The 69,798-nt window shown below is 47.4% G+C and overlaps 4 protein-coding genes, 1 non-coding gene and 2 pseudogenes across 5 annotated transcripts in view; 3 read left to right on the forward strand and 4 right to left on the reverse strand.

Annotated features, from left to right (window-relative positions):
- The first annotated feature begins 7,115 nt into the window (after window positions 1-7,115).
- LOC129472236 (PRAME family member 5-like) lies at window positions 7,116-11,351 on the forward strand. The gene is made up of 3 exons (XM_055261650.2): window positions 7,116-7,445; window positions 8,115-8,693; window positions 10,790-11,351. The coding sequence occupies exons 1-3, from the start codon at window positions 7,153-7,155 to the stop codon at window positions 11,349-11,351; spliced, it is 1,434 nt and encodes a 477-aa protein (XP_055117625.1). The 5' UTR covers window positions 7,116-7,152.
- Window positions 11,352-20,773: 9,422 nt separating this feature from the next.
- Window positions 20,774-23,562, reverse strand: LOC129472231 (PRAME family member 1-like; annotated as a pseudogene).
- Window positions 23,563-26,935: 3,373 nt separating this feature from the next.
- On the forward strand, window positions 26,936-36,054 carry LOC129472126 (PRAME family member 15-like). The gene is made up of 5 exons (XM_055261553.1): window positions 26,936-26,983; window positions 28,925-29,007; window positions 32,097-32,405; window positions 33,074-33,655; window positions 35,421-36,054. The coding sequence occupies exons 1-5, from the start codon at window positions 26,936-26,938 to the stop codon at window positions 36,052-36,054; spliced, it is 1,656 nt and encodes a 551-aa protein (XP_055117528.1).
- An 8,872-nt stretch (window positions 36,055-44,926) lies between these two features.
- On the reverse strand, window positions 44,927-46,102 carry LOC129472239 (PRAME family member 2-like; annotated as a pseudogene).
- Window positions 46,103-50,503: 4,401 nt separating this feature from the next.
- Window positions 50,504-50,610, reverse strand: LOC129472808 (U6 spliceosomal RNA). The gene has a single exon (XR_008654079.1). It is a non-coding gene; the product is annotated as a U6 spliceosomal RNA (small nuclear RNA).
- A 1,773-nt stretch (window positions 50,611-52,383) lies between these two features.
- Window positions 52,384-56,566, reverse strand: LOC129472230 (PRAME family member 8-like). Its single transcript, XM_055261645.2, has 4 exons — window positions 56,499-56,566; window positions 55,153-55,464; window positions 54,194-54,769; window positions 52,384-53,277 (listed from the first exon to the last, which is right to left on the reverse strand). The coding sequence occupies exons 2-4, from the start codon at window positions 55,437-55,439 to the stop codon at window positions 52,716-52,718; spliced, it is 1,425 nt and encodes a 474-aa protein (XP_055117620.1). The 5' UTR covers window positions 55,440-55,464; window positions 56,499-56,566; the 3' UTR covers window positions 52,384-52,715.
- Window positions 56,567-68,103: 11,537 nt separating this feature from the next.
- PRAMEF10 (PRAME family member 10) overlaps window positions 68,104-69,798 on the forward strand; it is a 3,009-nt gene continuing 1,314 nt past the window's right edge. Inside the window, exons 1-2 of the mRNA XM_055261646.1 lie at window positions 68,104-68,390; window positions 68,787-69,365. Of these exons, the coding sequence (XP_055117621.1) occupies window positions 68,104-68,390; window positions 68,787-69,365 (866 nt within the window). The remainder of the gene's footprint in view (window positions 68,391-68,786; window positions 69,366-69,798) is intronic.

The raw sequence follows: 69,798 nt of genomic DNA on the forward strand, positions 1-69,798 counted from the left end.
TGGGCCCACTGTTCTTTCTCCATACTTTGTCTCTGTGTCTTATTTCTTTTCTCAGTCTCTCGTCCCACCTGATGCGATACACCCACAGGTGTGGAGGGGCTGCTCCCCTTCAACCATGCCCATCTAATTTTTAAAAAAGAAGCAGGACATTGGTGGCTCACTGGTGTAATCCCAGCCCTTTGGGAGGCCAAGGCAGGTGGACCACTTGAGGTTAGGAGTTCGAGACCAGTCTGGCCAACATGGTGAACCGCCGTCTCTACCAAAAATATAAAAATTAGCTGTGCATGGTAGTGGGTGGCTATAATCCCAGCTACTCAGGAGGCTGAGGTATGAGATTCGCTTGAGCCTGGGAGGCGGATGTTGGAGTGAGTTGAGATTGTGCCACTGCATTCCAGCCTGGGTAACAGAGCGAGACTCCATCCTGCCCCTCAAACAAATGTTTTGTAGAGATAGGGTTTTGCCATGTCACTCAGGTTGGTCTCGAAACCCTGGGCTTAAATGATCCTCCCGCCTTGGCCTCTCAAAGTGTTGTAGTTACAGGCATGAGTCACTGCTCCCACCAAGAAATTTTTTTTCTTTAAATTCCTGGTTTAATAACGACTTGTTTATTTTGAGGAAAAAGGTTCCAAACATCAAGCTGTTCACAAAAATAACCCACAGTATCAACTTTAGAAAAAAAATTTTAAGACTATAACACTAATTATTTTTCTGAGGATGCATTTGACATGCCAACTCTCATTCACAAAAATATATTATTACATTTTTGTTGAACTGCCCCACACAGCACACTAATATGGGGTGTAACACACATACTTCTAACTCCAAGCTGCTTTCAGGAGCTACTTAACTCAGTGAGATGGCCTTTGCAGTTAGGGAAGCAACTACGGAACTTATGTATGAAAGAAAAGAACTGTATTCCCTGCATAACAAGAGATTATTTTGGAGACAGTTGATAAAAACCATACATCCTTTTTACTGTTAAGTCATAAAGAGGTATCAAAATTAAAAGCAAACATTACAGGGTAAGACTTAGGAAAACTACTAGGAGCAGGTGGATCTTTAACAAAAAGATCTTTAACTAAAAATTTAGGATACAAAGACAACATACAAAATGAGTGGCATTTGTGTATGCCAAAAGCAAACAATCTTAAAGGCTGTTAAAGAAATGAAGAAATTATTCCCATTTTCAATAGCTACAAAGAATATAAAATACCTTTCCTGGTATGTTCAACATCCTATCCTTTACCACAAGCTTGTTCATCCTAAGCTTTATCACAAGCTTGTTCTACCTGCAGCCCTTGGGCCACATGCAGCCCAGGAGCTCTTTGAGTGTGTAAATAGTTCCAGGGCAGAGTCCTACCTGATCCAGTGGCTACATTTGTAAGGCACTAGTCTAACTGCCCCACGGAAAGGTAGTTTAGCAAAGGGAGTGGCAATCTCAGGGTAAGAGGACGGTTAACCACATCAGTTAATAGATTCAGATTAATTAGGTGATGAGGATAATAGGAGAAAATGGTTGATGACAACTCAGTCACCACACAATTCTTTTTACTTTCCTCCCTCATTATTTCTTCAGTATTTTATTTTTCTTCTTCGTCTTTAGTACTTGGTATTTTCCAGGAGCTCTTTTGGAATCAGTCAGTCTTTTAGAATCCTCCAAAAGTCAATTCTTAAAAATGCGTTTGTGTGTTTCTGAGGTGTCCAGGATTTCTCCTTTTCCAATGAGTCCTGTTATTCTCTTGGTGGACATTTTTTTTCTTTTGTAGTTTGTGGCTGTTACAGAAACAAAAGCTTTATATGTCTGACCTTTGCCTTTCTACCAAAATGGTTGGACAGTACCAGAGATAATTGAAGTTCGTAGTGACCAAAAAGAGGAAGGTTTAATCCGGACAAATTGCTCATTTACAGGACAATGATTGTGGATGGACTAAAGCGTGGTCTGTCCATACGGTAGAACGCTGCACAGTAATAAAAAGGAAGAAACTACCTATGCACACAACAATGTAGATAATTCTCAAAATTACCGATCAGAACAAAAGAAACCAGACACAAAGACAGCATCCTGTATGCTTCCATTTATATGCCATTCCAGAAAATAGTCTAAAAAGACCAATTGGGCTGGGCACGGTGGCTCATGCCTATAATCCCAGCACTTTTGGAGGCCAAGGCAGGAAGATGACTTGAGGTCAGGAGTTCGAGACCAGCTGGACAAGACAGTAAAACCCCATCTCTACCAAAAATACAAAATTAGCCGGGTGTGGTGGTACACCCCTGTAACCACAGCTACTTGGGAGGCTGAGGCAGGAGAATCATCTGAACACAAGATAATCACTTGAACTCAGGAAGCAGAGTTTACAGTGAGCTGAGATCATGCACTGCACTCCAGCCTAAGTGACAGAGCTAGACTACATCTCATAAATAAATAAAAAATAAATAAATAAATAAATAAAATAAAGGCCGCACGCAGTGACTCACACCTGTAGTCCCAGCACTTTGGAAGGCCAAAGTGGGTGGATCACAAGGTCAGCAGTTTGAGACCAGCCTGGCCAACATGGTGAAACCTCATCTCTACTAAAAATACAAAACTAGACTGGCATGGTGGGAGGCACTTGTAGTCCCAGCTACCCGGGAGGCTAAGGCAGGAGAATCGCTTGATCCTGGGAGCTAGAGGTTGCTGTGAGCCAAGATCACACCACTGCACTCAAGCTTGGGTGGCAGAGCAACACTCCGTCTCAAAAAAGAAAAAAAAAGACCAGTTGTTTCCACAAACTAGAGATAGGGTGATAAACCACAAAGGACACAGGAAACCATCTAGGAGTCATGAAAATGTGTTGTGTCTCTCATGAGTGAAAACGTGTTAAAACTCATCAAACGGGCAGGGCATGTTGGCTCATGCCTATAATCTCAGCAATTTGGGAGGCAGAGGCAGGCACATCACCTGAGGTCAGGAGTTGGAGACCAGCCTGGCCAATATGGCGAAACCCGGTCTTTTTTTGTTTGTTTGTTTGTTTGTTTGTCTTTTTTTGAGATGAAGTCTCCCTCTGTTGCCCAGGCCGGAGTGCAGTGGCATGATCTTGGCTCACCACAACCTCTGCTCCCTAGGTTCAAGTGATTCTTCTGCCTCAGGCTCCCAAGTAGCTGGGAATACAGGCACCCACCACCACACCCAGCTAGTGTTTGTATTTTTAGTAGAAACAGGGTTTCACTATGTTGGTCAGGTTGGTCTACAACTTCTGACCTCGTGATCCACCCATCTCAGCCTCCCAAAGTGCTGGGATCACAGGCATGAGCCACCGCGCCCAGCCAACAAGATAATTTTTAAGAAGATGATGGGAAGTAGGGAAGTGAAGTGGGCACTGAAGAGGGGAATGCTCAGCAAACCTGCACATTTCAGAAAATCAGCTTTGTGCCCCACAGTTTGGTGAACGTGAATGATCCCATCTCTAATTCCCTGTTGTAAAACGTTGTTTTGAGCTCCAGGTAAATTAGTTAGCTGACCTCATGATGAATGCTGAATGCATTGCAAGCTTGGTTTATTTTTGTTTCTCCCCCTCCCTTCTTCACTGATTAAATTTATAAAGTTTCTAGATGTGGTTTCAATTTCTTCCAGGGAAGCCTTAACCTAAGCCCTGAGACCACTCAGGCCCTCGGTGGCAGCTCTCCTCCACCAGAACGAGCATATAATCTGCTACCTTAGGTGATATAAAATCCCCAAGACCATTCGATACATTGAGATTTTTATTCTGATTTTGTAGGGACGACTCCCCTGTTTTCATAAAGCTTTCTTAAGTATAAAGCATTTTTATCTTTTGATGTGGCCAAAGATCTCCTAACAACGATACTTTCAGATTTTATTTTTCTGTCTAATGTTGGGAACAGATCAAATCCTTCCCTGCCTCACACTCAAGACTATGAAGTTCACATATTAGTAAAATTCCATCAGTGTCTGTGGAGTTCATGAATCAATGAATCTTTTTATTTTTTGACAAAATCTCCCTCTGTCACCCAGACTGGAGTGCAGTGGCATAATTTTGGCTCACTGCAACCATTGCCTCCTGGGTTCAAGCAATTCTCCTGCCTCAGCCGCCTCCCGAGTAGCTGGGTTTCAGGCACCTGCCATCATGCCCGGCTATTTTTTGTATTTTTGTAGAGATGGGGTTTCACCTTTTAGACCTGGCTGGTCTTGAACTCCTGACATCAGGTGATCTACCCACCTTGTCCTTCCAAAGTGCTGGGATTACAGATGTGAGCCACCTCACCCGGCCTTGAATGAATGTATTCTTCACTTCTACCCTATGCCTAACGCTGTCAAGTTTTTTGCTTCATGAACTGAATAGAGATACGTGATATGAATGGATATCTGAGTCAATCCATTAATCTGGGGAGAGCCAAAAACCCAATCAGGATTAACTGGGTGGAGCTTCAGAAATGCAATCAGATATCACTTTTGGATTGGAAGCTAGCAGCAGATATGTGGAAGGGCGTGGGTGGGAGTTGTGATTAGAAAGGTCAATAAAAGCTTCTAAAGACCCACAGGAGAGACCCAAAGTCTTCAAGCCTGGAGTTCCTGCTTGTTTCTTCCTGAGGTCTGAGCACCTTCTAAACTACATCCAGATCTGGTAAGTCACTAATTTCTGGAAAAACATTCCCATCTGACCTACAGTCAGCTGGTCTGGGATGTTGACAGTGCAGCCTACGATGGCACAGAGCTATATCCTGTCCTTTTTCTTTTTTCATATGAACAATTTAAAGCTTTGAATTTTTTCCTTTAAATGCAGTTCTGTCTGTATTTCAAAAAAGTTGATTGTGCTTTGGTTGATGTCATTTCAAAATTCTTGAAGGGAGCAGTGAGTCATGCCTTTAACCAAAACACTTTGGGAGGACAAAGTGGGAGGATCATTTCAGCCCAGGGGTTTGAGACCAACCTGGGCGACATGACAAAAACCCTCCTCTACACAACGTTTTTATTTTTTTTTTTGAGGACAGGGATGGAGTCTCGCTGTGTTGCCCAGACTGGAGTGCAGTGGCACGATCTCAACTCACTGCAACCTTTACCTCCCGGGTTCAAGCAATTCTCATGCCTCAGTCTCTGTCCTGAGAAGATGGTATCACAGCCATCTGAAACCATGCCTGGCTAATTTTTGTATTTTTAGTAGAGGGGGAGTTTCACCATGCTGTCCAGGTTGGTCTCGAACACCTGACCTCAAGCGATCCACCTGCCTTGGCCTCCCAAAGTGCTGGGATTACAGCTGTGAGCCACTGGTACTCCGCCTCTACCCTTTTTTTTTTTTTTTTTTTAATTAGCAGAGCATGGTGGCATAGATCTGTAGACCCAGCTATTTGGGTGGCTGGTGTGGGAGAATTACTGGAGCCCAGAAGATTGAGGCTGCAGTGAGCCATGCTCGCACCACTGCTGTACTACAGCCTGGGCAAAAGAGAGAGACACTGTCCAAAAAACAAAAACAAAATCTTAACCAAAAAGGATCTTTGACCTTAATTTTAAACCAATCACATCCTCTTCCACCCAAATGGAGACATGGGTGTGGAGGTGCATGCCTGTAATCCCAGCTACATGGAAGGCTGAAGCATGAGAATTGCTTGAATCTCCGAGGCAGAGGTAACAGTGAGCCAAGATGGCGCCACTGCACTCCAGCCTGGGCGACGAAGTGAGACTCAGCTCCCTCAACACCAAAACAAATTATGCCACCCAGGTGATCATTGGATACATGAAGATTTCTATTGTGTTTTCTTAGGGACTGTCATCTCTGTCTTTGTAAAACTCTTTTAACTCTGAAATATTTGGATAAATTTGATGTGGCCAAGGATCCCTCAACAAAGATACTTGCAAGTTTTTTCCTTTCTGTCTAATATCAGGAAGAGATTCAACCCTTCCCTATCTCACACTCAGGACTATGAAGGACACGTATTAGTCAAACTCCATGTTCGTAGAGGGAATCAGTGAATGAGTCCCGATTTTCACCCTATCTCTAAATCTTTCATTTTGATGGGTGAATATCTAATTCGATTAGTTAATCTGGAAGAAAGCCAAAAATCCAATCAGGTTTAACTGGGTAGAGATTAAGAAGTCTAAGGAAATGTAGTTCTCTCTCTGTCTCTCTTTTCAATCTAGCCTATTTCCCAGGCTGGAGTGCAGTGGTATAATCTCAGCTCACTGCAACTTCTACCTCCTGGGTTCAAGTGATCCTCCTGCCTCAGCCTCCCTAGTAGCTTGGACTACAGGCACAGACCACTGCACCTGGCTAATTTTTGCTGTCTTAGTAGATGTCGGGTTTTACCATGTTGGCCAGGCTTGTCTTGAACTCCTGATCTCAGATGATCCACCAGCTTGGACAACATAGCGAAATACACTGTCTTTACGAAAAGTCAAAAAATAAAAGATTAGTTGGGTGTGGTGATGCATAACTGTGGTCCCAGTTACTTGGGAGGCTGAGGAGGAAGAATCCTTTGAGCCTGGGAAGTCAAGGCTGCACTGAGCCGAGATCCCACCACTGCACTCCAGGCTGGGTGACAGAGCAAGACCCTGTCAGAAAGAGAGAGAGAAAGAGAGAGAGAGAATAAGGGAGGGAGGGAAAGAAGACAAGAAAGAAAGAAGGGAGAGAGAGGGAGAAAGAAAGAAACAAGGGAGGGAGGAATGGAAAGAAGGAAAGAAGAAAGAGAAAGAAAGCTTAAATAATGAAAAGAAAACACATAGAACCTATTCTAGGGATGCCCCACGAATATTCCCAACAGCTTATTTGTAGGAACTGAGAATGTAGGCATGTAGGCTGTGACACTCCCATCCCCATTGTTTTAGAACCTTGAGTAATTAGTAATTTCCCCCAACGGTGGGAGGGGTTAGCTTTCAGGTTCCTCCATACTCACTAGTCACTGGATGAGCACTGGATACAAAGGAAGGGCTAGTGGTGGCCCTGCCTCCTCACTGCTTGGGAGACGCTCATACTGATGCAACAGAGGCAGAATGCTGGCTTAATGGCCACTGAGTACAGCGTAGAATTGGAGTAAACTGAGGACTCTTTCACCATTGCCAGAGCCGTGACTTTGGCCCTGGGTGAAGATGAGATTGCATGGGCTTGGCCTGAGAGTGATGCCTTTTCTCTGGGTTTGTCCTCTGGAAATTTTCCCTGCAGATTCATGAAGATGAGCACCCGGACTCCACCCAGACTCCTGGAGCTGGCGGGGCAGAGCCTGCTGAGGGACCAGGCCTTGGCCATCTCCACCCTGGAGGAGCTGCCCACGGAACTTTTCCCCCCACTTTTCCTGGAGGCCTTCAACAGGAGACGCTATGAGGCCCTGAAGCTGATGGTGCAGGCCTGGCCTTTCCGCCGCCTCCCTCTGAGCCCTCTGATGAAGATGCCTTGTCTGGACACCTTCCACGCTGTGCTGGATGGGCTTGATGCACTGCTTACCCACGGGGTTCGTCCCAGGTGAGGTGGCCCAGGTGTGCTGCTGGGAAGGGCCCAGGTGTCCAAGAGAAGGAACAGCTGGCTCATGAGAAGAGAGGAGGCCCAAGGGGGGATGGTGGTGGTGAGGAAGCTGAGAGGCCTTGGCCATTCCCCAGCTCCTCAGGGAAAGCACTGCTCACCACGCAAGGTCCATGGAGGTAACAGGAAGCTCTCCTCTAATGGCACTGAAAGCCACCATGAAAAGTAAGAACTGGTCCGGGCACAGTGGCTCACAACGTAATCCCAGCACATTGGGAGGCTGAGGTCAAGAGATTGAGACCAGCCTGTCCAACATGGTAAACCCCAACTCTACTAAAAATACAAAAATGAGCTGGGCATGGTGGTGGGCTCCTGTAATCCCAGCTGCTTGCGAGGTTGAGGCAGGAGAATCGTTTGAACCCGGGAAGTGGAGGTTGCAGTGAGCTGACATCGCACCACTGCACTCCAGCCTGGGCAACAGAGGGAGACTTGGTCTCAAAAAAAAAAAAAAAAAAACTGTGAAAGTGGGCAGGATGCAAGGGGAAAGCAGGGTGGAGAAAAGTCAGACAGAGGGACAAGAAGCAGGGAGGGGAGGAGCTGCTATCCAGGATGTGGAGTTTAAGTTCAGAAATGAGTCCTTAAATTCTCAGTCTCACTTCTATTTTCCCACAGGAGGTGGAAACTTCAAGTGCTGGATTTACAGGATGTCTGTGACAACTTCTGGATGGTTTGTTCTGAAGCTATGGCCCATGGGTGCTTCCCCGTTGCCATGAGGAACAGAAAACCAGTGCCGGACTGTCCAAGGATGAGAGGAGAGCAGCCCTTGACTGTGTTCATAGACCTTTGGCTCAAGAACAGGACTCTGGATGCATACCTCACCTGCCTCCTTTTGTGGGTCAAGCAGAGGAAAGATTTACTACACCTGTGCTGTAAGAAGTTGAGAATTTTGGGAACGCCCTTCCGCAATCTCAGAAACATCCTGAAAATGGTGAACCTAGACTGTATCCAGGAGGTGGAAGTGAATTGCAATTGGATACTGCCCATGCTGACACAGTTTATCCCATACCTGGGCCAGATGAGGAATCTTCAGAAGCTCGTTCTCTCCCACATGGATGTCTCTCGCTACACTTCCTCAAAACAGAAGGAGTTTGTTACCCAATTCACCACTCAGTTCCTCAAGCTGCACTACCTCCAGAAGCTTTATATGAACTCTGTTTCTTTCCTCGAAGGCCACCTGGACCAGCTGCTGAGGTGAGGGAGAGTGGTGAGCTTTCTCTGCAGACCACAGCAGAGCCTGTTACAGTAAACGCTAGTGGGCATCTACTGTGAGCCAGACTATGAGGATGTAACAGTGAAGAGGACACTAGAATGTCCACGCATTGTCCTTTTGGCAGCCCTGTCCTGAAATGTGTATCACGCAATTATCCCAATAGAGGCAGATGGATCGGCTGGGGTAGATGCTATAGAGAGGCTGCCATGCTAGGAAGCTAGCTACTGGGGGGTTCAGATCTAGTGAGGGTGCCTTTGTGAATTCTTCCTGAGGATGTATGTCTAAGTTAAGATGATGAAACTAGGCCAGGGATGGTGGCTCATGCCTGTAATCGTACCCCTTTGGGAGTCTGAGGCAAGAGGATAACTTGAGCCTAGGAGTATAAGACCAGTCTGGGTAACATAGCAAGACCCCTTTCAGAAGTGAATACATAATTAAAAGAAACAAGATAATTTTTTTTCTCGGAGAAGGAGTTTCACTTTTATGGTCCAGGCTAGAGTGCAGTTCCACCATCTCAGCTCACTGCAACCTCCGCCTCCCGGGTTCAAGTGATTCTCCTGCATCAGCCTCCCGAGTACCTGGGATTATAAGCATGGGCCACCACACCTGGCTAATTTTTATTGTATTGTATTGTATTGTATTGTATTGTATTGTATTGTATTGTATTGTATTGTATTATTTATTTATTTATTTATTTGAGACGGAGTCTCGCTCTGTCGCCCAGGCTGGAGTGCAGTGGCACGATCTCGGCTCACTGCAAGCTCCGCCTCCCGGGTTCAAGCCATTCTCCTGCCTCAGCCTCCCTAGTAGCTGGGACTACAGGCGCCCACCACCAAGCCTGGCTAATTTTTTTCGTATTTTTAGTAGAGACGGGGTTTCACTGTGTTAGCCAGGATGGTCTCGATCGCCTGACCTCGTGATCCACCCGCCTCGGCCTCCCAAAGTGCTGGGATTACAGGCGTGAGCCGCCGCGCCCGGTCAATTTTTATGTTTTAAGTAGAGACAGGATTTCACCATGTCGGCCAGGCTATTCTCCAATTCCTGACCTCAGGTGATCCACCTGCCTTGACCTCCCAAAGTGCTGGGATTATCGGCATGAGCCACCGTGCCCAGCCAACAAGCTAACTTTTCAGAAGATGATAGGAAGTAGGGAAGCTAAGTGGGCACTGAACAGCAGAATGCTCAGCAAACCTGCACATTGCAGAATACAAGCTTTGTGCCCCACAGCTTGGTGAACACAAATGATCCCATCTCTAATTCCCTGTCGTAATAGGTTGTTTTGAGCTCCAGGTAAATTAATTACGTAGGAAATGCATGATTCTGAAACAGAGGGTCGGGGAGCAGGCACAAAGAATGGTGAAAGTGACAGATGCTTTGCTGATGATACAGGCGTGTCAGGGACGCCTGCAGCCCACCCACCTCAGCTGATGCAGCAGGATCCTGCTTGGATTTGTCCCTTGTGCCTGCATCTCCACTGGGCTCCTGTGGCCCAGAGATGTGGTTTTCTGCCTGACAGATGAGGAAAGGGAGCTTTAGGGGCTCTGTGAACTTGATCCATTCCTATAGATGATGGTGAAAAGACAGGCTCAAATATATATATATGTTTTTTTGATACAGAGTCTCGCTCTGTGACCCAGGCTGGAGTGCAGTGGCATGATCTCTGCTCACTGCAACCTCCACCTCCTGGGTTCAAGCGATTCTCCTGCCTCAGCCTCCCAAGTAGCTGGAATTGCAGGTACGTGCCACGACACCTGGCTAATCTTTGCATTTTTAGTAGAGACGGGGTTTTGGCATGATTGCCAGGCTGGTCTCAAACTCCTGACATCAAGTAATCTGCCAGTCTAAGCCTCCCAAAGTTCTGGGATTGCAGGTGTGAGCTACTGCACCAGGCCTAAAATGGAATTGACCTCAGTGGCAAAGCTCTTCGTCACGCAGCATCTTAAGTGTTGACTATCAGACAATCAGAATGACCCTGGGCTTGGGCAAAATGGTCTTTGTCCTTCACTTTGACAGTCCCCACCACCCTCAACTGACCCCTACAATTCCCCACAACTAACTTCTTGCTCTCTCTCCCCAGCTGTCTGAAGACCCCGTTAAAGATCCTCACAATAACTAACTGTGTGCTTTTGGAATCAGACTTGAGGCATCTATCCCAGTGCCCGAGCGTCAGTCAACTAAAGATCCTGGACCTGAGTGGCATCAGACTGGCCAATTTCAGTCTTGTGCCTCTCCAAGTTCTCCTAGAAAAAGTTGCAGCCACCCTTGAGGACCTGGACTTAGATGACTGTGGCATCGCAGACTCCCAAGTCAACGCCATCCTGCCTGCCCTAAGCCGCTGCTTTGAGCTCACCACCTTCAGCTTCTGTGGAAATCCCATCTCCATGGCCACCCTGGACAACATGCTGTGCCACACAGTCAGACTCAACAATTTATGCCTGGAGCTGTATCCTGCCCCGCGGGAGAGTTATGACGCTGATGGTACCCTCTGTTGGAGCAGATTTGCCCAACTTAGGGCTGACCTGATGGGGAGAGTGAGGGACTTAAGGCACCCCAGGAGGATCTTGCTGTGTACTGACTGCTGCCCTGACTGTGGCAGCAGGTCATTTTATGGCCTGGAGGTAGATCAGTGCTGCTGTTGAATATCTGCCTATTTAGGCGGATATATCAAATGCTTCCTTCTGGACACATGGAAACTAAAACCTAGGTCTTAGGTATATCCTAAAGAGAGCACAGAAGCCACTGTTTCAGACACCATCTCTGAAAGTGGGAAAGGAAAGGTAATCAAGCAGGGGGGAAAAAGAGCTCACCACCTTCAGCTTCTGTGGAAATCCCATCTCCATGGCCACCCTGGAGAACCTGCTGTGCCACACAATCAGACTCAACAACTTACGCCTGGAGCTGTATCCTGCCCCGCGGGAGAGTTATGACGCTGATGGTACTTGGGGGAAAAGTTTACACGGATTCAATAGGACTTTGGGGACCTGTGTCCTGTAGAGTGGAACATGGGAATGTGAATGTCTAGAGTAGAATTCAGGCTTGAGAATACATGAGGGAGCTCCCCTTGCATGGATGGCTGTAAAGAAGCAGTAAGAAATAAAGGGAAACTGAGTGGAAACTGTCTGGTGTCCTCTATTAACAAGTAACCTGTTTTCCAGTTTAAGCCTCAGGAATCTTGTTATTGAACAACAACAACAAAAAGGCACTGAGTTGTCCAATCAGTAAGATGCAGCCCCAGAAAAATAAGGCATTTAAATGAAATTTGGTTATTTTAATCAATTTCCTCCCATTCGTTTTTTTGAGACTGAGTTTCACTCTTGTTGCCCAGGCTGTAATGTGGAGTGCATTGGTGACATCTCTGCTCACTGCAACCTCCATCTCCAAGGTTTAAGAGATTCTCCTGCCTCAGCCTCCCAAGTAGCTGGGATTACAGGCATGTGCCACCATGCCCAGCTGATTTTAGTATTTTTAGTTCAGACAGGGTTTCATCACTATGTTGGTCAGGCTGGTCTGAAACTCCTGACCTCAGGTAATCCACCCAACTCATCTTCCCAAAGTGCTGCGATTAAAGCTGTGAGCCACTGTGTCTGGCTCTTTGTTTGTTTGTTTTTTAAAGGTGTTGCTCTTTTTTTTTTTTTTTTTTTTTTTTAAAGTTCTCACTCTGTCACCCAGGCTAGAGTGCAGTGGCGCAATCATGGCTCACAGCAGCCTCAATTTCCTGGGTTCAAGGGATCATCCCACCTCAGCCTCCTGAGTAGCTAGGACTACAGGCATGTGAATCACCAGGCCTGGGTACAGTTTTTAGTACACACAAGGTCTCGCTTTGTTGCCCAGGATGATCTGGAACTCCTGAGCCCAAGTGATTCTCCTGGCTTGGCCTCACAAAGTGCACGGAGTATAGCTTTGAGCCACCACGCTCGGCCTCCTCCAGTTCTTCACTTCTCTTTAGACATCTGTTACCTCCTTGTTAGTTTCTGTGGCTGTTCAGTGGGTTAATACACACTAGGTGGACACCCAGGGCATGGAACATTAGTGGGCAAGACCAGTGAGCCAATCCACATGGAAAGCACCTTCTTCTCAGGGTCTTTCACTGCTAGCCAGAAGCTGAGACCCGGCCACTCCTTGTGAGTCTCCACATGGTTCCGGAAGCCTTAGTTGGTGGAGGTCAGCTTCGCTCCACAAGGAGCCACTCTATTCCCACTGCCCTGGAAGGGGATGTCCGTATTGTGCATTAACTGGAGCCTCTGGGTGGCATCAACCCTTCTGTGTTCCACTGATGACCAGCAGCCCTTCTTGAATTAAACTGATTGCACCCAGTAAAGACAGCCACATTCCCTTTAAGTAAAATACTAAAACTATACCGGCATGTAACACTGTGTAAATATTTCAATCTCACATATAAAATATTACATCTTTTTGGGGAGCTGTAAGATGATGAGAGATTTTCTCATAATGCCCCCTCCCCATCAAGAAGAGACTAGTGCAGCGTGTTCTGGAATCTCACATCATCAAAGGGTGAAGAACGATCAAGTGCCTGTGGGTGATGAGTGACCTTCCCTGTGCTGAGGAAGCCTACATAACCGGCATCCAAGTGAAGGATCCTGCTGAGGATTCAGGGGCTGGTGCTGCTGTCAGGGATCTCAGCCAAGAGTCTCAGGTTCCCTGTAAAATGAGGATGATGATGTCCACCAGCTTATGGGACCCTGGTAGAATCCAATAAGATGGTTCATGTTTTGGGCTTGGCGTGGGACCTGGCGTAGAGTAAGATCAATACATCTCGTTCTTTTTTCTCTTCTCAGCAGAAGTCCCAGCATTTTTCGTCTTTCAATCTCACCTCTTATTCCCAATAACAGGGAGGCAACAAGAACCCAGGGCAGGCAACGGGGCTCAGATTCTTCAAGTCGCCACAGATTTCATCGTGATTCCCCCAAACAGCAGAGCCCCAGGAGCCAGCAGGGGGCAGGGTGGGCAGTTCAGGGCTGGATTGATACCTAATGATTTTAAGATCAAAATCTCCAATCCATAGGTATCGGGTGCCATCTGCTGGTAGATCAGATCAGATGGTGTAATTTAGTGTTGCAAGGATTATATTTTATTGTATTTTTAGAAATTTACTATTATGAGCCAGGTGCGGTGGCTCATGCCTGTAATCCCAGAACTTTGGGAGGCCGAGGCAGGTGGATCACCTGAGGTTGAGAGTTTGAGACCAGCCTGACGAACATGGAGAAATTCCTTCTCTACTTAAAATACAAAAAATTAGCCAGGTGTGGTGGCGCATGTCTGTAATTCCAGCTACTCAGGAGGCTGAGGCCAGAGACCTGCTTGAACCTGGGAGGTGGAGGTTGGGATGAGCTCAGATTGCGCCATTGCACTCCAGCCTGGGCAACAGTAGCAAAACTCCGTCTCAAAAAATAATAATAAAATAAAAAGAAATAAAAATAAAATTTATTATGGCCAGGTGTGGTGTCTCACGACTATGGTCACAGCACTTTGGGAGGCCAAGGCGGGCAGATCGCTTCAGGTCAGGAGTTTGAGACTAGCCTGGCCAATATGGTGAAACCCTGTCTCTACTAAAAATACAAAAATTTGGCTGGGCAAGGTGGCATTCACCTGTAATCCCAGCTATTCAGGAGGCTGAGGCAGGACAATCGCTTGAACCCAGGAGGCGAAGGTTGCACTGAGCCGAGATTGTGCCACTGCACTCCAGCCTGGGTGAAAGAGCAAGACTCCGTCTCAAGGTGGTGGGGAAAAGAATACTTAACTTGGTTTGGAATCTCAAAACAAATGAGATTTTAAAAACTCATTTTAAAGACACTTAACAATTATCCTTTCTAATTTAAAATATATTTAGAATAATACAATCTTAGCTTTGAAAGGAAACATTACAGTTTTTAAAGATATTGAGTTTATTTTATTTTATTTTAAGACTCTGTCATCCAGGTTGGAGTGCAGTGGCATGATCACGGCTCACTGCAGCCTCGACCTCCCAGGCTCAGGTGATCTTCCTGCCTCAGTCCCCCTAGCAGCCGGAACAACAGGCAGGCACCATCATGCCTGGCTTATTTTTGTATTTTTAGTGGAGACCAGGTTTCACCACGTTGTCCAGACGGGTCTTGAGCTTCTGGGCTCAAGCGATCCACCTGCCTCAGCCTCCCAAAATATTGGGATTACAGGTGTGATCTGCCACATCCAGCCTTGAGTTTATTTATTTACTTAGTTATTTATTTTTGAGATGAAGTCTCACACTGTCGCCCAGGCTGGAGCACAGTGGCATGATCTCACCTCACTGCAACCACACCTATAAGCGTGAGTCACCGCACCCAGCCTTGAGTTTATTTATTTATTTTGGAGATGGAGTCTCACTCTGTCACCCAGGCTGGAGTGCAGTGGTACGATCTCGGCTCACTGCAACCTCTGCCTCCAGGGTTCAAGCAATTCTGCTATCTCAGCCTCCCAAGTATCTGGGATGACAGGCATGCACCACCACACCTGGCTATTTTTTTGTATTATTATTATTATTATTATTATTTATTTTTTTAGTAGAGATGGGGTTTGGCCATGTGAGCCAGGCTGGTCTCCAAACCCTGACCTCAGGTGATCCACCTGCCTCAGCCTCCCAAAGTGCTAGGACTACAGGCGTGAGCCACCATGCCTCTCCTATTTTTTTTCTTTATAGCCGTTTTAGCTTCACAGAAAAACTAAGCAGAAAGTGCAGAGTTCTCATCTACCCCCTTCCTCCTTCAATATACAGCAACCCCACGGGATCAGCACCCACACCAGCGCAGAGCATTCATCACAATCAATGAGCCACAGGGACACATCATCGTCACCCAATGTCCATAGTTTATTTATTTATTTATTTATTTTTTTTTTTTTTATTAATTTTTTTGCACACAAAACAATAAACATTTTCTAAAAATACATACAAACAAAAAGATGCGTATCAAACATATTAGGAAGGTTGCACATGGGAAGAGGGGGAATAGAAATGGGGAGTGGGAATTAAAGAAAATAAATGAGAGAGGGACTTTATATGGATCAGTGATAATAACTCAATCCTCTATTTGACAAAGAAGAAGGAGAAGGAAGAGGAAGAAAAAAGAAAGTGGGATAAAGGATCAGAAAGGGAGGAAAATAGAAAAAATTAGAGTATGACTCCAGGGTAGACCTGTTTTGTTGTCACCGGGTTGGTTGGTTGGTTTGTCTGTTGTATTTTTCATATGATTCGCCATGTTGGCCAGACTGGTCTCGAACTCCTAGCCTGAAATGATCAACCCGCCTCGGTCTCCCAGAGTGCTGGGACTACAGGCGTGAGCCACCACGTCCAGCCCCCACATTGCTTCTGGCCTCTGTGGTAGACCTTCCAGACGGGGCAGTCGGGCAGAGGCGCTCCCCACATCCCAGATGGGGCGGCCGGGCAGAGGCGCTCCTCACTTCCCAGACGATGGGTGGCCGGGCAGAGGCGCTCCTCACTTCCTAGACGGGGCGGCCGGGCAGAGGCGCTCCTCACATCCCAGACAATGGGTGGCCGGGCAGAGGCGCTCCTCAGTTCCCAGATGATGGGTGGCCGGGCAGAGGCGCTCCTCACTTCCTAGACGGGGCGGCCGGGCAGAGACGCTCCCCACCTCCCAGACGGGGCGGCGGCCAGGCAGGGGCTGCAATCCCAGCACCCTGGGAGGCCAAGGCAGGCGGCTGGGAGGCGGAGGCTGCAGCCAGCCAAGACCACGCCACCGCACTCCAGCCCGGGCAACACCGAGCACCGAGTGAGCGCGACTCCGTCTGCAGTCCCAGCACGTCGGGAGGCCGAGGCGAGCAGAGCACTCGAGGTCAGGAGCTGGAGACCAGCCTGGCCAACATGGTGAAGCCGCGCCTCCAGCCAAAGGAGAAAAAGCAGGCAGCGGTGGTGGCGCGCGCCGGCAATCGGGGCAGGAGAATCACGGGAGCCGGAGGCAGGGAGTCTGCAGCTAGCCGACTAGATTCCAGCCTGGGCAACAGAGAAAAAAGAAAAAAAGAAAAAAAGGAAAGGAAAGGAAGCGAAGGGAAGCGAAGGGAAGCGAAGGGAAGGGAGGGGAGGGGAGGGGAGGGGAGGGGAGGGGAGGGGAGGGGAGGGGAGGGGAGGGGAGGGGAGGGGAGGGGAGGGGAGGGGGAAAGGAAAGGAAAGGAAAGGAAAGGAAAGGAAAGGAAAGGAAAGGAAAGGAAAGGAAAGGAAAGGAAAGGAAAGGAAAGGAAAGGAAAGGAAAAAGAAAAGAAGGAAGGCAATGTCCATAGTTTACATGAGGGATCATTTCTGGTTTTGTTCATTCTGTGGATTTTAACAAAGGGATAATGACATGTATCCACCATTATAGCATCACGCAGAGTAGTTTTGTTTCCCTAAGTCCTCTGTCCTCTTTCCGTTCATCCCATTGTACTCCGAACCCCTGGCAACCACTGGGTTTTCTACCGTCTCCATAGAAAAAGGCAAAAGCCTTTTCCGGAATGTCTAACAGGATGAGTCTTTTCACACTGCCTTCTTTCACTTGTACAATAGCGTGCATTTAGGAATATTTCGTGTCTTCTTATGGCTTCATAATAGTTCACTGACCAGATGGATCACAGTTTGTTTTTCCAGTCACCGACCGAAGGGCATCTTTCTTGCTTCCAAGTTTTGGCGATTATGAATAAAGCTGCTATAAACATCCAGGTGTGGGTTTACTCATTTTGTGAAATACCTGGGAGCATGATGACTGAATTGTAGGGGTATGGTATGTTTTACAAGGATTTTTTCTTTCTTGACAATCTCACTTGTTCGATATTGCTGCTAAAGGTCAGGAACTTTGTCTCGATCATCCCGTGGTCCCACTGCTGAGCATGGAACCTGGCACTTGGTAGCAAATGCTGTTGACCACATGATGCATGGGAATGTTTATCATCAGTATAGCCACTAAATTCCTAACTTGGGGACGTCAACAATAACTGGCTACCAATAATACAAATAAGTTGGATTATGGAAAAAATAGCCCTTGTGGTACTGTGGATACTCCATGTGTATCATGAAAGTCCAGCAATTGGCCAGGCGCAGTGGCTCACATCTGTAATCCCAGCACTTTGGGAGGCTGAAGAGGGTGGATCACTTTAGGTCAGGAGTTTGAGACAAGCATGGCAAACATGGTTGAAATCCTGTCTCTATTAAAAATACAAAAATTGACTGGGCGTGGTGGTGCATACCTGTAGTCCCCGCTACTGGAGAGACCGAGGGAGGAGAATTGCTTGAACGCAGGAGGTGGAGGTTGCAGTGATCGAAGATCAAGCCACTGCACCCCAGCCTGGGCGACAGAATGAAACTGGAAACACCATACTCCCTCTTATATGGCAAAGCCCCAAGCTCCTATAGATCTGATGCAGTCCATCTTTCTGACACACAATCCAACCCGGCCAGACTGCAGGCAGCTTTTTCTCCCACTGTTTAACACTGAGGAGTGTCAGAGAGTAACACAGGCAACTCTCTGCTGGATAGAAGCCCGCTGTTCTCTCTCTACACTTCGTCTCTGTGTCTTATTTCTTTTCTCAGTCTCTCATCCCACCTGATGAGTTATACCCACAAGTGTGGAGGGGCTGGCCGCCTTCATTTAGCGGCAGCAGGATTCTGCCACATCTGGATTCCAAATTTTTCAGTGATGGCTAAGACATTATATGAAGCCACAGAATCGGAGAAAAAGAGCCCCTCCTTACGGAAACTAATCAGAAATAGCATTCAAACAGCACAAGGAAGCTTTAAGTCAGGCCCAGCCTTAGGACTACCAGATATAATTAAGCCTTTCTTTGTATATATTCATGAACCAAAAGGAATGGCTATAGGGGTTCCGACTCAAATTATAGAATCATGGCATTGTCCAGTGGCATATTTATCCAAACAACTGGACTCCGTGGTGCTAGGATGGCCTCCTTGCCTTAAGACATCAGCTGCCACCATCTTGTTAACACAAGAAGCTAGCAAATTAACTCTGGGACAGCAGCTGACTGTCCGGGTGTCACACTCGGTTATAACTTTGATGGATCAAACAGGGCATCATTGGTTATCAAACCCAAAAATGACTCAGTACCAAGGGCTTCCGTGTGAGAACCCTTACCTTATTTTAGAAACAGTGAACACCTTAAACCTGGCTACTCTGCTCCCATTCTACCCAGGGGCTCCCCTCCGTGACTGTGTTGCAACAGTAGATGAGGTATTCTCCAGTTGGAAAGATCTTGCAGACAGACCTCAGAGGCCCAGATGCTGAATATTTCACAGATGGAAGTAGTTTTGTGCTAGAAGGGGTTCAAGATGCCGGGTATGCAGTAGTAATATTGGACTTAGTCGTAGATGCTCTGCCTCTGCCTACTGGAACATCAGCTCAAAAGGCAGAATTAATAGCCCTGACAAGAGCACTGCTTCTAGCAAAAGAGGAAAAGGTCAATATTTACACTGATTCTAAGGATGCTTTTACTACATTGCGTGTACATGAAGTTATAGACAAAGAGAGAGGACTTTTAACAGCTGGAGGCAAAGAAATCAAGTACAAAGAAGAGATTCTGCAGCTCTTAGAGGCTGTGTGGGCTCCAGGAAAAGTAGCTCTAATGCACTGCAGATGGCACCAAAAGGCAGGGACACCAAAAGCCAAAAGAAACAGAAAGGCAGACAGAGAGGCAAAGAGGGGAGCAATGATTACACCACATTTTAAAGAGGAAGCGTTAGTTATACCTCTCCTCTCAGAACCTCCTCTCCAAGAAGACCCAAGTTATACTCCAAATGAAAGAGCCTGGTTTGCTCAAGAAGCTGGAAAATATATTAAAGAAAGGTGCTGGAAACTCTTCAGTGGGAGATTAGCCATTCCAGAAATGTTAGCTCCTACGTTTGTGAAGCAAATTTATCTAGAAACTCATATGGGAAAAAACGGCACTAGAAACGTTACTGAAATGCCATTTCTATGTGCCGTGGCTCTCTGCCGTCATTTGAGCTGTTTGTGAACAATGCTTCACCTGTGCTCAGAACAACCCACGACAGGGGCCCACTCAACCCCCAAGAATTCAGGAAGTAGGAACCATGCCTTGTGAAAACTTTCTGATAGACTTTACCAAACTACCCCGTGCCGGAGGCTGTCAGTATACGCAAGTGCTTATTTACACCTTTGGAGGATGGGTTGAAGCTTTCCCCATCAGAACAGAAAAAGCACGAGAAGTGACGAAAGTACTGTTAAGGGACATTATCCCCATGCTGGGACTGCTTCTAACTTTAGGGTCCAATAATTGGACAGCATTTGTAGCTGAAATAGTGCAAGATTTAACAAGACTGTTAAAAATAAAATGGAAGTTACACACAGCCTATCAGCCGCAAAGTTCAGAAAAAGTGGAATGCACGAACCAGACACTCAAGCGGCTACTGAAGAGATATTTCCAGGAAACCTATCTGAGATGGGATCAGGTCTTGCCTATGGTCCTCCTCTGAGTCAGGTGCACCCCAAACAAACTGGGTACTTGCCCTACGAGATTTTGTTCAGTCAGCCTACCCCCAGTCATAAGTCAAATTAAAGGTGATCTCCATGAACTAAGAGAATTATCCCTAAGAAAGCAAATGCAGGCTTTAGGGACAGACTTGCAAAGTGTCCATGGCTGGGTACAGAAAAGAATGCCTATAAGCCTGACAGACCCAATACACCCCTTTAAACCTAGTGACTCTGGGTTAAAAAGTTGAATTCAATTCTCTAGGACCCATATGGGATGGACCTTATACTGTAATCTTTTTTTTTTTTTTTTTTGATACAGAGTCTCGCTCTGTCCCCCAGGCTGGAGTGCAGTGGTGCGATCTCAGCTCACTGCAAGCTTTGCCTCCTGGGGTCACAGCATTCTCCTGCCTCAGCCTCCCGGGTAGCTGGGACTACAGGCACCCGCCACCATGCCGGGGTAATTTTTGTATTTTTTTTTTTAATAGAGATGGAGTTTCACCGTGTTAGCCAGGATGCTCTCCATACACCTACATACTAGATTTTAGTGTCCAAGTGCCTGGAAGAGAACTTTGGATTTATCTACCCCACTAGGCACGCCTTCCCTAACAGCAAAGATGGAGCTCCACTTCCTCAGATGGTGATGAACCACAGGAAGGGCAGGGGATGGGACCAATGAAGATCCTCTTGGGCTGCCTGACTTCCCTCAGTGTACACATCAGCTCAGCCCCAAGTGGGGTGAAGATCTCCCAATCGACACAAACCAAGGAATTCAAACTCCCCTCAGGGGCAGGATATGTCTTGAGGCTTAACTTGCTCAGCGCACTGGTGTGGCGCAGCAGGTCCTTCGGGGCGTCCATAGACATGCAATTTCTGCCAAAGTAGAAGGTGGTGAGCTGGGAGCAGCAGCTCAGGCCAGGAAGGATGGCACGGAGTTGGGAGTAGTGGATCTGACAGCCCTCCAACACGAGGGTCTCGAGAGTGGCAGAAACTTTCTCCAGCAGAGCTCCGAGGGGTTCAAGACTGATACGGAACTGCAGCATGTAGTGATACAGAACTGCAGCATGTAGCTGAGATTCAGAGGCTTTGGGTAAGTGAGGCTTGGGTACTGGTAGAGACACCTCAAGTTCTCTTCCAATAGGTAGCCACAAGTTAATTCCAAGTTCTCCAAGGGGTTCTAGAGGCACCTGTGAAGATCAAGAAGTTAGTTCTGGGCAATGGTACCAGTTAGACGAAGGTAGTGGGGAATAACATCAAGGAAAATGCCTGCTTCAACCAAACACAACTTTATTCCCACCATCTGATGATGGTCCTCATGCAAGTTGCTGCATGATGAGGACCCTGATCGTTCAGGGGCAGTCCCATTTTAGGCTCAGCCCTTTCACCGTTGCTTGTGTGATTGGTTCAAGGCCACAAAATCTCTAAAGCCTTTCTTTTCATCTTTTAGCAGAAAACTTCATCTCTGGGCCACAGGTACCCAGTGGGAATTGTGCACAAAGAACTCAACTCAGCAAGGTCTAGGGACATCAGCTAGGGCTACCTGCCGGCAGGGGCTCCCTGGCATACCTGTATCTGCAAACCACCTATCACCTTTTACCACTCTCACACCTAATCCTTCACCCTCCATCCCAGAAGCACGCAGGTTCCATGTCAATTGAATTTCCTGGAGTTCAAAACAACCTTCTACAGACAGGGAATCAGAGACAGGATCATTCGTGATCACTAAGCTGGTGAGGACAGAGCTTCTACTGTGAAATGCACAAGTTTGATGCGCTATCCCTCCTTTCATACCCTCCTCTGTTACCTCGTTTACATCATATCAAATTGAAACACACTTTGTAATAAGAAATTCACACGTGCACCCCCAGTAGAGCTGAAACACCCACTAAGTACCTTGTACGTCATGTCCCTCTCTAGCCTCTACCCTAGGTGACCCCTCTGCCTTTATTGAAGTGATCCTGTGATAGCCACTCCAGGACACGGAACGTTGAACGGGACAATGTGTTGACATTCTGGTGTCCCCTGCACTGTGCCATCGCCACTGGCTGGCACACAGTACATGTCTTCTAGTGTTTGCTGTAACAAAAAAAAGGCTGTGCTGTGGTCTGCAGAGAAAGTGCACGATGCTTTCTCACCTGATCAGCTGTCCTAGGTGCCCTCTATGGAAGGTGACCATATTCATTTTAAGCAACCGGAGGTGTTTCAGCCTGAGGAACAGAGAGCTGATTTTGGCAACTGAGCATTCCTCATGGTAATTGACATGTAAGGATGGCACCTGCAGAAAAATGAGTTTGCGAAGATTCTTCATCTCCTTCAGGTAACAAAAAAGCTTTCTTATCAGATGTGGCCAGGACACGTAGCAAATTTCCAGCTCCTGAATACTATTCAGGTGGATTATTTTCAATGATCTTCTGAGATATTCAATCGATGTTAGATAATTCACCAGCTTACTTCAGCACAGGTGTACCCAACCTCTCCTTTGGTAAACCCACTGAAAGAGGTATCTCAGGCATTCATCCCAGGGTATTTCCTTGAGGCAGACATCTATGAACACCTTCAAGGGCTGGTGCTCTCCCGTCCTTGGACAGTCCTCTGCTGTCTGCCTCTCACTCATGGCCTCTGGGGAGTAGGACAGGGCCCTGGATTCAGACCATATGGCCCAGAAATTCTCATCAACATCCCGCAAATCCAGCACTTGAAGTTTCCACCTCCTGTGGGTAAAGTAAGGCAGAGGCTCAGAATTTAGAAGGACAAATCCCTGACCTTTGCTTTCATTCTTATCCAATAAATCAGCCGCTCCTGTCCTCGGTGCTCCCTGTTCTCTCTGAGTTTTCTCGGTCCCTTTTCTCTTTCAATTTGGACTGGTCCCAACTTCTATTTCCTTTACCTTCCACTGGGACTAGGCAAGTTTCTGTTCCCACAGCAGACCCTATATGGTGAGCAGTCCTTTCCCTGAGGATCTGGGCAATGGCCAAGGCATCTCTGAGCTTCCTCACCGGCACCACCAGAAGACACTGGGCCATTCTTGGGCTACTTCTCTGCCTGACCCTGCTGTTCTTTCCCTGGACACCTCAGCCCCATCTACCAGCCCTCCTGGGTCACCTCACCTGGGGTGAATCTTCTGTGCAAGCAGCATATGAAGCCCTTCCAGCAATGCTTTTAAGGTCTCCAGATGAAGCGTCTTCATCAGCGATCCCAGAGGGAGGCGGGTGAAGGGCCAGGCCTGCACCATCACTGTCAGAGTCTGGAAGTGTCTCCTGCTGAAGGCCTCCAGGAAGAGTGGGAGATAGAGCTCCCTGGGCAGCTTCTGCACGGCAGAGATGGCCAAGGCCTGGTCTCTCAGCAGACTCTGCCCCGCCAGCTCCGGGAGTCTGGGTGGGGCCTGGATGCTCATCCTGATGGATCTGTAAGGAAAATCTCTAGAGGACAAATCCAGAGAAAAAGCATCACTTTCAGGCCAAACACAATCACCTCATCTTCTCCTAGGGCCAATAGCATTGCTCTGGTAGAGGTAGAAAAATTACCACTTTACCCCAATTCCACTCTGCACTTGGTGGCCACAAATCTATATTTCTGCTTCCACTGGTACCAGGAAGAATGTCTTCCAAACACCAAGGAGGGAGGGGTGGAAGACACCACTGGCCCATTAATTTTCATCCATTAGTCCACTGAATCCCAGTACCACTGCAAAGTGTCACTGAGGATCCTGAAAGCCAAGCTCTACCTCTTTGAGGAAAATTTTCTTGTCACTCACCACCCTAAAGCAATGAGAATGAGAGTGTCCTGTGGCCCCAGACAGCCTACATTCTCAGTTCACATCATGAACATGCTGGGACAACACTAAAGGGACTCCCTAAAATCGATGCCATTATTTTTTATTTTGAAAAATTTCAACCAGAAACTGACCGGGTGCTGTGGCTCATGTCTGTAATCCCGGCACTGTGGGAGGCCAAAGCAGGCAGATCACTTGAGGTTAGGAGTTCGAGAACAGCCTGGCCTACATAATGAAACCCTGTCTCTACTAAATATGAAAAGATTAAGAATCATTTGACTCCAAAAGGCAGAGGTTGCAGTGAGCGGAGATCGCACCACTGCACTCCAGTCTGGACAAAAGAGTTAGACTCTGTCTCAAATAATAATAATAATAATAATTAATTAATTAAAATGTTAGCCAGGTGTGGTGGTGCAGTCCTATAATCCTAGCTACTCTGGAGGCAGAGGAAGAATCACTTGAATCCCGGAGGCAGAGTTTTCAGTGAGCCGAACTCAACGCCCTGCACTCCAGCCTGGGTGACAGAGTGAGACTCCATCTCAGAACAAGAGAAAAGAATTAACCAGAAACTAAAAGCGATGTGATGGTATTCTAGAGCATTTGGAAGGCAGGGATAGAAACACTAGCTCTAAATGAGGCACAGTGGCTCACTCCTGTAATTCCAGCATTTTGGGAGTCCAAAGTGTGTGTTTTTATTTTGAAAAATTGTAAGAGAAATTAGAAAAGCCATGTTGCAGTAGTCTAGAGCACTTGGAAGGTAGGGACGGAAACACTAAGTCTCAGGTGAAGGCTCCAATACACATCCCTTCCACATACTCACAATCACACACTTAGGGACAGAGTCTAAGGGAAGAGATAAATCCCAGGTTCAGAACAAGACTCTTGAGAATGGTGTACGGGAGATCTAAGGTTTCTGTAAAACAAAATCCTGACTAATAAAATCAAAATACCACCAAGTGTGTGAACTATAGCTGTCAGGCACAGAAGCCAACAACTTCACATGTCAAGACATAAAAATCCATCCAACTGTAAATTTTTAATATATTTTTTTAAAAGCTGCTTCAATAAGAATTTTGAAATGAGAAAAACGAAGCACAAATCAAAATTTGAGGGATAAAGTCAAAACTATATTTGGAAGAAAAATCAAAACCTACATCTGTTTAATCTGAAAAAACAGATAGGACGAGAGCACGGTGAATCCCTGTCTCTACTAAAAATACAAAAATTAGCCCGGCACGGTGGCAGGCGCCTGCAGTCCCAGCTACTCAGGAGGCTGAGGCAGGAGAATGGCATGACACCCGGGAGGCGAAGCTTGCAGTGAGCGGAGATGGCGCCACTGCAGTCCAGCCTGGGCGACAGCACGAGACTCTGTCTCAAAAAAAAAAAAAAAAAAAAACAAACACTGGCTCAGTGGCCAATGGATCTTACCCAACTTACTTAACCTCTCTGTGCCTTCACTCATTCACCTATAAAATGGGATAATAGCAATATTGACTTCACAGAGTGCTATAAGTTAATCTATTTAAATACTTCCAGCTGGATTTGACATAGGGCAAGCAAGGATATTTTTATTGTTATTATATTTGAAAAGTATATTAGTTACAAACTTAAGTAAGAGACCAAGGTCTATGGTAAAGGTGATTATAAGCCTTCATACACCCCTGTTGTTCTGAAAATCTTAATTATAACAAGGCCAGCTGGGGTGGCTCACATGTGTAATCCCAGCACTTTGGGAGGCTGAGGTGGGCGGATCACCTGAGGTCAGGAGTTCGAGACCAGCCTCACCAACATGGCAAAACTCTCTACTAAAAATACAAAAAATAGCTGGGCATGGTGGTGGGCACCTGTAATCCCAGGTACTCGGGAGGCTGAGGCAGGAGAAGCACTTGAATCCAGGAGGCAGAGTTTGCAGTGAGCCAAGATCAAACTATGGCTCTCCAGCCTGGCGACAGTGAGACTCCATCTCCAAAAAAAAAATTAATTATAACAACATGTCCATTCACTCTCCAAAGTGTCTAGGACTGGACAATTAATTGTCAGGCCCTTTTCTGTAGCACCATACACTATAGCATATATGTGGATTAATATAAATACACATACAAAATTCAAGTATATATTCTATATACTTTCTATATACTTATATTCTAAGAGGTCACATGCAAATTCAAGGCTTGGTCAAAGAGTAGAGTGGCTATCTATGGAAAGGGGAGTGGAAGTGAATCATGGTAATAAAAAGTAGGTGTAGATATAGATATGAGTAGGTAGACATACACACATATAGCTGCAAGAGAAGGGAATGTCATGGACCAGTGATGACAGTGAGCCATGTAAAAAGGCTACAATTCTTGTGATTGCGTGTCCGTTTCCAGGATGGGTTGTAGCTTCCATTTTTACAAAGGCTGATGTCACGGTCATGGTAAATAAATGATTATAAAATGTGTTTCCTTTCTGGGGCATCTCTGGAGAAATCTCCCATGGTAGGAGAACGCACTTCACTAGACAGGTGATCACACAGATAAGATTTTACAGATCCAATAGCACTACCATTAACTTCATTATCCTTGGTATTCTACAAAGCTTGAGTGAACAAATGGTATCTTGAAGCTAAAATTAGCTAAACTAACAAAGAAAACTGGATTATTATTAATAATTTTTTTTGAGACACAGTCTCAGGCTGCAGTACAGTGGTGCTATGTCAGCTCACTGCAGCATCTGCGTCCCCGGTTCAAGAGATTCTCCTGACTCAGACTCCTGAGTAGCTGGGATTACAGGCACACACCACCACACCCAGCTAATTTTTGTATTTTTAGCAGAAACGGGGTTTCATCATGTTGACCAGGTTGATCTCGAACCCCTGACCTCGTGATCTCCCCGCCTCAGCCTCCTGAAGTGCTGGAATTATAGGCTTGAGCCACCTGGCCCAGCCTAATCTTTTTTTCTTTTCTCAAAGGACTTCTATGCACTTAGGACAGTAAGCCCATCGTTCAGTAACAACATGACTCAATACTGCAAGACCTTGATGCAGTATTTCAAAGACTTTCCAGTAGGTGAAGGAGGCTTTCAGTGATGCTTAGACCTTCATGCCCTAGCATTTTGAGATTGCGTCCTTTAGAAATGATACCAAGGGGAATCTGCCCATGACCAGCATTGGATGGGACCGTACCAGGTGACTTAAAATTAAGGATAACCAAGGAAAAGCCTTGAAAGGAAGCAGACATCATCACATGGTAGACAGTTTTCCAAGACAATGGAACAAGACTCCATTTGATCTTCTTCCATTGACTGAGACTTGCTTTTGTTTTGTATTAAAACAAAATGCTCAAACCTATATTTTATGTTGTTAGGTACTTTGTCCACTCAAACCAAACACTTTCTAAGGTCTCCTGTTCAAAATGCAGCCACTCTCACTAACCAAAGCAATTGCTGGCTATGGAGTCATTTACATGAAAGGGAAGGAGCACAGCTAAACAGTAGAACATGCTCTCATAAACAGTTGGGTAGAAATTGAGGATGCTAACTTCATGATAAGATTTGTTATTCTTCCTTTGGAAGGTTGGTTAACATTTATAATTAAATGACTCGGCACTGAGAAGAAGCTATAGGTGCAAAAGGGTGGCCTATGACTACTATTGATTTCATTACTGGTATTTTATTCTATGCATAAAAAACATTAGTGAAACTGGGTCTAATCTAGGTAGTGTCCCAGATTCCCACTAGAATCAAACTCTTTGGTTTGACACACCTTATGAAGACTGGAATGCTATAGGTATCGACATAGACATAGAATCAGAACATGACCATGTTACCCTCTGCCATATAATCAGAGAATTTACTGAAACTAGACATTGGTTTATTGGAAACTCTAGAGGCAAATAGAATGCATCTATAGCTCTACTATATGAAATACATAATGGTTTTATCTATTGGATGCATCAATACTCAGGACATAGTTGGAGAGGAACCTATTCATTCTTCAATGCAGAGTGCATGCAAAGATTACTTTATAAAACTCACAGAAATATTTTTTGTTCCCTCCCCAATGCAATCCATTACCATGCAACCCGGTATCAATAGAAGTTAAGGCCACTGAGGTAGAAATAATTAAATAAAGCTTTATTGGAAGCTAAATGTGAGGATCGACCTGGAAGACACACACTGACAAAGTGAGTGTTTTCCAAAGTCTGTTACAAGTTGGAATGCTTTTGTAAGAGAGGTTAAAAGAAGGGAATGGGACTCCTTCTATCAATTTTTTTTTTAATTTTCTTTTGTTTTGTTGACCTGGCAAGGCTCAAATAGAGTTGAGTTTTTGTTTTTTGTTTTTCCCATTGGAAGGTACAAGACAGAGGTTACAATCATTGGCTTTAGATGACAACATAACAGGCTGAAACATTTTTCTTGCAAGACGACCAGCAAGACTTCATGATCAGAATCAAATCAGTGTCCTTCTCACTGTCAGCGGGTGAAGCCTTCATCAGTACTTGTAGAGTTTGAAGCACTCATGAACTCACCATCAGATTCTTTACTCAGGGACAGGATGTAAGCCAATGCTAAGACCTTCCACTGGTGGCTAATTTTTCAGCCTGCCCAATGAGACCTTCAGGTTTTCACAGGCAATATGCAGGTGCAGATATGACAAAGAATAACAATGACCTTCATGTCACCCCCAGCTGTTGAGGAATGGGATCCTTTTCACCCTTCCTGTCCATGAAACCAAGTTACTCATCTTCTGTGGCAACAAAATATATGGTAAACTTAACAGAGAAGGAGACTGTGTGAAAAAAAAAAAAAAAAAGATGAAATGAAATTCATTTGGTTCAATCCATTAGTCTGCGGAGAGCCAAAAACCTAATCAGGATTAACTGGGTGGAGCTTCAGAAATGCAATCAGATATCACTCTTTGATTGGAAGCTAGCAGCAGATACGTGGAGGGGTGTGGGTGGGAGTTGTGATTAGAAGGTCAATAAAAGCTTCTAAAGACCCACAGGAGAGACCCAACGTCTTCAAGCCTGGAGTTCCTACTTGTTTCTTCCTGAGGTCTGAGCACCTTCTAAACTGCATCCAGATCTGGTAAGTCACTAATTTCTGGAAGGACACTCCCATCTGACTACAGACAGCCGGTCTGGGATGTTGACCATGCAGCCTACCATGGCACAGAGCTATATCCTGTCCTTTTTCTTTTATCATGTGAACAATTTGAAGCTTTGAATTTTTTCCTTTAAATGCAGTTCTGTCTTTATTTCAAAAAAGTTGATTGTGCTTTGGTTGATGTCATTTCAAAATTCTTGAAGGGAGCAGTGAGTCCTGCCTTTAACCCCAACACTTTGGGAGGACAAAGTGGGAGGATCATTTCAGCCCAGGGGTTTGAGACCAACCTGGGCGACATGACAAAAACCCTCCTCTACACAAGGTTTTTTTTTTTTTTTGAGGACAGGGATGGAGTCTCGCTGTGTTTCCCAGACTGGAGTGCGGTGGCACGATCTCAACTCACTGCAACCTTTACCTCCCGGGTTCAAGCAATTCTCATGCCTCAGTCTCCATCCTGAGAAGCTGGTAGCACAGCCATCTGAAACCATGTCTGGCTAATTTTTGTATTTTTAGTAGAGGGGGAGTTTCACCATGCTGTCCAGGTTGGTCTCGAACACCTGACCTCAAGCAATTCACCTGCCTTGGCCTCCCAAGGTGCTGGGATTACAGCCGTGAGCCACTGGTGCTCGGCCTCTACATTTTTTTTTTTTTTTTAATTAGCCGAGCATGGTGGCATGGATCTGTAGTCCCAGCTATTTGGGTGGCTGGTGTGGGAAAATGACTTGAGCCCAGAAGATTGAGGCTACAGTGAGCCATGCTCACACCACTGCTGTACTCCAGCCTGGGCAAAAGAGAGAGACCCTGTCCAAAAAACAAAAACAAAATCTTTTTTTTTTTTTTTGAGACAGAGTCTCGCTCTGTCGCCCAGGCTGGAGTTCAGTGGTGCAATCTCAGCTCACTGCAAGCTCCGCCTCCCGAGTTCACGCCATTCTCCTGCCTCAGCCTCTCGGAGTAGCCGGGACTACAGGCGCCCGCCACCACGCCCAGCTAATTTTTTATATTTTTAGTAGAGACGGGGTTTCACCGTGGTCTCGATCTCCTGACCTCGTGATCCACCCGCCTCGGCCTCCCAAAGTGCTGGGATTACAAGCGTGAGCCACCGCGCCCAGCCAAAAACAAAATCTTAAACAAAAAGGATCTTTAACCTTAATTGTACACCAATCCCATCCTCTTCCACCCAAATGGAGACATGGGTGTGGAGGTGCATGCCTGTAATCCCAGCTACATGGAAGGCTGAAGCATGAGAATTGCTTGAATCTCGGAGGCAGAGGTAACAATGAGCCAAGATGGCGCCACTGCACTCCAGCCTGGGCGACGAAGTGAGAGTAAGCTCCCTCAACACCAAAACAAATTATGCCACCCAGGTGATCATTGGATACATGAAGATTTCTATTGTGTTTTCTTAGGGACTGTCATCTCTGTCTTTGTAAAACTCTTTTAACTCTGAAATATTTTGATAAATTTGAGGTGGCCGAGGATCCCTCAGCAAAGATACTTTCAAGCTTTTTTCCTTTCTGTCTAATATCAGGAAGAGATTCAACCCTTCCCTATCTCACACTCAGGACTATGAAGGACACATATTAGTCAAACTCCATGTTTGTGGAGGGAATCAGTGATTGAGTCCCGGACTTTCACCCTATCCCTAAATCTTTCACTTTCATGGATGAATATCTAATTCGATTAGTTAATCTGGAAGAAAGCCATAAATCCAATCAGGTTTAACTGGGTAGAGATTAAGAGGTCTAATCAAATGTAGTTCTCTCTCTGTCTCTCTTTTGAATCTAGCCTATTTCCCAGGCTGGAGTGCGGTGGTATAATCTCAGCTCACTGCAACTTCTGCCTCCTGGGTTCAAGTGATCCTCCTGCCTCAGCCTCCCTAGTAGCTTGGACTACAGGCACAGACCACTGCACCTGGCTAATTTTTGCTGTCTTAGTAGATGTCGGGTTTTACCATGTTGGCCAGGCTTGTCTTGAACTCCTGATCTCAGATGATCCACCTGCCTCAGCCTCCCTAAATGCTGGGATTACAGGTGTGAGTCACTGCACCCAGTCAAAGTGGTTCATTTTTAATATGTGTAAGAGGTGTGCATTGGAAGCATCTATCTTGCAAATGATGGGTAACAGTGTCACATAGGTTTCAAAGCTTCTCACTGAAATTTTCAATAATGAGGCTGGGGCAGAGGCTCACACCTATAATCCCAGTACTTTGGGAGGCCAAGGTGGGTGGATTGCTTGAGACTGGGAATTCAAGATCAGCTTGGACAACATAGCAAAATACACTGTCTTTACGAAAAGTCCAAAAATAAAAGATTAGTTGGGTGTGGTGATGCATAACTGTGGTCCCAGCTACTTGGGAGGCTGAGGAGGAAGAATCCTTTGAGCCTGGGAGGTCAAGGCTGCACTGAGCCGAGATCCCACCACTGCACTCCAGGCTGGGTGACAGAGCAAGACCCTGTCAGAAAGAGAGAGAGAGACAGAGAGAAAGAGAGAGAGAATGAGAGAAGGGAGGGAGGGAAAGAAGACAAGAAAGAAAGAAGGGAGAAAGAGGGGGAAAGAAAGAAACAAGGGAGGGAGAGAGGGAAAGAAGGAAAGAAGAAAGAGATAGAAAGGGAAAGAAAGCTTAAATAATGAAAATAAAACAAATAGAACCTATTCTAGGGATGCCCCATGAATGTTCCCAACCAGCTTATTTGTAGGAACTGAGAATGTAGGCATGTAGGCGTGTGACATTCCCATCCCCATTGTTTTAGAACCTTGAGTAATTAGTAATTTCCCCCAACGGTGGGAAGGATTAGCTTTCAGGTTCCTCCATACTCACTACTCACTGGATGAGCACTGGATACAAAGGAAGGGCTAGTGGTGGCCCTGCCTCCTCACTGCTTGGGAGAGGCTCATGCTGATGCAGCAGAGGCAGAATGCTGGCTTAATGGCCACTGAGTACAGCGTAGAATTGGAGTAAACTGAGGACTCTTTCACCATTGCCAGAGCCGTGACTTTGGCCCTGGGTGAAGATGAGGTTGATGGGCTTGGCCTGAGAGTGATGCCTTTTCTCTGGGTTTGTCCTCTGGAAGTTTTCCTTGCAGATTCATGAAGATGAGCACCCGGACTCCACCCAGACTCCTGGAGCTGGCGGGGCGGAGTCTGCTGAGGGACCAGGCCTTGGCCATCTCCACCCTGGAGGAGCTGCCCAAGGAACTTTTCCCCCCACTTTTCCTGGAGGCCTTCAACAGGAGACGCTATGAGGCCCTGAAGCTGATGGTGCAGGCCTGGCCTTTCCGCCGCCTCCCTCTGAGGCCTCTGATGAAGATGCCTGGTCTGGACACCTTCCACGCTGTGCTGGATGGGCTTGATGCACTGCTTACCCACAGGGTTCGTCCCAGGTGAGGTGGCCCAGGTGGGCTGGTGGGGAGGGCCCAGGTGTGCAAGCGAAGGAACAGCTGGCTCATGACAAGTGAGGAGGCCCAAGGGGGGATGGTGGTGGTGAGGAAGCTGAGAGGCCTTGGCCATTCCCCAGCTCCTCAGGGAAAGCACTGCTCACCACGCAAGGTCCATGGAGGTAACAGGAAGCTCTCCTCTAATGGCCCTGAAAGCCACCATGAAAAGTGAGAACTGGGCCGGGCACAGTGGCTCACAATGTAATCCCAGCACATTGGGAGGCTGAGGTCAAGAGTTTGAGACCAGCCTGTCCAACATGGTAAACCCCAACTCTACTAAAAACACAGAAGTGAGCTGGGCATGGTGGTCGGCTCCTGTAATCCCAGCTGCTTGCGAGGTTGAGGCAGGAGAATCGTTTGAACCCGGGAAGTGGAGGTTCCTGTGAGCTGACGTCAGACCACTGCACTCCAGCCTGGGGGACAGAGGGAGACTTGGTCTCAAAAAAAAAAAAAAAAAACTGTGGAAGTGGGCAGGATGCAAGGGGAAAACAGGGTGGAGAAAAGTCAGAGAGAGGGACAAGAAGCAGGGAGGGGAGGAGCTGCTATCCAGGATGTGGAGTTTAAGTTCAGAAATGAGTCCTTAAATTCTCAGTCTCACCTCTATTTTCCCACAGGAGGTGGAAACTTCAAGTGCTGGATTTACAGGATGTCTGTGACAACTTCTGGATGGTTTGGTCTGAAGCCATGGCCCATGGGTGCTTCCCCATTGCCATGAGGAACAGAAAAGCAATGCAGGACTGTCCAAGGATGAGAGGACAGCAGCCCTTGACTGTGTTCATAGACCTTTGGCTCAAGAACAGGACTCTGGATGAATACCTCACCTACCTCCTTCTGTGGGTCAAGCAGAGGAAAGATTTACTACACCTGTGCTGTAAGAAGCTGAAAATGTTGGGAACACCCTTCCACAATGTCAGAAGCATCCTAAAAATGGTGAACCTAGACTGTATCCAGGAGGCGGAAGTGAATTACAAGTGGGCACTGCCCATGCTGACACAGTTTACCCCATACCTGGGCCAGATGAAGAATCTTCAGGAGCTCGTTCTCTCCCACATGGATGTCTCTCCCTACACTTCCCCAGAGCAGAAGAAGCAGATTGTTACCCAGTTCACCACTCAGTTCCTCAAGCTGCGCTACCTCCAAAAGCTTTCTATGAACTCTGTTTCGTTCCTCGAAGGCCACCTGGACCAGCTGCTGAGGTGAGAGAGGGTGGTGAGCTTTCTCCGCAGACCACAGCAGAGCCTGTTACAGTAAACGCTAGTGGGCATCTACTGCGAGCCAGCCTATGAGGATGTAACAGTGAAGGGGATACTAGCATGTCCATGCATTGTCCTGTTGGCAGCCCTGTCGTAAAATATGTATCATGCAACCATCTCAATAGAGGCAGAGGGATCAGTTAGGGGAGATGCTATAGAGAGGCTGCCATGCTAGGAAGCTAGCTACTGGGGGATTCAGATCTAGTGAGGGTGCCTTTCTGAATTCTGCCTAAGGACGTGTGTCTAAGTTAAGATGATGAAAACTAGGCCAGGGATGGTGGCTCATGCCTGTAATCCTAGCACTGGGAGTCTGAGGCAAGAGGATAGTTTGAGCCTAGGAGTTTAACACCAGTCTGGGTAACATACCAAGACCCCTGTCAGAAATGAATAAATAAAAGTAAAAACAAACAAGATAATTTTATTTTCCAAGATGGATTTTCACTTTGATCGTCCAGGCTAGAGTGCAGTTGTGACATCTCAGCTCGCTGCAACTTCTGCCTCCCAGGTTCAAGCGATTCTCCTGCGCAGCCTCCCGAGTACCTGGGATTACAAGCGTGGGCCACCACACCTGGTTAATTTTTATATTTTAAGTAGAGACAGGGTTTCACCATGTTGGCCAGGTTATTCTTGAACTCCTGGCTTCAGGTTTTCCACCCACCTAGGACTCCCAAAGTGCTGGGATTATAGGCATGAGCCACCGCGCCCAGCCAACAAGATAATTTTTAACAAGATGATGGGAAGTAGGAAAGTGAAGTGGGCACTGAAGAGGGGAATGCTCAGCAAACCTGCACATTTCAGAAAATCAGCTTTGTGCCCCACAGTTTAGTGAACATGAATGATCCCATCTCTAATTCCCTGTTGTAAAACGTTGTTTTGAGCTCCAGGTAAATTAAATACCTAGGTAATGCATGATTCTGAAACAGGGTCAGGGAGCAGGCACAAAGAATGGTGAAGGTGATAGAAGGTTTGCTGATGATACAGGCGTGTCAGGGACACCTGCAGCCTGCCCACCCCAGCTGATGTTGCAGGATCCTGCTTGGATTTGCCCCTTGTGCCTGCATCTCCACTGGGCTCCTGTGGCCCAGAGATGTGGTTTTCTGCCTGACAGATGAGGAAAGGGAGCTTTAGCCAGGTGTGGTGGCCCACGCTTGTAATCCCAACTTGATCCATTCCTATAGATGATGGTGAAATGACTCAGCCTCAAATGGAGTAATTTTTTCTCTTTTTTTTTTTTGTTAATACAGAGTCTCGCTCTGTCACCCAGGCTGGAGTGTAGTGGCATGATCTCTGCTCACTGCAACCTACACCTCCTGGGTTCAAGCAAATCTCCTGCTTCAGCCTCACAAGTAGCTGGAATTTCAGGTGCCCACCACCACACCTGGCTAATTTTTGCATTTTTAGTAGAGAGGAGGTTTTGTCAGGATTGCCAGGCTGGTCTCAAACTCCTGATCTCAAGTAATCCACCAGTCTCAGCCTCCCAAACTTCTGGGATTACAGGTGTGAGTTACAGCACGGGGCCTAAAGTGGAATTGACCTTAGTGGCAAAGCTCTTCTTCATGCATCATCCTAAGTGTTGACCATCAGGCCGTCAGAATGACCCTGGGCTTGGGCAAAAATGGTCTCCATCCGTCACCTTGAAGCCATTCCCCACCACCCTCCACTCACCCTTATGATTCCCCAGAATTCACTTCTTATTCTCTCTCCCCAGCTGTCTGAAGACCTCATTAAAGATCCTCGCAATAACTAACTGTGTGCTTTTGGAATCAGACTTGAGGCATCTATCCGAGTGCCCGAGCATCAGTCAACTAAAGACCCTGGACCTGAGGGGCATCCGACTGGCCAATTTCAGTCTTGTGCCTCTCCAAGTTCTCCTAGAAAAAGTTGCAGACACCCTTGAATACCTGGATTTAGATGACTGTGGCATCGTAGACTCCCAAGTCAACGCCATCCTGCCTGCCCTGAGCCGCTGCTATGAGCTCACCACCTTCAGCTTCTGTGGAAATCCCATCTCCATGGCCACCCTGGACAACCTGCTGTGCCACACAATCAGACTCAACAACTTATGCCTGGAGCTGTATCCTGCCCCGCGGGAGAGTTATGACGCTGGTGGTACTCTCTGCTGGAGCAGATTTGCCCAACTTAGGGCTGAGCTGATGAAGAGAGTGAGGGACTTAAGGCACCCCAAGAGGATCTTGTTCCGTACTAACTACTGCCCTCAATGCGGCAACAGGTCATTTTATGACCTGGAGGCAGATCAATGCTACTGTCGAATACCTGCCTATTTGGATGGATATGTCAAACGCTTTCTTCTGGACTCTTGGAAACTAAAACCTAGGTCTTAGGTACATCTTAAAAAAGGAGCACAGAACCCATCGTTTCAGACATGGGCTCTGAAAGTGGGAAAGGAAAGGTGATCAAGCAGGGGCCGGACTTGGGGGAAATGTTGATCTGGATTCAAAGGGACTTTGGGGACCTCTGTCCTATACAGTCGAAAATGGGAATGGGAATGTCTAGGGTGGAATTCAGACTTGAGAATGCATGAGGGAGTTACTCTTGCATAGACGGTTGTAAAGAAACAGAAATAAAGGGGAACTGAGTGGAAACTGTCTGGTGTCCTCTATTATCAAATAACCTGCTTTCCAGTTTAAGCCTCAGGAATCTTCAGTTATTGATGGAAAAAACAAAAGGCACTGAGTTGTCCAGTCACTAAGATGCAGCCCAAGAAAATCAAGGCATTTAAATGAAATTTGGTTATTTTAATCAGTTTCCTCCCATTGTTTTATTTGAGACAGAGTTTCACTCTTGTTGCCCAGGCTGGAGTTTGGAGTGCAATGGTGCCATCTCGGCTGACTGCAACCACCACCTGGGGTTTAACTGATTCTCCTGCCTCAGCCTCCCAAGTAGCTGGGATTACAGGCACACACCACCATGCCCAGCTAATTTTTGTGTTTAGAGAGACAGGGTTTCCTCACTATGTTGGTCAGGCTGGTCTCAAACTCCTGACTTTAGGTGATCTACGCAAGTAGGCCTACCAAAGTGCTGGGATTACAGGTGTGAGCCACTGTGTCAGGCTTTTTTTGTTGTTGTTTTTAAAGGTCTCATTCTGTCACCCAGGCTAGAGTGCAGTGGCACAATCGTAGGTCACTGCAGCCTCAATTTCCTGGGTTCGAGCGATCCTCCCACCTCAGCCTCTTGAGTAGCTAGGACTACAGTTGTGTGAGCCACCACACCTGGATACTTTTTTTTTAGTAGAGACAAGGCCTCGCTGTCTTGCCCAGGCTGATCTGGAACTCCTGAGCTTGTGATTCTCCTGCCTTGGCCTCCCAAAATGCAGGGAGTATAGGCGTGGGCCACCATGCTTGGCCTCCAGTTCTTCACTTCTTTTTTTTTTTTTTTTTTTTTTGAGACGGAGTCTTGCTCTGTCGCCCAGGCTGGAGTGCAGTGGCGAGATCTCGGCTCACTGCAAGCTCCGCCTCCCGGGTTCACGCCATTCTCCTGCCTCAGCCTCCCAAGTAGCTGGGACTACAGGCGCCTGCCACCACGCCCGGCTAATTTTTTGTATTTTTAGTAGAGACGGGGTTTCACCATGGTCTCGATCTCCTAACCTCGTGATCCGCCCACCTCGGCCTCCCAAAGTGCTGGGATTACAAGCGTGAGCCACTGCGCCCGGCCCAGTTCTTCACTTCTTTAGATGTCTGTTAATTCTTTGTTAGTTTCTGTGGCTGTTCAGTGGGTGAATACACACTAGGTGGACACCAAGGGCCTGGAACATTAGTGGGCAGGAACAGTGAGCCAATCCACATGGAAAGCACCTTCTTCTCAGGGTCTTTCACTGCTAGCGAGATGCTGAGAGCCGGCCACTCCTTGTGAGTCTCCACATGGTTCCAGAAGCCTTAGTTGGTGGACGTCATCTTCACTGCACAAGGAGCCACTCTCTTCCCATTGCCCTGGAAGGGGATGTCCGTATTGTGTATTAGCTGGAGGCTCTGGGCAGCACCAACACTTGCTTGTTCCCCTGATGACTAGCAGCCCTTCTTGAATTAAACTGGTTGTAGCCGGTAAAGACAGCCACTTTCCCTTTAACTAAAATACTAAAACTATACAGGCATGTAACACTTTTTAAATATTTCCATCTGACATTTAAAAAGTTACATCTTTTTGGGGAGCCAGGTCAGATCAATGAGAGATTTTCTCATAACACCTCCCCTCTCCCCCTATCAAGGAAGAGACTAGTGCAGCGCGTTCTGGAATCTCACATCATCAAAGGGTGGATAACGATCAAGTGCCTGTGGGTGATGAGTGACCTTCCCTGTGCTGAGGAAGCCTGCATAACGGGCACCCAAGTGAAGGATCCTGTTGAGGATTCAGGGGCTGGTGCTGCTGTCAGGGATCTTAGCCAAGAGCCTCAGGTTCCTGTAAAATGAAGATGATGATGTCCAACAGCTTATAGGACCCTGGTAGGATCCAATAAGATGGTTCATGTTTAGGGCTTGGCATGGGGCCTGGCATACAGTAAGATCAATACATCTTGTTCTTTTTTCTCTTGTCAGCAGACGTCCCAGCATTTTTCATCTTTCAGTCTCACCTCCTATTCCTGATAACAGGGAGGCAACAAGAACCCAGGGCACGCAATGGGGCTCCTCTTCTACTCTCTGCCACAACTTCATCACGATTCCCCCAAACAGCAGAGCCCCAGGAGCCAGCAGGGGGCAGGGTGGGCATTTCTGGACTGGATTCATTCCTAAGATCAAAATTTCCAATCCATACATCTCGGGTGCCATCTGCTGGTAGATCGGACCAGATGGTGTAATTTAGTGTTGCAAGGATTATATTTTATGGTATTTTAAAAAATTTACTATTATGAGCCAGGCACGGTGGCTCATGCCTGTAGTCCCAGCACTTTGGGAGGCTGAGGCAGGCGGATCACCTGGGGTCGGGAGTTTGAGACCAGGCTGACCAACGTGAAGAAACCCCTTCTCTACTTCAAATACCAAAAATGAGCAAGGCGTGGTGGCGCATGTCTGTAATTGCAGCTACTCCGGAGGCTGAGGCAGGAGAATCGCTTGAACCTGGGAGGTGGAGGTTGTGGTGAGCTCAGATTGAGCCATTACACTCCAGCCTGGGCAACAGTAGTGAAACTCTGTCTGAAAAAAATAATAATAATAAAATAAAATGAAATTTATTATCATGGCCAGGCATGGTGTCTCACTCCTGTAATCCCAGCACTTTGGGAGGCTGAGGCGGGCAGATCACTTCAGGTCGGGATTTTGAGACCAGCCTCGCCAACATGGTGAAACCCCGTCTCTATTAAAAATACAAAAAATTGGCTGGGCATGGTGGCATTCGCCTGTAATCCTAGGTATTCAAGAGGCTGAGGCAGGACAATCGCTTGAACCTGGGAGGCGAAGGTTGCAGTGAGCCGAGATCGTGCCACTGCACTCCAGCCTGGGCAACAGAGCAGGAAAAGACAATTTACTATAATGTAAATACTAGTTGAGTATAAATGTTTGTGTTGTAATTTATGTATATGAAAGATATAAAACTTTTAAAGAATGCAATGTGATATTTTAAGAATGGTTAATGGCCAGGCACGGTGGCTCACGCCTGTAATCCCAGCAATTTGGGAGGCCAAGGCAGGCAGACCATGAGGTCAGGAGGTCGAGACCAGCCTGGCCAACATGATGAAACCTCATCTCTACTAAAAATACAAAAAGTTAGCCTGGCGTGGTGATGGGTGCCTGTAATCCCAGATAGTCAGGAGGCTGAGGCAAGAGAATCGCTTGAACCCAGGAGCAAATGCTGTTGACCATGTGATGCATGGAAATGTTTGTCATCGGTATAGCCACTAAATTGCTAACTTGGGGACGTCAACATTAGCTCGCTACCAATAATATAAATAAATTGGATTATGGAAAAAAAAACGGCCTTTGTGATACTGTGGCTAATCCATGTGTGTCATGAGAGTCCAGCAATCGGCCCGGCACAGTGGCTCACATCTGTAATCCCAGCACTTTGGGAGACTGAGGCGTGTGGATCACTTCAGGTCAGGAGTTCGAGACAAGTCTGGCCAACATGGTGAAAGCCTGTCTTTATTAAAAATACAAAAAATTAACTGGGCGTGGTGGTTCGTACCTATAGTCCTACCTACTGGGGAGGCCAAGGGATGAGAATTGCTTGAACCCCGGGGGTGGAGGTTGCAGTGATCAAAGATCACACCACTGCACTGCCGCCTGGGTGACAGAGTGAGACGCCGTATCAAAAAAAGAAGAAAAAAACAAACAAACAAAAAAAAAAAAACAAGAGAAAAGAAAACAAAACTAAAGAAAGTCCAGCATGGTAAGAGGTACATAGAGGTACATGTGGGTAAGCTTCATTTGTTTTTCCTCCTTTTTCCCTTCTCTGGACAGAATTGTCAATGCAAAACATTCCAAAAACACCGAGCAAAGGTCTCCTATAATCTTCCCCTCATCTGAGACTTCCCTTCACAGTGTATGTGCTAGTGTCTTCCAGACTTTTGTATGACGAGCTGTACAGAACATCAGATCAAATGGGCACGTCCCTAATAAGTGGTGACTTGCCAGATCTGGACTCACTTTGCAGGGTGCTGGGACCTCTGCCAGAATCAAGCAGTAGCTCCAGGAGCCAGGGCTTTGGGTATCTTTTGTGCATCTTCAGGAGTTTTATTGACCTTTCTGACCACAACCCCCTTCTCAATTACCAACTTCCAATCCGAAAATGACATCCGACTAGATCCTGAACTTCCACCCTGTTAACCCTGATTGAGTTTTCAACTTTCTTCTTATTAAGTGATTAAATTAGATATGGATTTTGAGTTTTCAACTTTCTTCTTATTAAGTGATTAAATTAGATATGGATTTATGAAAGTGAAAGAATTAATAATAGGGTGAAGGTCTAAAACTCATTTATTCACTCATTCCATAAACACTGGTAAAGTTTGACTAATATGTGACCTTCATAGTGATACAGGAAAGAGTTTAATCTGTTTCGGACATTAGAAAAAAAATATATATATGGTATCTTTATTGGAGAACCTTTGGCCACATCAAAAGGATCAAAACTTTTTAGAGTCAAAATAGCTTTAAGAAGACAGTAATGTCATCCCTAAAAAAAACTCAATAAAAATCTCAGTGTATCCACTGGTTACCTGGGTTTTATGCTACCTAACATGGTAGATCATATGCCCATTCAGGTGGAAGAGAGGAACTACTGAGGGTGTAATTTATCTCAAGGTTAAGGTCAAGGCATCATTGAAAGAAATCAGGCCTAAATTACAAAGCAAGATGGGGGCTGGGCTGGACGGGACTCAGTGTTCTAATGGGACCCTGGGAGGGAACCAAGACAACATGAAACATGGCAGGTATTTTGAGGGTGTCTAGACAAGAGGATTGAAAGACTTCCTTCTAGATTGAGTTTAAAAATTAAAAAAAATGTAACTACAAAAGAGATAATGCAGACTCGTAAAGCATCACAGTGTCTTTGAGGGCAGAGACAGCAGATACAGTCTTGGCTCCTACTGGAAGGTGAAGCATCATTACTCACAAACATGTTGGGCTTCCCTCCAAATACCAGCTTGGGAAGATTGCATCTGAGTGTGTGAGCTGGGGCAGAGCCCAGAGAGGAGCAGTGTGGTCACACATAAGGAGGGAGACTTTTCAATCGAAGCATGGATGGTGGCGGCTGTGTATCTGCAGAATTCGGGAGAGAAATGAACCCCTTGGGGGAATCCTGCACCATCCCCAGGACCCCACCGAGAATCCTGCACTCTGGGGGGTCTTTCTACCATGTTCTGGTTGCCTGTGCTTTGTAGAGGCTCCAGACCTGGGAGCGGGTCCCATTTAGCCACGAGAGGGTGTGGGTGGCACAGCTGGCTGCCTCAGGAACATGGGGCACAGGCCTGGCTCACAACCCTGCCAAGGTGGGGTGCTGCCAGGAGTGGATCGTGGTCCCCAGACCCAGCAATTAATAACATCAGGCTCTGTGGTCAACCCTGTGGGGAGCAGATCTTGGAAATGCAGCCTCAAGAGGATTAGCACAGAATCTCCCTTTGAGACCCAGGAACTTGGCACTGTTAGCAGGGTGGGCACAGTGGCCCCATAGCTGGCCAGGTCATTGAACAAGGTGCCATTTCTGCTTCCCAACAAAGGCCCCTGTAGCTTGACCCCAGCTCCACCTACCACCTCAAGCCCATCTTCTCCTCGGGGACCCTCTCTGCCCATCCCTTTGTGCCCGACTGAGCTGCTCCTTGCAGGCGAAAATATAAGGAAAAAACAGATGACTGAAGAGAAGTAAAGAATGGGTGGAGATCATTGGCACACCCGTAATCCCAGCACATTGGGAGGCCAAGGTCAGCAGATCACTGGAAGCCAGGAGCTCAAGACCAGCCTGGTCGGTCGGTCGGTCCTTCCTTCCTTCCTTCCTTCCTTCCTCCCTCCCTTCCTTCCTTCCTCTCTTTCTCTCTTTCTTTTCTTCCCTCTGTGGCCCAGACTGGAGTACACTCGGCTCGCTGCAGACTCCCTGCGTCCGGCTCCCGTGATTCTCCTGCCCTCGCCTACGGGAGGCCTGGGATTGCCGGGCGCGCCCCACCACCCCTCCCTGGTTTTTCTCCTTTGGCTGGAGGCACGGTTTCGCCATGTCGGCCAGGCCGGTCTCCAGCTCCTGACGTCGAGTGCTCTGCCTGCCTCGGCCTCCCGAGGTGCTGGGACTGCAGACGGAGGCTCGCTCACTCGGTGCTCGGTGTTGCCCGAGCTGGAGCGCGGTGGCGTGGTCTTGGCTCGCTGCAGCCTCCGCCTCCCAGCCGCCTGCCTTGGCCTCCCGGGGTGCTGGGATTGCAGCCTCTGCCCGGCAGCCGCCCCGTCTGGGAGGTGGGGAGCGTCTCTGCCTGGCCGCCCGTCGTCTGGGTTATGAGGAGCTCCTCTGCAATGGCCGACCCGTCTGGGAGGTGAGGAGCGCCTCTGCCCGGCCGCCCATCGTCTGGGATGTGAGGAGCGACTCTGCCTGGCCGCCCCGTCTGGGAAGTGAGGAGCGCCTCTGCCCGGCCACCCCGTCTGGGAAGTGAGGAGCGCCTCTGCCCGGCCGCCCCGTCTGGGAAGTGAGGAGCGCCTCTGCCCGGCCACCCATCATCTGGGATGTGAGGAGCGCCTCTGCCTGGCCGCCCCGTCCGGGAAGTGAGGAGCCCCTCTGCCCGGCCACCACCCCATCTAGGAAGTGAGGAGTGTCTCTGCCTGGCCGCCACCCCATCTAGGAAGTGAGGAGTGTCTCTGCCTGGCCGCCCCGTCTGGGAAGAAGTGAGGAGCGCCTCTGCCCGGCCGCCCCGTCTGGGAAGTGAGGAGCGTCTCTGCCCGGCCGCCACCCCGTCTAGGAAGTGAGGAGCGTCTCTGCCTGGCCGCCCCGTCTGGGAAGAAGTGAGGAGCGTCTCTGCCCGGCCGCCACCCCGTCTAGGAAGTGAGGAGCGTCTCTGCCCGGCCGCCCCGTCTGGGAAGAAGTGAGGAGCGTCTCTGCCCGGCCGCCACCCCGTCTAGGAAGTGAGGAGCGTCTCTGCCAGGCCACCCCATCTGGGAAGTGAGGAGCCCCTCTGCCGGGCCGCCACCCCGTCTAGGAAGTGAGGAGCGCCTCTGCGGGGCCACCCATCGTCTGGGATGTGAGGAGCGCCTCTGCCCGGCCGCCCTGTCCGGGAAGTGAGGAGCCCCTCTGCCGGGCCGCCACCCCGTCTAGGAAGTGAGGAGCGTCTCTGCCCAGCCGCCCTGTCTGGGAAGTGAGGAACACCTCTGCCTGGCCGCCCCATCTGGGATGTGGGGAGCGCCTCTGCCCGGCCTCCCCTTCTGGGAGGTCTACCACAGAGGCCAGAAGCAATGTGGGGGCTGGACGTGGTGGCTCACGCCTGTAGTCCCAGTACTCTGGGAGGCCGAGGCGGGTTGATCACTTGAGGCTAGGAGTTCGAGACCGGCCTGGCCAACATGGCGAAACATATGAAAAATACAACTGACAAACCAACCAACCAACCAAGCAACAACAAAACAGGTCTACCCTGGAGTCATACTCTAATTTTTTCTATTTTCCTCCCTTTCTGATCCTTTATCCCACTTTCTTTTTCTTCCTCTTCCTTCTCCTTCTTCTTTGTCAAATAGAGGATTGAGTGATTATCATTGTTCCATACAAAGTCTCTCTCTCATTTATTTTCGTTAATTCCCACCCCCCATTTCTATTCCCCGTCTTCCCATGTGCAACCTTCCTAATATGTTTGATATGCATCTTTTTGTTTGTATGTACTTTTAGAAAATGTTTATTGTTTTGTGTGCAAAAAAAAATTAAAAAAAAAAAAAGACCAGCCTGGTCAACATGGAAAAACCCCATCTCTACTAAAAATACAAAAAGTAGCAGGCTTGGTGGCACTTGCATGCAATCCCAGATACTAGAGTGGCTGAGGCATGAGAATCACTTGAGCCCTGAAGGATAGGATTGCAGTGAGCCCAGATGGGACCACTGCACTGCAGCCTGGGTGACAAAGCCAGATGTTGTTTTTTTTTTTTAAAAAAAAAAAAAGCAAAGATCAAGAATGGGTGGGAATTAGATGTTTTACAGCTGAACCTCAATCACAGACAACAGAGTACGTGGATAGTTTTCCATCAGTAACTCAATAACTAGAGATTTCTGATGTATAATCGCGAAAACAAGTCAATCAAATACAGAGGACACCAGACAGTTTTCACTGAGGTTCTTCATTTCTGATATTTCTTGGTAACCATCCCTGCAGGGATAACGTTGTCATCACTGTAGAACATTGGCTTCTCTTTCTGACTCTGTAGGACATGGGTCCTGTAAGGTCTCATTGACTCCACCTCAATATTTTCCTCCAGTCTTGCTCCCTGCTGTTATGTTTTTTTCCCTCGTACTGAACACCTGCCTGAAGCAGAGTTCTGTGCTTCCTTTAAGTTGCATGTGGCCTGGTCACAATCACTCATACCAGTAATCCTAGAACTTTAGGAGGTCAAGGTGGGAGAATCCCATGTGCCCAGCGGTTTCAGACCAGCTGGGGCAGCACAGCAAAACCCTGTCTCAAATGTTAATAAAATTTTAGAATTATTAAAAAAGGAAATAAGAAAAAACAAAAATAACTTGCACCTACATACTAGATTTTAGTGTCCAAGTGCCTGGAAGAGAACTTTCGACGTATCTACCCTGCTGGACACGCCTTCCCTAGCAGCAAAGATGGAGCTCCAGTTCCTCAGGTGGTGATGAGTCACAGGAAGGGCAGGGGCGGGGCCAGTGAAGACCCTCTTGGGCTGCCTGACTTCCCTCAGTGTACACATCAGCTCAGCCCCAAGTGGGGTGAAGATCTCCCAATCGACACGAACCAAGGAATTCAAACTCTCCTCAGGGGCAGGATATGTCTCCAGGCTTAACTTGCTCAGCTCACTGGTGTGGCGCAGCAGGTCCTTCAGGGCGTCCATAGACATGCAATTTCTGCCAAAGTAGAAGGTGGTGAGCTGGGAGCAGCAGCTCAGGCCAGGCAGGATTGCAGGGAGTTGGGAGTAGTGGATCTGACAGCCCTCCAACACGAGGGTCTCGAGAGTGGCAGAAACTTTCTCCAGCAGAGCTCCGAGGGGTTCAAGACTGATGCGGAGCAGCAGCACATAGCTGAGATTCAGATGATGTAGGTAGCCGAGGGTTGGGTACTGAGAGAGACACTTCACGTCCTCTTCCAATAGGTAGCCACAAGTTAATTCCAAGTTCTCCAAGAGGTTCTGGAGGCACCTGTGGAGATCAAGAAGTTAGTTCTGTTAGTTCTGGACAGTGATACTAGTTAGATGAAGGTGGTGGGGAATAACTTAAAGGGAAATGTCTGCTTCACCCAAACACAAGTTTATTCCCATCATGTGGTGATGGTCCACATGCAAGTTGCTGCATGATGAGGACTCTGATCATTCAGGGGCTGTCCCAGTTTAGCCTCAACCCTTTCACCATTGCCACCATTGTGGCCCTTTGACCAAGGCCACAAAATCACTAAAGACTCTTTTCTTCTTCTTTTAGCAGAAAAGTTCATCTCTGGCCCACAGGTACCCAGTGGGAGACGTGCACAAAGAACTCAACTCAGCAAGGTCTAGGGTCATCAGCTAGGGCTACCTGCCAGCAGGGGCTCCCTGGCATACCTGTATCTGCAAACCACCTATCACTTTTTACTACTCTCACACCTACTCCCTCACCCTCCATTCAAGAAGCACACATTTCCCACGTCAGTTACCTTTCCTGGGGTTCCAAACAACCTTTTACAGACAGGGAATTAGAGACAGGATTATTTGTGATCACTAAGCTGGTGAGGACAGAGTTTCTACTGTGAAATGCACAGGTTTGATGAGCTGTCCCTCCTTTCATACCCTCCTCTATTACCTCTTTTATATCATATCAACTTGAAACACACTTTGTAACAAGAAATTCACACGTGCACCCCCAGTAGAGCTGAAACCCCCACTAACTAGCTAGTACATGATGTAGCTCTCTGGCCTCTACCCCAGGTGACCCTGCTGACCTCATTGCAGGGATCCTGTGATAGCCACTCCAGGACATGGAGCACTGAATGGGACAATGTGTTGACATTCTGGTGTCCCCTACACTGTGACGTCGCCACTGGCTGACACAAAAGTTATGCCTTCTAGCATTTGCTGTAACAAAAAAAGGCTGTGCTGTGGTCTGCAGAGAAAGTGCACGATCCTTTCTCACCTGATCAGCTGTTCCAGGTGCCACTGAAGAAGGTGATCAATTTTACTTTAGGCAATTGGAGGTGTTCCAGCCTGAGGAACACAGAGCTGAATTTGGTGACTAACCGTCCCTCGAGTTCAATGTCTGACGTGTAATGATGGCACGTGGAGAAAACGAGTTTGTGAAGATTCTTCATCTCCTTCAGGTAACAATGAAGCTTCCTTATCAGACATGGCCAGGACATGTTGTGAATTTCCAGCTCCTGAATACTATTCAGCTGGATTATTTTCAATGACTTTCTGAGATATTTAATGGGTGTTAGATAATTCACCAACTTACTACAGCACAGGTGTACTAAACCTCTCCTTTGGTAAACCCACTGAAAGAGGTATCTCAGGCATTCATCCCGGGGTATTTCCTTGAGGCAGACATCTATGAACACCTTTAAGGATGGTGCTCTCCGGTCCTTGGATAGTCCTCTGCTGTCTGCCTCTTACTCATGGCCTCTGGGGAGGAGGGCAGGGCCCAGCCTCCAGGCCATCCGGCCCAGAAATTCTCATCAACATCCCGCAAGTCCAGCACTTGAAGTTTCCACCTCCTGTAGGTAAAGTAAGGGAGAGGCTCAGAATTTAGAAGGACCCATCCCTGACCTTTGCTTTCATTCCCATTGCTCCCTGTTCTCTGACTTTTCTCAGTCCCTTTTCTCTTTTGATTCATACTGCTCCCCACTTCTAGTCCCTTTACCTTCCACTGGGAAAAAGCAGGTTTCTGTTCCCACAGTGGACCCTGTACGGTGAGCAGTCCTTTCTCTGAGGATCTGGAGAATGGCCAAAGCCTCCCCGAGCTTCCTCACCAGCACCATCAGAAGACTCTGGGCCACCGAGTCAGGCTGGAAAACAAGCCGCTTTATTTTATTTATTTATTTACGTATTTTGAGACCAAGTTTTGCTCTTGTTGCCCCGCTGCAGTGCAGTGGTGTGATCTCAGCTCACCACAACCTCCGTCTCCTGCGTTCAAGCGATTCTCCTGCTTCAGCCTCCCGAGTAGCTGGGATTACAGGCATGCACCACCACGCTCAGGTAATTTTGTATTTTTAGTAGAGATGGTGTTTCTCCATGTTGGTCAGGCTGGTCTCCAACTCCTGACCACAAGTGATCTGCCCGCCTCGGCCTCCCAAAGTGCTGAGATTACAGGTGTGAACCACTGCGCTCGGCCTCAAGTCACTTTACATAGGGTTAAATAAACCTCCTCTGAGGGGACTTTGTGATTTGTAGGAGGTGACTCCCCAGGCCCTTTAGACAGGAATTGGGGACCTTCATGTCCCAACTTCACCTTTGGATGTAGAGAACCTAATTATAATGCATTTAAATGTAAAGCCTCAACCACCAGGTGAAGCTGGGATGTATGTGACATGTGTATTTGCTGACCATACATGCATGCATCCCCCACCCTGTGAATATTCATAGCTGCTCCAATAACCTGCTGAATATGCACACTTGGCAGCCAACAGCTTCAGCGTAGATTCCTGGGTCACCTTCCCTCCCTCCAAGCGCTTGCCTCAGGTCCTGCCTGGAGGCCCATTTCCCAGCGAGCAGGTTGTAAACCTTTAGAAGAAATTACGCTCCCTTTTTCTAAATCTATAGACCCCACGGTTTTTAGTGGACGTCACTGGTGTTAGAAGTGGGATTAAAGGGGACCTCTGATCTCTTCCTGATGCCTCCGGAACCAATGCATCCTGCACTGGCAAGAGCCCCGTGAGCTCTTCTCGGTGGCACCATGGAAAGGCCTCAGGTAAGTCTTCCTGAATTCAGATGTCCAGCTCTTAGGTGGAAGATCTCAGAGACTTTAATTCTTCCCAGCTGGCTCTCTCCAAACAGTCTCTGGAGGGGACCTTCTCCATCAGTTCCAGGTTTTGGGACCCACGGTGCCTTCCCTTCCCAGTTCCCTCTCAGTCCCTGTCCTGGCTCCCTAATTGGGATCTTGGAGGGAATCTCTTTGTTGGTCCTGGGTTTGAGGAGGCTCTTCCAGTTCCCTCCATCTGGACTCGATAGAAGATTCCTCTGAGGACCCCTGCCTAGCAGGGAGACATTCAGATCAGACTCCATGGGTCCATCAGGTTTGGTGAAGATGCTCGCCCTCTGGTGGTGCTTACAGGTACGCCTGTGGTAGGTAAGTGCCGTTATGAGGGACCTTAGTTCCAAGGGGACAGACTCAGGCCAGTGGCCATCAGGAACCCTGGTGACTCCTTGTTTAAAGACTGTGTCCTGTATTACATGAGATTACATGAGGGGAAATCTGTAAAAAACAGATGAAGTTCATCCATGTGATGACGGCACTGCCGTGACACACAGGTAGTGACCATGGCATCAGGAGGGTGACTTCATCCATATTCAACGTGTTTCTATTATTGGTGGCAGCAATTGTTGACTGCCCGACATTTGCATTGTAGTGGCTATAAAGTGATTTCTAAGCACTATGTGATCAATAAGCATTTACAGCCACCTGCCAGGCTCCATGCTCTGCTGTGGGACCACAGGGTGACAGAGACACAGTCCCTACCCTTGAAGAAGCAATCTCTGTCTACCACATGAGATTGTCAAGGAAAAAAATCATTATCAGACACAACCTAGGCACGTGCTCCAGCAGCCACGCTCCTTGGCATTTACCGAAATGAGAAAACCTAAAACCTGGATGTTTTTAACCAAGACATTCGCAATAGACAAAACTTAATAGGGACCAACATGTTCTTCAGCAGATAAATGGATGTATATACTGTAGCACATCCTGACAATGTAAATTATTAAGTCCTAAAAGACATAAAAAAACTTAAATGCACATAACCAAGTGAAAGAAGCCAACATGAAAAGGCCACATGACATTCTGGAAAAGGCAAATCTATGGACACAGTAGAAAGCCCAGGGGTTGCCAGGAGTCAGGGTACCTTGGGAAGGATAGAAAGAGAACAGATGATTTTTTAGGGCACTGAAGCTACTCTGCATGATGCTATAAGAGTGAATACATGTCACCATCAACTCATGAGAGCTCATAGAATACACAGCACCAACTGTGAACCTTTAATGTTAATTATGAACTTTGGGTGATAAGGATGGTTCGTGTGGTTCATGCATTGGAGCAAATGGACCCCGCTGGGGCAGGATGTTGATCCTTCAGGAGTCCATGCTAGTGTGGGGTCATGAAGTATGTGGGAATTATCTACTTTCTGCTCAACTTCACTGCAACCTTATAACTGCTCTGAGAAAATAAATCATATATCCCTAAAAATATTGCACTTCCTTCCAGCTCCAAAATTCTATAAATTTAAATATTTTTAAATGAGAGCATTTCTTATTCATTGATCTTCAAAATCAGTTTTGAAGGTGTCATTTTATTTGAGACTCAAAACCACATTAAGCATTTTTTAAATATACTTTAAGTTCTGGGATACATGTACGGAACATGCAGGCTTGTTACATAGGGATGCATATGCCATGGTGGTTTGCTGCACCTATCAAGCCGTCATCTACACTAGGTATTTATCCTAATGCTTTCCCTCCCCAACACCCCCACACCCCGACAGGCCCCGGTGTATGATATTCCCGTCCCTGTGTCCATGTGTTCTCATTGTTCAACTCCCACTTATGTCTGAAAACATGTGGTATTTGGTTTTCTGTTCCTGTGTTAGTTTGCTGAGAATGATGATTTCCAGCTTCATCCACGTCCCTGAAAAGGACCTGAACTCATCGTTTTTTATGGCTGCATAGTATTGAATGATGAATATGTGCCATATTTTCTTTATCTAGTCTATCACTGAAGAGCTTTTGGTTTGGTTCCAAGTCTTTGCTATTATGAACAGTGCCAAAATAAACATATGTGTGCATGCGTCTTTATAGGGGAATGATTTATAATCCTTTGAGTATATACCCAGTAATGGGATTGCTGGGTCAAATGATATTTCTAGTGCTAGCTCCTTGAGGAATCGCCACACCGTCTTCCACAATGGTTGAACTAATTTACACTCCCACCAACAGTGTCAAAGCGTGCCTAATTTCTCCACATTCCAGCATCTGTTGTTTCCTGAAAAATAAGGAACGTCTCACGAATTTGCATGTCATCCTTGCGCAGGGGCCCTGCTAATCTTCTCTGTATCATTCCAATTTTAGTATATGCGCTGCCCAGGCCAACACAAACATTTTCTTTTTTTTTTTTTTTTTTTTTTTGAGACAGAGTCTCACTCTGTCCTCCAGGCTGGGGTGCTGTGGCACGCTCTCAGCTCACTGCAAGCTCTGCCTCCTGGGTTCACACCATTCTCCTGCCTCAGCCTCCCGAGTAGCTGGGACTACAGATGCCCACCACCATGCTGGCTAGTTTATTGTATTTTTAGTAGAAACGGGGTTTCATCAAGTTAGCCAAAATGGTCTCTATCTCCTGACCTTGTGATCCGTCCACCTCGGCTTCCCAAAGTGCTGGGATTACAGGCGTGAGCCACTGCGCTCAGGCCACAAACCTTTTTAAAATATTGCACTACATACTTTAAAATACTAAATTCCCATTATAAGTTAAAATTTCAATGTATATATATTCAATATTTATAAAATGTGTTATAAATAAATCGCAATTATTTACTCTCTATAAACATTTACATAACAGCAGATTTTTGGAGACACCACTCAGTATCATCCTGTTTGCATCAATAAATTACACCAGATGGTCTGACCAACCAGCAAATGGCACATGATTCTCATGGGTTGGAAATTTTTATCTCACGATCACTAGAGATGAACTCAGTCCTGCCCCGCCCACCCCACCTTCTGCTGGCTGCTGAGGCTCTGCTGTTTGGGGGAATCACAATTAAGTGGTGGTGGCGTGTAGAATTTGAGCCTGCCCTGGGTTCCTGCTGCCTCCCTGTTGTCAGGAATAGAAGGTGAGATTGAAGGGTGAAGAATGCTGGGACTTCTATTAGGAAGGAAACAAAAAGAACAAGACGCAGGTATTGAGCTCTTACTGTATGCCAGGCCCCATTCCAGGTCCTGACCGTGCACCATCTCACTGGGTCCTACAACGGTCTCATAGGGTGGTGGCATCATCATCTTCATTTTACAGAGAAACTGAGCCTCTTGGCTGTTTCGTGCCCAAAAACACCAGCCCCTGAGTCCTCAGCGGGGTTCTGCACTTAGGTGCCCTTTTTGGAGGGTCCCTCAGCACAGGTGTGGTCATTAATTACCCACAGGCATTTGATCGTTATCCACCGTCTGATGTGTGATTCCTACCATGATGCACTAGTCTTCCTTGACAGGGAGAAAAAGGAGGAGTTAAGCAAAGGTCTGTCATTGATGTTATAGGTATTATATGCCTACATAATGTAAGCATTTTGCTAAAAGGGAATTTGGGTGTCTTTATTGGCCACAACTACTTTAATTCAGCAAAGGCTGCTACCCACCATGAGGACAGGCTTGGGTTGGTGATGCCATGAGGCTCCTGCTCATACAGTGTGGAGCTCCCCTTCCAGGGCAGGGGCCACGCCTTGGGCTGTGAAGTCGTTTCTCAGCACATGTAATGGTCAGGAACTGAGGGATGTGAATGCAGCCATTGAGAGTGAACAGGGTCTCTGCATCGTGGCAGAATGAGGGCACCTGAAGGGGCTTAACTTCAGTGGCTGACACTCACTTTCCACTTAGAATGCTCCAGGCCCTGTGTGTGTCTCTCGTGTGTATTAACCCACTAAACAGGCACAGAGAATATCAGGAAGGTAACAGATGCCCAGAGAGAAGTAAAGAAAAGGAGGGAATTGATCCAAATGATCAAATTTCATTTTGATGGCTTGATTTCTGGGAGCTGAACCTCATCAGTCACAGACAAATCAGTGCGTTATTTCCTCTATCAGTAACTGGACTTTTTTAGGTTTAAATTGTTTAATTGTTAAGCCACATTAAGCAATTATGGAGGACACCAGAAAGTTTCCACTCAGTTTCCTTTATTTACGACTGTTCCTTTACAACCATCTGTGCAGGGATAACCCTCTCATGTGTCTCTCCTACCTGATTCTCACTCAAGCAATTCAGATTCCCATTTCTGGTTCTCTGGGACACAGGTCTCTAAAGAGCCCATCCACTCCAAGTCAACTTTTCCCCAAGTCCTGCCCCTCCTGCATCCCCGTTCCTTTCCCGTTCACACTGAACAGGCATCTGAAATGATGGGTCTGTGCTCCCTTTAATATGCACTCATGGCCTATGATTCGGTTCCCAAATGACCAGAAGAAAGCTTGAAATATATCCACCCCGATGGCATGCATTCAACAGAGGCAGTGACTGGGCTCCAGGTCGTAGGAGGCCCTGATGCCACAGCGAGGGCAGGGGACGGTGCTGAACACAATGATCTTGGACTGCCTTAAGTCCCTCAGTGTCTTCATCAGCTCAGCCCCAAGTTGAGCAAATCTGCCCCAGCAGAGAGCACCCTGGGCATCATAACTCTCCAGAGGGGCAGGATACAGCTCCAGGCTTAGCTTGCTCAGCCCGACGGTGTGGCGCAGTAGGTTCTCCAGGGCGGCCATGGAAATGAGGTTCCCACAGAAGCTGAAGGTGCTGAGCTGGGAGCAGCAGCTCAGGGCAGGCAGGATGGCGCTGAGTTGGGAATCCACGATCCCACAGTCCTCTAAGTCCAGGGTCTGCAGCGTGGCCTCAACTTGCTCCAGCAGAACTGCGAGGGGCTCAGGGCTGAAATGGGTCAGTGTGATGCCCCTCAGGTCCAGCTCTTTTAGCTGACGGATGCTCGGACACCAAGAGAGATGCTTCAAGTCTGACTCTGACAGCAGGCAGTCGGTCATTACGACCATCTCCAAGGGGGCCTGGAGACACCTGGGAGAGAACAAAAAGGAGTTAGAGGAGAGTGGTGGGGAAGACCTCAAGGTGAGAGACGACACTGTTCACAACCCAAGGCTGCTCTGCTCATCCGAGGATAGTCAGCACCTGGGGTGTGGGAATGGAGACTCTGCTCCTTCAGTGCAGTCCCAATCGAGGCTCAGTCCTTCACCATCACCGAGGTGACTGGATCAAGTCCATGAACTTTAAGCCTCCCTTTCCTCATCTGTCTGATAGAAAACCACATCTCTGGGCCACAGGAGCCCAGTGGAGACACAGGCATAAATGACAAACCCAGGCAGGATCCTGCAACATCAGCTGGGGTGGCCAGGCTGCAGGGAACCCTGACACGCCTGTATCGTCAGCAAACCTCTTTCACTTTCACCATTCTTCACTCCTGCTCCCTCACCCTCTATTCTATCATCATGCATTTCCCATAAATTAATTACCTGACCTGGAGCTCAAGACAGGGAGCTGACAGGGAGACACAGGATTTTGCCTGTTCACTAGGCAGATGAGGATAGACCTTATATTTTAAAATATAGGAGTGTGATGGGCATTCTCTTCTTTAGTGCCCTCTTCACCTCCCTATTTCCCATCATCTTAACTTAGACACACATCCTCGGGAGGAATTCACAAATGCACTCTCACTAGATCTAAACCCTGCAGTAGCTTCCTAGCTTGGCACCTTCTTTATAGCATCTAGCCCAGGAGATCCCTCTGACTTTATTGGGATGGTTGTGTGATACCCATATCAGGACAGAGCCACTAACAGGACAATGCGTGGACATTCTAGTGTCCCTTCACTGTTACCTCCTCACAGGCAGGCTCACAGTGCATACCCACTGGTGTTTACTGTAACAAAGAAAGGCTCTGCCGTGGTCTGAAGAGAAAGCTCCCCATCCTTCCTCACCTGAGCAGCTGGTCCAGGTGGCCTTCGAGGAAAGAGACAGAGTGCATAGACAGATTCTGGAAATAGTCCAGCTTGAGGAACTGAGAGGTGAATCGGGCAATGAACTGCCCCTTGTTTTCTGGGGGAATGCAGGCAGATGCACGGATGTTGAAGAGAACAAGTTTGCGGAGATTCCTCATCTGGCCCAGGTAAGGGGCAAACTTCACAAGAATGGACAGCTCCCAGGGGCAGCACACTTCCACCTCCTGGATACAGTCTAGCTCCACCATGTTCAGGACCTCTATGATGCTGTGGATGGGCATTCCAAAAACCTGCAGCTCCTTGCAACACACATGCAGTAAGCCTTTTCTCTGCTTGCCCCACTCTAAGAGGTGAGAGAGGCATTCATCCAGTGTCCTGTTCTTGAGGCAAAGGTCTACGAACACCATCAAGGGCTGCTGCCCGCCTGTCCCTGGACAGCTCTCTGCTGTGTGCTTCTGACTCAGAGCCTCCGGGAAGGATGCAGTGGCTCCAGACAATATGCTGCAGAAGTTCTCATCCACATTCCTCAAGTCCAGCACTTGAAGTTTTGACCACCTACGGGTAAAGGAGAAGAGAGGCTCCAAAGTAAGGCAAGGACCTGAGCTTTTATTTGCATCCCAGACATCAGCTGTTCCCCTCCCTGCCACTTTTCACTCTCTGATTTTGTCCAACGCCTTTTCCCCCTGGATTTTGCCTCATCCCCATTGCCTGTAGCTTTCAGTGCCACTAGAGGAGAAGTTCCTGTTTCCTCAGTGGACCCTGCATGGTGAGCAGTCCTTTCCCAGAGGAGCTGGGCAATGGCCAAGGCCCCTCTGAGCTTCCTCACTGGCACCATCAGAAGCCTCTGGGCCTCCACTGTGCCCCTCCCCCTCCTGAAACAGCCTGTCCCTACCCTGGACAACAGGGCCCTCCCCACCTGACCACCTGGGTCACCTCACCTGGGGCGAACCCCCTGGGCCAGCAGCACATCAACTCCCTCCAGCACAGCTTTTAAGGTCTCCAGATGAGGCGACTTCATCAGGGACCCGAGAGGGAGGCGGGTGAAAGGCCAGGCCTGCACCATCGTTTTCAGGGTTTCACAGCATCTCCTGCTGAAGGCCTCCACGAACAGTGTGGGGAAGAGCTCCCTGGGCAGCCTCTCCATGGCAGAGATGGCCAAGGCCTGGTCCCTCAGCAGGCTCTGCCTTGCCAGCTCCAGGAGTCTGGGTGGGGCGCTGATGCTCATCTTGATGAATCTGCAAGGGAAAACCCTAGAGGACAAATCCATAGAAAAGGCATCACTCTCAGCCAAATGCGATCACCTCGTCTCCTCCTGTTGCCAATCTCATCGCTCTGGTGGAGGTGGAAAAGCCCTCCATTCCCCCCGATTCCATTCTCCACTTGGTGGCCACAAATCTGTATGTGTGCCCCTGCGACTGCCAGAAAGAATGTCTTCCAAACACCGAGGAGGGGAAAAGGTGACCAGTGGCCCATTAATTTCTATGCATTGCTCCACTGAATCTCAGGATTACTGCTATCTGTCACTCAGGATCCTGACAGCTAAGCTCCACCTTTTTGAGGGACATTTTTTTGTTACTTACCACCCTAAAACAATGAGAATGAGAGTGTCCTGTGGCCCCACACAGCCTGCATTCTCAGTTTACACAATTAGCATGCTTGGGGAAGACTAAAGTGACCCCCTAAAATCAATGTCATTTGTTTTTATTTTGAAAAATTATAAGAGAAATTATCAAAGCATTGTGGCAGTATTCTAGAGCACTTGGAAGGTAGGAATGGAAACACTAAGTCTCAGAGAAAGGATCCAATACACATCCCTTCCACATACTCACAATCACCCACTTAGGGACAGAGTCTAAGGGAAGAGATAAATCCCATGTTCAGAACAAGACTACTGAGAATGGGGTACGGGAGATCTAAGGTTTCTGTAAAAATGGAAGCCTGACTAATAAAATCACAACACCACCAAGTGGGTGAACTATAGCTGAAGGGCACAGAAACTAATAATTTCACATGTCAAGACATAAAAACCCATCCAATCATAAATTTTTAATATCTTTTTAAAAAAACTGCTTCAATAAGAGTTTTGAAATGAGAAAAATGAAGCACAAATCAAAATTTGAGGGATGAAGTCAAAAGTATATTTAGAGGAAAAATCAAAACCTACATCTGTTTAATTGAAAAAACAGACAGGAAATTGTCTGTGCCACTTTGGGCTGCATGTCACCATCCCTGACTGGCTGGCTGCAGATCAGACAGGCATGTTCCTAAGAAGGTGGTGACTTACCAGATCTGGACTCCGTTTGCAGGGTGCTGGGGCCTCTCAGAGAACCAGGCAGTAGCTCCAGGCACCAAGGCTTTGGGTCTCCCCTTGGCAAACTCGGGAGCTTTTATTGATGTTTCTAACCACACCCTCCCCTTCTCAATCACCAGCTTCCAATCAGAAAGTGATACCTGATTAGATTCCGAAGTTCCTCCCAGTTAATCCTGATTGAGTTTCCCGCTTTCTTCTGATTCATTGATTAAATTAGATGTGCGTTTATGAAAGTGAAAGAATAAATGATAGGGTGAAAGTCCAAAACTCATTAATTCATTTATTCCCCAAACACTGATGAAGTTTGACTAAGATGTGACCTTCATAGTGACATGGAAGGTTTAATCTGTTCCTGGCATTAGAAAGAAAAAACAAAACCTAGTGATAACTTTATGGGAGAATATTTGGCCACATTGAAATTATCAAAACGTTTCAGAGCTAAGACAGCTTTAAAAAGACGGTGATGTCAACCCTAAGAAAACGGATTAAAATTCTCCTTTATCCAACAGTCACCTGGGTTTTATGTTTTATAACGTGGCAGGTCATATGTGGGTTCAGGTTGAAGAGGGAAACCACTGAGGGTGTGATTGATCACAAGACTAAGGTCAAAGCTTCGCCGAGGGAAATCAGGACAGAATGACAAAGTGAGGTGGAGGCTGGGCAGGATGGGGCTGGGTGTTCTAACAGAACCCTGGGAAGGAACGAAGACAGCAGAAAACATGGTGGGTATTTTGTGGGAATCTAGACAGAAGGATTGAAAGACTGTCTAGACTGAGTTTAAAAATTAAAAAGAGAATAATTACAAAAGAGACAGTGCAGACTCTTCAAACACAACGTTGTCTTTGAGGGCAGAGGAGACAGATACAGTCTCGGCCCCTACTAGAAGGGAAAGCGTGTTTACTCCCAAAAATGATGGGCTTGTCTCAGAAAATCAGCCTGGGAAGATGGAATCTGAGAATCTGAGCTGGGGCAGAGGCCAGACAGAGGCAGTGTGGTCAGACCTGGAAAGGGAGACTTTCCCAAGCTGGAAGCCTTGGACAGTGGAAGCTGTGGGCTCTGCAGGATGTGGGAGAAAAGTGAACAAGGGTCCATGTCTCCCTGTCATGGCGCTATGGTCTGGAAACCTTTCCTTTAGATTCAGGGATCTTCCCACAGTGGGACATTTCCAGCAATCCTCAGCCCCAGGCATTTCCCAGGGCCCTTCATCCTCATCAATCCCATCAGCCCCTTCCCCAGTATATTTTGATAGTTAATGTTCTGTCATCCTTAAAGTCCTCTCTTGTCCCTAATATTTAACAGAGAGATTCTGATAAAAGTGATACCATTAGGCATACAAAGAAAACTCAGGCCATGTGTGGTGGCTCATATCTGTAATTTCAGCACTTTGGGAGGCCAAGGCAGAACAGATTAGTAGAGTGCAGGAGATTGAGACATACCTGGGCAACGTAGAAAAATCTGTCTCGAAAAATATATATACAAAAATTCAGCCAGGCACAGTGGTGTGCACCTGTAGTCTCAGCTGCCCAAGAAGTGTAAGTGGGAGGATCACCTGAGCCCAGGAGGCTGACGCTCCAGTGAGCTGTCATCATGCCACTGCACTCAAGCCTGGGCAACAGAGTGAAACCTTGCCTCAAAAATAAGGAAGGAAGGAAGGAAGAAAGTAAGGAAAGAAAAAGGGAAGGAAGGAAGGAAGGAGAGAGAGACAGAAGGACACAAAGAAAGAAGGAAAGAAAGAAAGAAAGAAAGAAAGAAAGAAAGAAAGAAAGAAAGAAAGAAAAGAAAGAGAAAGAAAGAAAGAAAGAAAGAAAAGAAAGAAAGAAAGAAAGAAAGAAAGAAAGAAAGAAAGAAAGAAAGAAAGAAAGAGTCAGCCTTCCTGTCTTTAAGAATGGTGCACACATGTGGTTGTATTGCGTGCAAACATACAATACATTTCCCCCACAAAAGCTGGAAGCTCTATTTCATGTTAAAAGATCTGCTAAGTTCAGGGATGGCTCCCATCCTAAGCAGGATCACACAGTCATTCTTCTGATATTTTAGGGCACAAAGTAGCAAGAACATCCCCCGCCTCCAGAACGTCCTCCAGGCCTTTCTCTCTCGTTCCATATGAAAACCAGACAGCTTGGAGATGCCACTGGCTTCCAAAACTGGAGTACTTTGAAGGATGTTCTCTATCATGGAATATTTCTGTAAATGTTCTTTCTCCACATTTCCGACCTCACTATCAATGCCCTGCTATGTGTGCAACCGAGTTAAACTGAAACATGCTCAGTGCGGCTTCTACGTCACCTGCCCTCACTTTGTGAGCCTGAGGCTGAGGTTGAGCTCAGCACCAAAGGTGACCGTGAGTGTCTCTGTTGATTGAGCAACCACAAGGCACAGCAGGGACTGGTACCATTCATCCAAGATCTCAGCTCTCCCTCACGAAGAATCTAAGGCATGTTGCTATAGTCCCCATTTTGAACGTGGTGACCCTGAGACTTGGCTGGGGAGAGGAACCTGCCCATGTTCAGGAAGCAAATGATTGGCAGCCCCCTCAGGTGAGGGCTCAGAGGATCCCCTAAGGGGTTCAGTAATCTAAATGTTGAAAATGACGAGTTAATGGGTGCAGCAAACCAACACGGCACATGGATACATATGTAACAAACCTGCACATTGTGCACATGTACCCTAAAACCTAAAGTATAATAATAAAATTAAAAAAAAGAAAATAACTGATTGACAGACGTTCCCTTCCTGCCCAATTCAGAAGGTCCAGCACCACCCCCAGGACCCCAGCGAGAATCCCGCACTTGGGGGCATTTCTACCACGTCCTGTCACCTGTTCTTCTCAAGGCACTCATCTGCTGTCAAACTCAGAGCAGCCTTCAGAGCCCCTCTGAGAAGATGACCTGACCCCTTCTCCACTCACAGACTCTCCACCGGAATACCAAAGCTCCCCCAGGCCCTTGCTCAGGGTCTCTAGAATATTTCTGAGCTTCTGTTTCCCTCCTCCAGCCTGAGCCGTCAAGGCAGGCATGTCTTTATGCATCCTGGATACATCAGCCCAAATCTCCTGAACAACAGAACATGGCCACAGTGCTGGGACACCCTCAGCCCAGAGCAGTCATTAAGGAATTCTCCCAAAATTCTCCTGAGCTATTTTGGTGAACATGAGAAGCCATAAAGCAGGAAGTTCCTCAGCTGCTGCTCTGGCCCTAAAGAGGCCGCCGGGACTGCTGGAGGGTGACCCTGCCTGGCATGCAGAAGGAGACCTGACTCCTCTGGTCTTCCTACAGGTGCCAGGCTGAGAAGGGGTCCTGGGAAAGGTCCCGGTGCAGGGGCCATCCCTTCCCAGGCTCCCCTGGCTCAGCCTTAGAGCTGACAAGGCTGCACCTGGAATGCAGTAAGTCTGTTTCTATCTGAGTCAGGTCTCTTCTTAGCCTGAGCTGTTCGCCCTCTGTGCATTTCTAACAGCCAAAATCTCTGTTCTGGCCCTGTTGCCCTTCTCTAGTCCTCAACAGGGTCTGATTCCAGATCAGATCCATGAACATCTTGCACTAAACCAGGGGCTTCCTCTCTTTCTTCCTCCAACCAAGTCCGAGGACAAGGTCACCCTAAAAGCAGACACTTGATGCTGAGGGAGGTGCCCAGAGCCTGGGGTGGGAGGAGGTGTTCACCCTCACTCCAGGCTGGACAGAGCCAGAGGGACTAAAAGTAGGAATGGGGCCAAGAAGGAGAGTGACCCGGAGGAGATGATGGGGCTGAAATAAAGGGGAAGGAGGGAGGTGGCAGCAGGGCAGTCAGCCAGGTTCTCTGGCTCTCATAGAGCTGTGTCTCTGAAAGGCAGGGACTTGTGTGTGAGACCATAGGGGCACTGGGGCTTGGACTTGGGACTGTGAGTTCCCAAGACCCTTTATGTGCCCTGGTCTGCATGAGGTTTTAGTGGCTGCCCCATCCTGCCCCACGGGCACAGAGTCAGGAGAGTGGGGAGTCCCAGGAGAGGAAGAGCAGGTGGCGAGTGTCCACCCTGGATCCAAAGACAAGCGGCAGGTCAGAGGGAAGCAGCTGTGGCATGAGCCCAAGGAAAGGATTCTCTTTGGAAATTGTGCAGCTCCGTCTTTTCACTGGTCAGAGCCTTATGGGACTGGGAGGACTGGGCTTTTCAGGAGGGAATGAAAGAGAGTGGGGTCTGGCTCAGAGTCCCTGTCACCCAAGTTATTCCAAACCTCCTCCGACAAGCAAAGGGAAAATCATGGAGGATGGAAGTCAAACCAAGGCTCATCTGGCTGCCCAGAGCTTTCCAGTGGATCCAGAAAGGACACAATGATCCTCAGTCAGAAAAATCCTCCGATGTCCAGCACTGAGACCCAACAAGAGTGCCTGGAGGGGACTCTCTGCGACACGTCTGAAGAGAAGATTCTGACACATGTGGCTCCTCCCACACCCTGTGCCTCCCCCTGCCTCTTCCCCGCTTGATTCATTCAAAAACATTTACTGAGTACCTGGGATTGCTTCCTGCAACTCCGGGTGCTACCACGGAAGACAAATCAAATGCAAGGAACCTGGAAAATGAACTCAGCAGAGGACACCAGGCTCAGCACTGCTGTCCCGGTCAGAAAAATGACTGTGCAGGCTGCACGGTGCAGAGCAATCACAATACTCCATGGGGATAATCACAGATGTCCCAATTAGATTCCTTTAATCACTTTTTGTTGGAATATGAGGAGTTCTGTCACCGCTGAATGTAAATATACAGGTAAGTGAAAAACAGTAAAACGAACATTTGCTAAGTGCAATGTGACTCCAAACACTGAGAATCCAAGGGCTTTATTTCTTTGAAACAACTTGCCAAGGCAGTTTGAACAGTGATCGTCTTCCTCCCGGGCACAGCACCGCAGGGGCAGCCGGCGTCTTCTCCCCCTTGGACAGTGGTCCTGCTTTTTTTTAAGTTGGGATGGGCCAGTGAGTCGGGGAGTTTGTTCATCTTGGGCTTGGGGTACATGAGGAGTTGGTGGGGTGCCTGTGGCCACTCCACTGCCCTCTGGGATTAGGAGACAGTGGGGTCAGGACTCACCCCTGGCCTGTGCTTCAGGTGATCCCTCTCCGTCCTGTGGATGTGGGGTTGGGAGCAGGTTTGGGGTCCTCGCCCATCCCCATTGGCTCTTCTTGGGAAGATGAATTTATGGGGCACCTGCAGGTGGCCACGTGTGGGAAGGAATTCAGAACTTACATGGATCCATGCAAATGAGGCTTCCTTCAGGCAGACACAGGAACTCTGAGCCTCCCTGATGCTGCAGGAGCCTGGGTTTGGGGACCCTCATGGAGACAAATGCATGGAGCATCCCAGCAAGTTTCCCTGTCTCCCAGCTCCTCCCTGGGCTTCTGCATCTGGGAGTCAGGGCCAGATCAAGAGAAGCCCTGTGGGGAGTGGGAAGGACATAGGATTCTCAGGGTCTCAAGTTCAGCTTTTAACATTATCCTCAAAGGTGGGGTTTTTCCCAGAGGCCTCCTATCCACAGATCCCATGCCTTCTTGCTGGACTCACGGGAAAGCTGCCCTGCTAGAGACATGGTATATTTTACTTTTCTCTGCCATGGAGCCATGCTGGAGAGCTGTGACTTCCTAGCTGACCACACACACATAAACACGTAAACACCATGAGGTCATTGTAGGGATGCCCACTGGGCCTGCGCTTCTCCCATAGCCCCCAGTTCATAAAAGCCTCCCTTCCACTCACCTGGGGCCTGGAGTCATTGGCCTCCTCCTGTCTCATTGATCCAGCATTTGGCCTTGACTGGCCAGTGACTCAGACCCCAGCAAGAAGGACAAAATGACTAGTTCATGTGCTTTAGGGGAAACACAGAGAGAATGAGAAGACCAGTGTCTGAAGTGGCAGGTTGTGAATTGGCTCAGGGAGATGAGACTGGAGAGGTGCAGCCAGGGGCAAAGTGGCTCAGGGGTCATTGGCAGTTTGGGATCAGGGTTGTGAGGCCACTTGAAGCCTATTTTCCACATCCCCGTGGTGGCTGAGAGGACTGTGTTCCCTGGGGGAGGTAACCAGAGGGCAGGGACACGCATCAGAAGATTCTTGCACTGTCCGGACAGGAGGTCCTGGTGTCCACCTGAGTGGCCATGGACAGCATGGGGATGTCCTGGAGGCAGAGTCAGCAGGACTTGCTCTTAGTTCTTCCTGGGGTGGATGTGAAGCTTGTGTCCTGGCAGAGGGAGTGGCTGGCACAGGAGAGGACTCTGCCTTAGGGCTGAGTTATCCCCTGTGGCCTCAACGGTTTTCCTGATTATGCCTGTTGCCTTTGAATGTCAACAAAAGTAGCCAACATTTATGGAGGGTTTATTATGCCTATGTTTTGGGCTCAGCATTTTTACCTGACGATTGAGATTATCCTTCTACACGTTTGATGGAGAAAGAGACAGATTCAAAGAGAGAGGGAGAATTTTTGAAGGCCACACAGCCTGTAAGTGGTGGGATTGGAATGATGGAATGTCTGTTTGTCAACATCTTTGGCAGTGACATGATACTGTCCCAGTCCCTGCAATGTGCTGCTCATTTTCATCCTTTCAAATAAAACTCCACAGTCAGAGGCTTGTGCGAGAGCTGGGGTCCAGAGCATCAGGTCTAGTGTTTACTGTGTTTATATTCACTGCTGAATCTGTTATTCCAAAGAAATTTTACTAGTGAAATCAAAATACATTGTCTGCCAGCATTACCCTGCGATATGGTTTGGATCGAACAATTGCTCTCCAGCCTGGCAACAGAGAGAGACTCCATCTCCAAAAAAAAGTATTTAATTATAACAACATGTCCATTCACTCTTCAAAGTGTCTGGGACTGGACAATTAATTGTCAGGCCCTTTTCTGTAGCACCATACACTATAGCATATACATGGATTAAAATAAATACACATACAAAATGCAAGTGTATATTCTTTTTTATTATTATTATACTTTAAGTTTTAGGGTACATGTGCACAACATGCAGGTTTGTTACATATGTATACATGTGCCATATTGGTGTGCTGCACCCAGTAACTTGTCATTTAGCATTAGGTATATCTCCTATTGCTATCCCTCCCCCCTCCCCTCACCCCACAACAGTCCCCGGTGTGTGATGTTCCCCTTCCTGTGTCCATGTGTTCTCATTGTTCAATTCGCACCTATGAGTGAGAACATGCGGTGTTTGGTTTTTTGTCCTTATGATAGTTTGATGAGAATGATGGTTTCCAGCTTCATCCATGTCCCTACGAGGGACATGAACTCATCATTTTGTATGGCTGCATAGTATTCCATGGTGTATATGTGCACATTTGGACATTTGGGTTGGTTCCAAGTATTTGCTATTGTGAATAGTGCTGCAATAAACATACGTGTGCATGTGTCTTCATAGCAGCATGATTTATAATCCTTTGGGTATATACCCAGTAATGGGATTGCTGGGTCAAATGGTATTTCTAGTTCTAGATCCCTGAGGAATCGCCACACTGACTTCCACAATGGTTGAACTAGTTTACAGTCCCACCAACAGTGTAAAATTGTTCCTATTTCTCCATATCCTCTCCCATTAAAACACACAGCTCAACCCTGACCAGACTCCACCTTTGCTTCCCTTTGTAATTTTGACATGACTTTTTTACAGGACCATCAGGTTCCTATGCCTGCAGCACAGTAGCATACCAATATTCTGAGACAGCAGGGTTTACAGCAGAGAGTTTAATGATCACAAGGTGGCAAAATGAAAAGCTGGGAGGAGACCCTCAAATTCATCTCCCCAAGAAGTACTGAGAGTTTTCAGAGGATCGTGGATAGCAAGGGGCTGGAAAGTTGGTGCAGTTTGGTGGCAGTAAGAGGGATGAAGTCATCAGGATGTCGAAACTGCATTCCTTGGTGAGTTGGTGCCTTGCAGGGCCCTTCACATCAGCTGGCATCAGTAGTTTCACTGACATGCAGAACCTGAAAGAATATGTCCAATGAAAAATTTAATGTTTTACAAGGCTTAAATCATTGTCTGCAGGGGAGTTAAGGGGAACTGTAATCTAAGGTCTACATGATTTTGGGACAGTCGGTTGCCAGCAGCCATGAGGAAGCAGGTCAGAGAGCAAGCTGACCCCACGATGAATGCTGAATGCGCTGCAAGCTTGGTTTATTTTTGTTTCTCCCCCTCCCTTCTTCACTGATTAAATTTATAAAGTTTATAAGTATGGTTGCAATTTCTTCCAGAGTAGCCTTAACCTAAGCCCTGAGACCACTCCAGCCCTCAGTGGCACCTCTCTTCCACCAGCAGGAGTGAAAAAACTGCTACCTTAGGTGATATAAAACCCACAAGACCATTCAATACGTGGAGATTTTTATTCTGATTTTGTAGGGACGACTCCTCTGTTTCTATAAAGCTATTTTAACTATAAAACATTTTTGTAATTTTGATGTGGCCAAAGATCTCCCAACAATACTATTTTCAGATTTTATTTTTCTGTCTAATATCTGCGAAAGATTAGACCCTTCCCTGCCTCAAACTCAGGACTATGCAGGTCACATATTAGTAAAATTCCATCAGTGTTTGTGAAGTTCATGAATGAATGAATTTTTCTTTTCGACAAAGTCTCCCTCTGTCACCCAGACTGGAGTGCAATGGTGCAATCTTGGCTCACTGCAACCATTGCCTCTTGGGTTCAAGCGATTCTCCCACCTCAGCCTCCTGAGTAGCTGGATTACAGGCACACGCCATCATCCCTGGCTAATTTTTGTATTTTTGTAGAGACAGGGTTTCACCTTGTTGGCCTGGCTTGTCTTGAATGTCTGAACTCAGATGATCCACCCAACTTGTCCTCCCAAAGTGCTGGGATTACAGGAGTGAGCCACCTCGCCTGGCCTTGAATGAATGAATTCGTGATTTCCACGCTATCCCTAACACTGTCAATTTCTTGATTCATGAACTTAATATGGATATCTGATATGAATGTATATCTGATTCAATCCATTAATCTGGGGAGAGCCAAAAACCCAATCAGGATTAACTGGGTGGAGCTTCAGAAATGCAATCAGATATCACTTTTTGATTGCAAGCTAGCAACGGATACGTGGAGGGGTGTGGGTGGGAGTTGTGATTAGAAAGGTCAATAAAAGCTTCTAAAGACCCACAGAAGAGACCCAAAGTCTTCAAGCCTGGAGTTCCTTCTTGGTTCTTCCTGAGGTCTGAGCAACCTGCAAACTGAGTCCAGATCTGGTAAGTCACTAATCTCTGTAAGGACACTCCCATCTGACCTACAGTCAGCTAGTCTGGGATGGTGACAGTGCAGCCTAAGATGGCATAGAGTTATATCCTGTTTTGTTTTGTTTTTTCTCTCATATGAACAATTTGAAGCTTTGAATTTTTTCCTCTAAATGCAGTTTTGTCTTTATTTCAAAAAATTGGATTGTGCTTTGGTTTATGTCATTTCAAAATTCTTGAAGGGAGCAGTGACTCATGCCTTTAACCCCAACACTTTGGGAGACCAAGGCGGGAGCATCGTTTCAGCCCAGGGGTTTGAGACCAACCTGGACAACATGGCAAAAACCCATCTCTATAAAATATTCTTTATTGAAGGGGGGATGGAGTCTTGCTCTGTTGCCAAGGCTGGAGTGCAGTGGCACGATCTCAAATCACTGCAACCTCTGCCTCCCAGGCTCAAGCAATTCTCATGCCTCAGCCTCCTGGGTATCTGATATTACATCCAACTGCCATCTTGCCTGGCTAATTTTTGTATTTTTAGTAGAGGTGGGGTTTCACCATGCTGGCCAGATTGGTCTCAAACTCCTGAGCTCAAGTGATCCACCTGCCTTGGCCTCCCAAAGTGCTGGGATTACAGCCATGAGCCACTGGTGCTCGGCCTCTACAAAATATACATGTCTTTTAATTAGCCGGGCATGGTGGCATGCATCTGTATTCCCAGCTCTATGGGTTACTGACCTGGGAGAAACAACTGAGCCCAGAAGATTGAGGCTGCAGTGAGCCGTGCTCACACCACTGCTGTACTCCAGCCTGGGCAACATTGCGCGACTCTATTAAAGAAAAAAAATCTTAACCAAAGAGGATCTTTGACCTTAATTTTAAACCAATCACATCCTCATTGTAACTCTTCCACCCAAATGGAGACATGGGTGTGGAGGTGCATGCCTGTAATCCCAGCTACATGGAAAGCTGAAGCATAAGAATCACTTGAACCTGGGAGGCAGAGGTTACAGTGAGCAGAGATGGCACCACTGCACTCCAGCCTGGGCGATGAAGTAAGACTCAACTCCCCCCACACGAAAAAAAATTAAATTATACCACCCACGTGATTATTGGATAGATGAAGATTTCTACTGTGTTTTCTTAGGGAATGTCATTTCTGTCTTATAAAAATGTTTTAACTCTGAAATATTTTGATAAATTTGAGGTGGCCAAGGATCCCTCAACAAAGATACTTGCAAGTTTTTTTCTTTCTGTCTAATGTCAGGAAGAGATTGAACCCTTCCCCATCTCACACTCAGGACTACGAAGGACACATATTAGTCAAACTCCATGTTTGTGGAGTGAATCAGTGAATGAGTCCTGGACTTTCACCCTATCCCTAAATCTTTCGCTTTCATGGATGAATATCTAATTTGATAGTTAATCTGGAAGAAAGACAAAAATCCAATCATGATTAACTGGGTGGAGCTTAAGAAGTCTAATCCAATGTAGTTCTCTCTCTCTCTCTTTTTTGAATCGAGCCAATTTCCCGGGCTGGATTGCAGTGGTATAATCTCAGCTAACTGCAACCTGTGCCCCCTGGGTTCAAGTGATCCTCCTGCCTCAGCCTCCCTCGTAGCTTGGATTATAAGCACAGACCACTGCACCTGGCTAATTTTTGTAATTTTAGTACAGGTAGTGTTTCACCATGTTGGTCAGGATGGTCTCGAACTCCTGAACTCAGATGATCCAATGCCTCTGCCTCCCAAAGTGCTGGGATTACAGGTGTGAGTCACTGTGCACAGGCAAAGTGGTTCATTTTTAATATGTGTAAGAGGTGTGTATTGGAAACATCTGTGTCTTGCGAATGATGCATAACACTATCACATAGCTTTCAAAGCTTCTTACTGAAATTTTCAATGATGCTGGAAAGAGGATTACACCTGTAATCCCAGCACTTTGGGAGGCCAAGGCAGGTGGAATGTTTGAGTCTAGGAGTTCAAGACCAGCCTGGACAACATAGTGAAACCCACTGTCTTTACAAAAAGTCAAAAAATGAAAGATTAGCTGGGCATGAGATGTGAGCTTCAGAGATCCTCAGTAACATTTGCCAGTGCTATGAGTTTATTGCAGCAGTGGCTAATAATTCATGGAGTAGGAGTGATCTTGCCTGCTCTTTAGAAGTTGGGACACACTCTTCTTGGTACCACAAGGGTAGAACTAGGTTTCTGTGGCCACTTATTGCAGAAAGGAATTGGAGTAAACTGAGGGCTCTTTCACACATGCTAGAGAAATGACTTTGGCCCTGGGAGAAGTGGGGGTTGCTGGGGAATGGCCCGAGAAACTTGCCTTTTCGCTTGACTGTCCTCTAGAGTTTTTCTTGCAGATTTGTCAGAATGAGCCTCCAGTCCCCATCCAGACTCCTGGAGCTGGCAGGGCAGAGCCTGCTGAGGAACCAGTTCTTGACCATCTTCACCCTGGACCAGCTGCCCAGGGAGGTCTTCCCTCTGATGTTCATGGAGGCCTTCAGGATGAGACATTTTGAGGCCCTGAAGCTGATGGTGCAGGCCTGGCCCTTCGTCCGCCTCCCTCTGGGATCCCTGATGAAAACACCTCATCTGGAGACCTTGCAAGCTGTCCTGAGGGGACTGGATACACTGGCGGACCAGAAGGTTCGCCCCAGGTGAGGTGACTCAGGTGGCCTGGGGGGAAGGGTCCAGGCTTCCAGGGAAGGGACAGCTGGCTCAGGAGGAGCGGTGGGGTTGGGGAGTTAGGGTGGCTCAGAGGCTTCTGATGGTGCCCATGAAAGGCCCTGGGCATTGCCCAGCTCTTCTGGGAAAGGACTGCTCACCATACAGGGTCCACCGAGGAAACAGGAGCCTGCTTCCTCTCACTGGAAGGTAAAGGTACTAGAAGTGGGTACCAGGCAGAATCCAAGGGGGAACGAGATGGAGAAGAGACAGAAGGAGGAGCACTGAGGACAGGAGCAGCTGACTGATGTCCTGGATGTGGAGTGAAAGCTCAGGTCAGGGGTGGGTCCTTGCCTACATTCTGAGCTTTTCCCCTATGTTACTCACAGGAGGTGGAAACTTCAAGTGCTGGATTTGCGGGATGTTGATGAGAGTTTCTGGGCCATATGGTCTGGAGTCAAGGTCTTCTCCTGCTCCCCAGAGGCCATAAGTAAGAGGCAGACAGTGGAGGACTGTCCAAGGATGGGAGAGCACCAGCCCTTCAAGGTGTTCATAGACCTCTGCCTAAAGGAAATTACGCTGGATGAATGCCTGAGCTACCTCTGCAGGTGGATCCACTACAGAAGAGGTCTAGTGCACCTGTGTTGTAGTAAGGTGCAGAATTACTCAATGCCCAGTTCAAGTTTCAGAAATTTATTGGAAAGGATATACCCAGAGAGTATCCAGGAGTTGGAAGTCTGGAAAAAGTCCTCTCTGAATAAAACAGGAAAGTTTGCCCCTTACCTGAGCCAGATGAGCAATCTTCGCAAACTCTTGTTAGCCTTCACTTATGGGCGTAAGTTATACGTGAGCGGCCAATGGCATTTCATTCCTGACTTGGAATCTCCATTCCTCTGCCTGTACTACCCCCAGATACTTTATATAAGAAAGATCAGTAATATCAAAGAGCACCTGGAGCACCTGCTCAGGTAAGAAATGATGGTGAGCTTTCTCTGCAGACCATACCACAGACTTTTGTTCTTTTTCACAGTAAACGCTAGTGGGCATCTACTGTGTGCCAGCCACTGGTGATGTCACAGGGAATGGGATGCTAGAATGTCAACTCATTATGCTGTTCAGTGCTCTATATCCTGAAGTGGGTATCACAAGACCACTCAAATAAGGGCAGAGGGATGGCTTGGGGTAGATGCTACAGAGAGAGATGTGTAGGGAGCCAGTTAGTTGGGGGTTCAGATCTAGTGAGGGTGCATTTGTGAATTCCTTGTGAGGAAGAGTGTATAAAGTTAGTATGATGAAAACATATTCTTCATCCAGAGGAGGGTATGAAAGAAGGGAAAGTAGCCAGGCGCGGTATCTCATGCCTGTAATCCCAGCACTTCAGGAGGCCGAGGCAGGCAGATC

The sequence above is a fragment of the Symphalangus syndactylus genome, chromosome 22, assembly GCF_028878055.3.
Source record: "Symphalangus syndactylus isolate Jambi chromosome 22, NHGRI_mSymSyn1-v2.1_pri, whole genome shotgun sequence".
Lineage (NCBI taxonomy): Eukaryota > Metazoa > Chordata > Mammalia > Primates > Hylobatidae > Symphalangus > Symphalangus syndactylus.

Coding starts and splice junctions, on each gene's coding strand:
- LOC129472236 (XM_055261650.2), top strand. CDS start 7,153: ATGAAGATGAGCACCCGGACTCCACCCAGACTCCTGGAGCTGGCGGGG. Junction 7,446..8,114: donor ACCCACGGGGTTCGTCCCAG/GTGAGGTGGCCC, acceptor ATTTTCCCACAG/GAGGTGGAAACTTCAAGTGC. Junction 8,694..10,789: donor CACCTGGACCAGCTGCTGAG/GTGAGGGAGAGT, acceptor CTCTCTCCCCAG/CTGTCTGAAGACCCCGTTAA.
- LOC129472126 (XM_055261553.1), top strand. CDS start 26,936: ATGACTCAATACTGCAAGACCTTGATGCAGTATTTCAAAGACTTTCCA. Junction 29,008..32,096: donor CTAAACTGCATCCAGATCTG/GTAAGTCACTAA, acceptor GTCCTCTGGAAG/TTTTCCTTGCAGATTCATGA. Junction 32,406..33,073: donor ACCCACAGGGTTCGTCCCAG/GTGAGGTGGCCC, acceptor ATTTTCCCACAG/GAGGTGGAAACTTCAAGTGC.
- LOC129472230 (XM_055261645.2), bottom strand. CDS start 55,439: ATGAGCATCAGCGCCCCACCCAGACTCCTGGAGCTGGCAAGGCAGAGC. Junction 54,770..55,152: donor GCCCAGGGGGTTCGCCCCAG/GTGAGGTGACCC, acceptor CTTTACCCGTAG/GTGGTCAAAACTTCAAGTGC. Junction 53,278..54,193: donor CACCTGGACCAGCTGCTCAG/GTGAGGAAGGAT, acceptor GTTCTCTCCCAG/GTGTCTCCAGGCCCCCTTGG.